The sequence below is a fragment of the Lepidochelys kempii genome, chromosome 8 (assembly GCF_965140285.1).
Source record: "Lepidochelys kempii isolate rLepKem1 chromosome 8, rLepKem1.hap1, whole genome shotgun sequence".
Taxonomy (NCBI): domain Eukaryota; kingdom Metazoa; phylum Chordata; order Testudines; family Cheloniidae; genus Lepidochelys; species Lepidochelys kempii.
The window spans coordinates 23263049-23332378 of record NC_136387.1 but is presented as its reverse complement, the minus strand read 5'-3'; the positions used below and the strand labels follow the sequence as shown (position 1 = coordinate 23332378).

Sequence of the window (69330 nt, the reverse complement as noted above, 5' to 3'; positions counted from 1 at the left end):
ACACTACGGTGATCAGGATCATGTAGTTACAGTAGAGAGATTCTGGTCAATTTTCCTTTGTAGACAAGCCCTTTGGCTTGTCCTTGACTGATTTTTCAATCATGTTTAAACACAAATTGACTGCAGCCAAACTGATTCCTAATACAATTCACCTGACTGATACCAAGGCAATGTTTTCTTCTTAAAGCCCCAGTTCTTGGAATCATGTCATTATGTGGAATCTTGGCTTCCATAAAAAAAAAGTTTCCAATCTTTATAGTAGCAGAGAAAAGCTGGAAAACAAACTCTAAAGGCTCAAATCCCAGAAAACAGATAGAGACCCCAAACGTATTATTTTAAAAAATCATTAGTTTTAAGCCAGTGTCATGGTTTTTGTAGGCCACACTCTCTGAGTGCTTGGTTTTGGATAGATTGTGTATTGATAAGGTCACACTGTACTATAACAGTAATGGACTCCCCCTCCCCCACTAGTTGGGTTACAGGTGGGTTTAGTTTGACAAAAAACAGAAGAATAGTAAGTGAAAAGGTGTCCTTTGGAGAGGTGGTGCTACATGTTGCCAGCTCTAGGGGAGGCAGGTGCTGCTGTTTAATAGCTGCATTAAAGTTTGCTTTTTTTTTTTTTTTTGGACAATGTCATCTCACATTATTAATTCAGATGCTATATTATGAAACTAGGCTTTAAAGAGATGGAAGACAAGTGGCAGAGGAAAGCTGACTGCATGGCAAAGTGTGGATGTTGGGGGGTGACAAGACAATAAGTTATATTATCGCAGTTCCTGAGGAAATTACACCTTTCACCCCATCCAGTCTCTTTAAGGACACACCCCCGCCCAGGTCTGAGGCCTGTAGCTGTCACCTTTCTTGGGGAGCAGATGGGAGGATTCCACAATTCAGTTCTTACACAGTGAGGATTTAGGCTGCGGATTCCTGCAGTTCACTGTGATTATCTCAGCAAGTCTAGTTCAGCACCTACAGTCCTGTTCTGGCAGGGGTAGTGACAGGGTTAATAAGTGTCCAACCAGCCTTCATAAAACAAAGTATTATTTATTCAGAACAAAAATATTTAAGAGGACAGTATCTTGAAAAGAAGCAGCTTCTATGCATGTCTGGCTTACCAAGTATCACCCTGGAGTCCAGGCTGGCTTCAGAGTACTACAGGGCCTGTCTCTGGGTCACAGTCTCAGGTCAGTTCTTGTTCTGATGAAAATACCCTCTCTCCAGGAGATCACTTTATATAGTTTACAGTTTTGTTTGTCAGTCTTCTTGGACCTGGTCAAATCATGATATGCAATTTCCCGTGGGACTTCTCCATACTTGTTACTGCCTAGGCATTTGCATTAATTACCTCCTTCCACCCCAGTCATTTTAGTTCCTGCAGGAAACCCTGTAATTCCCCCACTGAGTCAGGAATACAATCACTATTCCATAACAATACATATAAACATTTATAAAGTTGATACAATAGTCTTTGAATGCACCATGTGTCCTTAGTAGCAGTCACAATGAGACTGGTAGACAAGAACATAACATCTGTTTCCTCCTTATCCACACGGCTCGTTACCCTGTCAAAGTGGGATATTAGATTATTTTGACATGATTTGTTCTTGACAAGTCCATGTTGACTGTTACTTATCACTTTATCTTCTAGGCGCTTACAACTTGATAGAGCAAATAAACTATTATCTTTCCAGGTACCAGAGTTAAGATGACTGGTCTATAATTCCCTGGGTTGTCTTTATTCCCCTTTTTCTACATCAGGAGAAAGAACTTGGACTGAGTTGATGCGTCACTTGACCTTGAAAATGATCAGATATTGCTGTGGTATAGAAAGGAATTAGGAATCCAATGGCATAAACAGAAGCATCTTTTGAGAAATGGTGGAGATTTTTTATTTTCAGTGTTGGGTAAAGAGGAGAACTCCCCCAGAAAGGAATGACCAGATGTTTGCAGAGTATCATCTCCTAAACACACACAAACTAATTTATAATTAGAATCAAAGGTCTGGATTTTTACCAACAGAAGGAGACTTGAGACATCTACTGTCTGTATATAAACCTGCCTCAAAAGACCAGCCATGAGCATTACGACAAAAATCTTTTGTGACATGCTCCTTGCCTGAGATGATGCAATCTCCAATTAGATAGCTGTACTAAGAATTTGGATCCTATTCCAGTCACTCCGATATTAAACATTTCCAAGCCAAATGGCTTTCTGCTCTTTTGCTTCACAAATGATTCAACTGTAATACAATGAAGATGCTTTCTTGGAGCTAGGATGTGATTGTTAACTGCTTGGAATTAATGTTGCACAAAGGTCTCATAAGGATCACATTTTACATCAAGGAAGAGCCACCAGCAGACAGCATGTTTAGAGAGGGGCCACCTGTCAGTGACTTCCTCAGAACAAGGTAAGAAACTGGTAATCAGGATAACGCTGTTGGTTGGTAATTAGACTTTTAGCTCTTTATTATTTTTTTAGAGTGATACAGAAAAATCACAGCTTGATAGCTATAATAGATAACATATTTCTTGTCCAGTTTCTCCATAACAAAGCAACTGTAGTGAATAAGGTTCCAATCTGATCACCAGTGCACAGACCAAGCAGCCAGCCTGCACTGGGGGAGATCTTTGAGGCTGAGAGGAAAAGAATCCTCTCCCCCTGCTCATGGAGCTGCTTTGCACCTTCTACTGCAGTCTTGAAGCTCAATTGTACCCACAGTTCCTGAACTCCTGCTTTGTGTGTGCATGTGGGATCTGCATAATCACAGATCCCCAGCCTCAACTCAGCTTCTCTGCTACCCCTAAACACTGCAAGCCAGCACAGAGGAAGCCCCTCTGCAGGATCCTAAAGTCTTCTCCTCCAACCCTCTCCAAACAGTAACTCTGCATCAGTACTGCTGGGGCCAGGATCTCCATGGGGGAGTATGTGGCGGGAGAGTCAAGGTTTGCCCTTTACTATTAGGATCTATAAATGCATTGTTTGTATCTACTTACAATTGCTCATATCAGCTAGACACAGATCATGCTCATTTTTTCTTGTTTCTACACTTCATTTCTGTGTTCCACTGGAGCATCTGTTCTGCCACTGTGGCTAGGCCAATGTTGTTGTTGGTTTTTTTTTTTAAAGTACCAGCACTGCATAGGAAAATGATTATCAACTGAAATACACCAGCTACGTAGGGACAGCATTGCACTGGTGTTTTGCACTATGTACCATACAGCCTGATCCAAAAAAAATCTAATGAAATCAGGAGGAATCTTTTCAGTGGCTTCAAGAGACTTTAGCCCAGGCCCTTAGACAGCACTGAAGTGGATAAAACTAGAGTTATCAACAATTTAGTAGATGGGTAGATATGCCTACTCATTAAAGCAGGAGTCAGTAGCCAGGAATAGGAGCCCCAGCATCAGAACCAGAGTCAAAGGCCAGATACCACAGCCAAGGCTCAGAGTAGAAATCAGGAATTAGAGCCAAGAGTCAGAACCAGATTACCTGGAAGAGGTCTGGGATTCAATAAGTAGATACAGACACTATCACATCCACAGACAAATAGTTTAAGCAGCCAGCAAACTGGTGCTGGGCTTAAGAGCAAACCTGCTAGCTTGCTCAGCTAATGAGACGGGGCATTGCATCAGGGGTCTGGTTGATGCAACGCAGCTGTGCTCATTAGGCTGCTAGGAGACCGTGCAGGTGCAGATACAGGGCCTTATTCCTGACATCGGGCAACATTTCTTTCAATGTTGCTTTGTATCTGCACCCCGAAATTTTAAACAAACCCAAAATCTCAAAGCAGAATTTTGCCAGATCATTGAGTTTTGTCCGTTCTCAAGTCAAAGTCATGTGAAGCTCTGCATTTTGATTGCAAATTACTATGCAAAACCATAAGCCAGCCAAGGAATACCCTGGCTGGATCCATGTTCACCTGCAAAGTCCGTAAATGTTAATGACCTTTTCCCCGGCATGTTCCAATGAAAGACAATATCAAGCAAGTTTCAGATTTTCTTGTGAACCTTTTGCACAGGTCTAGCTAAAAACAAACAAACAAACCACAAAGGCAACTTGGCCAGGGCAAGTAGGCGAGGCAGAATCTAACCTGATTGGATTGCAAAAGAGAGGGGATCACCACCAAGAGAAAACAGTACTATTGAAAGCAGATGGGAGATAAACTTCATCTATGTTTCTATGGGAGCTTCCCACCAGACTATCTGAGAGGAGGCATATCAGGTTTGCCTTTCCATTTTCAGAGGCTACCAGCCTCCACTATTAAACATCATGGAGCATAAATAGGGCCCTACCAAATTCATGGTCCATTTTGGTCGATTTCAAGGTCATAGGATTTTAAATGTCATAAATTTCACGATTTCACGTTTTTAAATCTGAAATTTCATGGTGTTGTAATTGTAAGGGTCTTGATCCAAAAAGGAGTAGTGCAGGGGTGGGGGGATCGCAAGGTTATTGTGGGGGGGTTGCAGTAAGCTACCCTTACTTCTGCACTGCTGCTGATGGCAGCGCTGGGCGGCTGATGGCAGAGCTGATGGCAGAGCTGATGGCAGAGCTGGGCGGCTGGAGAGTGGCAGCTGCTGGCTGGGAGTCTATCTCTGAAGGCAGAGCCACCATCAGCAGCAGCGCAGGAGTAAGGATGGCAAGGTATGGTATTGCCACCCTTACTTCTGCTCTGCTGCTTGCAAAGCTGAGCCCTCAGTCAGCAGCCGCCATTCTCCAGCTGCCCAGCTCTGAAGGCAGCAGAGCAGAAGTAAGGGTGGCAATACCATACCTTGCCATCCTTACTTCTGAGCTTCTGTTGGTGGGGAGCCGCCTTCAGAGCTAGGCATCCAGCCAACAACCACCGCTCTCTGGCCACCCAACTCTAAAGGCAGCACAGAAGTAAGGGTGGCAATACCGCAACCCCCTTAAAATAACCTTGCAACCTTCCTTCAACTCCCTTTTGGATCAGGACCCCAATTTGAGAAGCACTGGTCTCCCCTGTGAAATTTGTATAGTATAGGGTAAAAGCACACAAAAGACCAGATTTCACGAACCTGCGTACACTGTGTAGACTGTCGGTCCTTCATCAGTTGAGACTGAACCGATCACAACACGTCTTCCAATCTTCTCTCGCTCTGGCCATCCTTCGCCATGCTTGTCCATATCTCTTTGTTAGGAAATCATTCCACCTCTTTGGAGGCTGACCGCATGGCCATTTCTGTTCTCGCGGATACCACTCGGATATAGCTGCAGTCCATCTGTTGTCGCTGAGTTGGGCCACATATCCCGCCCACCGCATTTTGCTGAGCCTGCTTTCGACAACAACATCTCGCACTCCAGACTGCTGCCTAATTATTTAGTTGGGGATGTAATCATGGAGCAAAATACCCAAAAATGTTCGTTCCATCACCCTCTGTGTGACAGACAATTGATGTTCTTCAATCTTTGTCAGCGACCATGTTTCGCTGCCATATAACATCGTTGGAAGCACAGTCGAGTTAAAGGATTTGCACAAGTTGTTTTGCTGATCTTTCCTTGGAGGATGTCCTTGATGTCATTGAATGCGCACCATCCAGCTTTTTTTCTGCATGACAATTCGCCTTTCTAATCATGGTGCATGTTGACTTCCTGGCCCAAATAAATGTATTCATCAACCTCTTGGATCTACTCTCCTTCAAGAGTTATTTGGGTTCTTGGCAGAACATCTGGGGATGTCTCTTTCTGCTGTTCTTCTAGTATGGCCACATAATTTATTCTGATTTACAGAAAATATTTCTGAACCCTCACACTGTCCTATCAAATGTCAGATCATTTTAAAAAGAGAGAAGCCGCAATATAAAACTAAGCCAAAGTAATTCTGAAGTGGAGCTGAGCCTCCAGCTAGAACTTCCATGGATGTGCAAAGAGCACAGGGGTCTGAGCTAGAGTGTCAACCTTAAAAAAAAAAACCTGCACTGATCCAAGTAACACCTTAAAAAACTCAGTCAGTATGTATGAAGTATATTTCAAAATGAGTTTTAGAAATATCGGGTGCTGATTCATTAACTGTCAATGGGGCAGTTGGACTCTCAGTGGAAGACGTCATTTTATTGACACTTCCCAGCTGGAGTCAGTGATACTCCATACTCCAAAATACTAAATTTTGCAATGTAGCATTAGTATTGGTGCTTCTCAGCTCCCAAATATTTGCCCATCCAGCAGCTCCCCAGAGCTAGAAGCACATTGCTCCCTCACTTTGTATTTAGAATCTAGCGTGGATTCTCCTCCTTGCATGTGCACAGGAGGGAGAGAAGAACAACAGCCTAGTTGAGACCCCTTTCCCAATTTGCAGTTACGGGTGGGGGGATTTTTCTCATAAACCCCTCCCCTACATTTAGCAAGAAGGGTGAAGATTCCCATGGCTCCACTCCCCTGAATGTGCTGATGAGCTAGAGGAGGTTTACAGCCAGGGCTCGCATGAGCCCCTTGTTAGCAGAAGTGATCTTTGGGTCCCAGGGAGGAGAATTTTAGCTTTAATTTTAAGAGAAAAGAAGTTTCTATCCCTTTGCTTTATGAGGATCCCAGAAAGCATAAATTGATCCAGTGGGTTGAAACAAACAAGCAGCTGTTGCACTAAGGAGATCTAAAGATCCCTTTGCACACATTAACTTTGTGACATTTTGCTGGCCCTGCTAGCCCTGGCCACAGGCAGCACAAGTACTCCCCTCTCAGCCCCTGCAGGCTCTGCTGTCCCTTTGCACGCAAGCAATAGGCAAACACCAATCCCTCTGGAATGCCCAGCTCTTGATCCACTGGACATGCACAGATTATCTGCACACCTGCTTGCTAGTTTAATCTCAGGATCACCACTCCGCTTAACACACAGCCTTTAGATATATTTATAGTGAAAACAAGAATAAATTTATTATCAAAGAAAAGACATTCAAATTGATACTGAATAAGAATATTGGAAATAAATGGTTACATATAAAATAAAATCATAACTTTTGCTTTCTAGATCCTAAACTTAACTCACAAGACATTCCCCTGTCTCCTATAGGATAGCTTACCCCAAATCCTTTCCCCAGTGTTTTCAACCAAGATGGATGAGATTCTCTTTTCATAAGATCAAGCCCACTGGTAGCTTGTCTTCCCAGACTGAAGGATGCCAGATGTCTCTGCACTCCCAGATCTACCAACCAGACCTTTGATCTTCGCCTGAAAACAGGATCCCTTCTCACCACCGCTGTTTACATCCTCCTCTTCATTTTCTTGTGAAGTCCCTGCAAGCTCTTTAGGGTTTTCTCTTAGTACGCTAATAGACTTCCATTGGGAGACACACAGTACACAACGATTAGCTAGGGAGATAAGTGTCTCCCACCATGCATGGAGAACTTTGTTTCAAGGCATGCTGCCTTTGAGTGAGCTGCCTTGAAACTTATAGTTTTAAGGAGATATACACACACACACACACACAGAGCCTCTTATATATTATCTGCAAATACATATTACAATGACTAGAGTGACCAATGTGACCCAGGCTTTCATCAGAGACCTGACATGACATTCTTTGGTGGACTAGTATGTAGATATGAGACCAAGGGGCTCCCATGTATCTCTGTGCCCTCTACCAGTTGGCGCAAAGAGGTCCCTGGGTCACACACTTTTAATGTAAAAGGAGTCAGTAAAGTTTGGGGGGAATCCCAGGACTATCTTGCTAGTCCTTCTGTTAATTCTGAGGCCATCTTGATGCAGAGTGCTGTGATAATGGCAGACAGGACTGAGTGATGGCAAAAACTCATTTCCTAGGAATTCTAAGGCCAACCCTGCCACTTAACATTTTCAGCTCTTCCTGAGACTACCAATGAGCCAGTTGCTAATCACTCAGGGAGCTACCACACCACAGGTTCACTGTTATGGCCACACTGCTTCTCCAAGAGGAATGCCCCTTCTGGGACCCCTACCAGTGCCACTAAGAGTTCCAACTAGATGCACCAGGCAGTCACTCCTACATGCTCTCTGCCCACTCCAGCAGTGCACAAGGAGGAAAGGGACAGATGCTGGGGCCAAACTGTCTCAGCACTGCATGTGAGTCTGGCAGTTCTTCGCTCTCTCCTTGTTGGTGCCATTTGCAGCTTGAATTGTTGTTGATGGCAGACAGCCTGGAAGAACCCTTTCCCCCTTTGTATTCCAACCCTCTATGACAATACGGGGAAACCCATTCCTCCTTAGCCCCTCATCCTAGCCAGGGAGACCCATCCCCTTGGTCCCTCCCCCCAGGCTAAGGGAGTTCATCAACATTCAGGGGAGAAATATACCCCTCAAGAGCCAAGGGTCTCAGCCCCCAAATGGCCAATCCACCCCGCATCAGAGGGGACCTATTCACCAGCTGGCTGACCATCCCGCAGCCAGAGACCACTCTAAACTCTCATTAGCTACCTAATTATGGATGTAGATGCTTGTCTTTAGGCACCCAAGTCTCATAGTGTTGGCCTTAACTTCTGTCTGGCTCATTTTCCCTGTACTATATCAATACTTACTGACCTGACAGCGGTGTTATGAGTATCAATCATTTAATGTTTGGAGAGTACTTAGAAAATGTATAGACATGCTATGTATTATGTTTTTCAAACATAGGAGCCATAACAGGACATCTGTATTCCTGAGATTATAGAGCATCACTTGTCGGCTTTCACCTCTAAATCTTGCCCACTTAAGATGTAGCACATTTCTGCTTCAATAAGCCTTTTAGAATCCTTTGTTCTACTAAGTAGAAATGTATGAAAAGCTGAAACTTTTTTATATCCAAAAATGGAAACTTGTTGGAGTTTGTTTAATCTCCTCAATCCTGAGGGATTCTTCCAAGCAATGATGTTTGTTTAACTGGACACCTATTGAAGAAATCAAGAATATGTGATCCTATGCAAGTGAATATATTTGGATAATAAAGGCCAGATTGTGGAGCCCTTAACTCATGTTGGTGATCACTTACTGACATAATGACAGGTTTCAGAGTAACAGCCGTGTTAGTCTGTATTCGTAAAAAGAAAAGGAGTACTTGTGGCACCTTAGAGACTAACCAATTTATTTGAGCATAAGCTTTCGTGAGCTACAGCTCACTTCATCGGATGTGAGCTGTAGCTCACGAAAGCTTATGCTCAAATAAATTGGTTAGTCTCTAAGGTGCCACAAGTCCTCCTTTTCTTTTTACTGACATAAGTGGAACTGCTCCCATGAGTAAATGCTCACAACACTCCACTGTCAGTGACACTCTAACATGAAACAGCTTAAAATGGGAACAAACTTCTTGAGCCAGTGCTCAAATTGGGGAAGTGGAAGGATGATGCTATTTCTCCCCAAAGTGATTGTATGCTCCAATTTTTTCCAATGTTTCCCTCTTTTTTTTTTTTCCTCCAAAAGTTTTTTTTTTCTTTTCCAAACTGGTAGCCTGCAGAGTATGGGCTAGTGTGGCATAAGCAGCCAATTTGAGCATTATACAGAGTACCAAAAAATACTGATGCTCATGCTGTGCTGACTCCATTTTTCCATCTGATGTTGAAAGAAGCATAGGAAAATTTTACTTGAAAGTATGTATTTTTTTGTTTTGTTTTTTTCTTTTAATTCCCTGCTTTAAAGGTAACCCACAAATAAAGAAGAAATGGATGTGTGTCCTCTTTATGGTGTCTAAAAAGTTTTTGTAAAAGTATTTTTTCCTACTTCCTTTTAACATTAAAAATCAGTTGTTGTCTATCTTTGACGACTCTGTTGCGACTTGCGAGCTGGTGAAGTTAGGACATCAAAAAAATACAGAAGAGAGAATGCTGAGCAGCGAGAGGGAAGGGGAATTTTAGTCAGATTACTTAAAACACTTTGCTTTTTAATTGTTTTTTTTTAACAGCTGTTTTATACCAATACCTATATGACATTTGGGGGAAAAGGAATTCTATATTACTTCTTAGATTAAGGGAACTCACAGTATTCATCTCTGAGATCTCTACAGCAACACCAGAGATCGTCAGAGTTGATACGCCTGATGTTCCAAGATAAAAAATAATAAAGAAACAAAAAAAGCATAAAATAATTTTAAAACATTCTTTGCAGACTACGTAGTTTGAAAATCTCACCCTGACTGTCTAATACAGAATGAGTACAGAGGCTCAAACTATGATGTGTGAAATCCCCCAAACTCAGCAGAATTAAAATATTTTTGTGCTATTATTTGGAATATGGGTGAAATGTGGACCCAGTAGGTGGCACCATTGCATCTTAAATACCAGTAGCTGCAATCACCTTATATAGGTCCTAATATGCTCCCATTAGAGTCAATGACAAAACTCCCGCTGATTTCAGTAGTGCAGGATCAGGCCCTTAACTAGCTCAAAGAAAAGGACCAAGCTGTGTAGCATGACCACCCATGCCACCAGGTCTTCTGCTAAACTTAGCGCTGTGATTTCCCCCCCCGCCCCCCCTCATTGGATCCTCAAAGCGTGGAAATCAAAGTTTTGACGCATAAAACAAAGAACAAAAGAAATAATTACTATTTTCAAGAGGTCAGATAAAGTTTAGATTCTTTGTTAGAGTAAAACATTTGCACACTTGTCTCAGTGGAATCAGATTATTGGGCTTCCCAATGAATGTTTGAAAGGAAATAATGAAAGAGTAAGTTAAAGCCTTTTAAATCTATATAATAAAAATTTTACTGTATCCACTTTCCAATTTTCACTGAATGAAGGAATGAAGTTTTTAGCTTATTAATTCTAACATTCACTTCTTTTGTTTCTTCACAACTTTTTATTGGGATTTTAGAGAACAAGCCTGGAAATGAACAAGCTGAGGACATGTTCTGTTTTGTCTAGATTGACATATTTTGACACAAGAATTTTCATAAAAGGCACCAAACTTCCTCTTCTGATCTGTCCACGCTACTTTGCTGTTCTTAGAAAATGCGTGATCCAATGCCCATTGAAGTCAACAGAAAGCCTCCCATTCTCTTCACCAGACTTTGGATCAGGTTGAGAGAGTGTAAACTAAGGCTCTGAGCTATGTCGATTCATGATTTTCTTTGCCTTCATTGTGTTTCTTACACACAATCATAAATATGGGATCAGCTCCTTAGGTACTGTAAATCAGCTTAACTCCATTGAATTCAATAGAGCTATGCTGATTTACACCAGGACAGAATCTGGACCATAGTGTTTGTGGGTCACTTAGGATTTTCCATGAATCAAACCACTGGTCATTCTAGAAAAATGGCTTGCCCCAGCTGTGGGCAATACTTGCTACTTCAGAAGATTCTGATCTGCCCTCCTGCAAACAACCATACAAACCAGCCAACCCAGAACCCTAATGTATTTAGTCCAGCAGTTCCCAAGCTCTGGTCTGTGGAACCCCTGCAGGTGGCCTGCAGAGAGCTGGCTGGTCACATGGTGCTACTGCTGGAAGAAATGAAACAGATGGGAGGGGGAGCAAAAGTACAGAATGTGCTTGATGATCTTCTAAAAGGAAAAAACACTTATTGGATTAAAGGCAGCTAAAATACTTTGGTTATTTATGGTGATTATTCTGTGCAATCAGTTTCTGCAGAGATGTTATGCCATCATGCAGGGGAGGAAAGGCAGCGTGTACAACAAGGAATGAGGCAACCATCAGAAAATCTCTCTATTCAGATGTACCCCATGCTATGAAAATATTTGAACACCCCGATCTAGGCAATTGTGTAGTGTTGTATGGAGTGGGGTGAGAGCTCAAAGGCAGGGCAAACACACTTAAAATTCCAGCAGCAACAACCTTAAAGTCTGGCAGCCAATTCACAAGGAGAGAAGCCTCCTGCCCAAACCCCTCCAGAGCCTGCCAATGTTTCTCTACATTCTGTTTGTCTCATAACTTTCCCTCTGAGTTCTCAGTATATGCAAAAAATACTGAGAACCTTCATAAAAGGGGTGTTGGGGGGGAGGGGAAGAGGGGGTTGTCATGTGAAATACATGTCTTGGGGGTGAGCCTTCCATGAAGAGGACCCCAATGCCCTGCCATTCTTTGCTCCAGTGGTGTCCCTGGCAGGAAGCCTTCCTGAGCTACATAGGGGTTAATCCCCAGCTGTTCAGAGGCTGTTCAGGGAAGCCATCCTAGCTAGAAGCTAATTAGATGCAGTTGTATTTATTGAGGCTCACCAGCTTCAAAGAAGGATGTGTTCCTCTCAGAGGCTAAACTCATACCTACCCCTTACTTGTGCTTAGAAATCAGGGCAGCAAGCTGTGGGAAAAACGAACACAGGAAATACTCTTTATCACTTGTACTGGGGCTGGGCTGGGATGAGTTTACTGCTTATAAAATTACATGAATGGAATATGCAGCTAGAGGCTTTTGCCAAATTAGATTAACCATGAGATTTGACTACTCCTATTATTTGAGTTTACCTGTAACAATGATTGTTAGTGGTCATAAAATTATCTAGCCCATTAAAAAACAACAGCCACAGTTTTTACCTCAGTTCAGTTCTGCAGCTGAAAGTCCCATGGGCTGTTGTAAATTCCATTTGTGTACTCCCAAAAGCATTTTCAATTTGCAGAGATAGATTAGCACAACTACGATGACAGAGATCATGTTTCTCTTTTGTGTGGATTTCAGACCTGTGCCTATACTGGTACTGGCTGGGAAAGCTAAGTAGCTCAGATGTGCAAATGATTGTTATGGAATTCCCCAGCTCCAGGAATAAACTACCAATGTAAAGTTAACATGAGGCTGCTATTTCATTATGGTCAAAAGAAAACATTCATTAATGGATGAGCGGTAAAAATTAAAACTTCAATCACATTTTCTTTCAGCTAAAAGTTTTAATCAAACTGCACACCCAAGTGGAATGGACAGTTCCTGAGACTGGGAGCTTTTCAAGCAAAAGTCAATAAATTACAAGTGAACATAAATAAAATCTAGATCTACTCCCCTACAACAAAGGAGAACATAAAAAATGCAGGCAAATCTGCAAACACCACAGCAGCATAAGTTGACATAATGTCCTTGCTTTAGGCTACAAAGAGATCCTATGGTTATTACTAACCTCAGCATTGCAGGTAAACAATATCTAAAAATACACCCAAGCTAATGAATGATACTTTTTTCACAAGCACATTCATCAAAGTATCTGGCAAGGGTAATAAAAAACTTGATACATACAAATAAAAGTTTGAGGCAATTAATATCATTCTCAAATATCAGAGGGGTAGTGGTGTTACTCTGGATCTGTAAAAGCAGCAAAGAGTCCTGTGGCACCTGATAAGACTAACAGACGTATTGGAGCATAAGCTTTCGTGAGCGAATACCCACTTTGTCGGAGGCATGCAGTGGAAATTTCCAGAGGCAGGTATAAATATGCAAGCAAGAATCAGGCTAGGAATAACGAGGTTAGTTCAATCAGGGAGGATGAGGCCCTCTTCTAGCAGTTGAGGTATGAACACCAAGGGAGGAGAAACCGCTTTTGTAGTTGGCTAGCCATTCAGTCTTTGTTTAATCCTGAGCTGATGGTGTCAAATTTGCAAATGAACTGAAGCTCAGCAGTTTCTCTTTGAAGTCTGGTCCTGAAGTTTTTTTGCTGCAGGATGGCTACCTTTAAATCTGCTATTGTGTGTCCAGGGAGGTTGAAGTGTTCTCCTACAGGTTTTTGAGCAGATTTAAAGGTAGCCATCCTGCAGCAAAAAAAACTTCAGGACCAGACTTCAAAGAGAAACTGCTGAGCTTCAGTTCATTTGCAAATTTGACACCATCAGCTTGGGATTAAACAAAGACTGAATGGCTAGCCAACTACAAAAACGGTTTCTCGTCCCTTGATGTTCACACCTCAACTGCTAGAAGAGGGCCTCATCCTCCCTGATTGAACTAACCTCGTTATCCCTAGCCTGATTCTTGCTTGCATATTTATACCTGCCTCTGGAAATTTCCACTACATGCATCTGACAAAGTGGGTAATGCTTGCTTATAACGAAAGCTTATGCTCCAATACATCTGTTAGTCTACAAGGTGCCACAGGACTCTTTGCCGCTAATATCATACTGTTGCTACAAGGGTGAATTCAACAGACAGAAAAATGAGGAGGTTAACTGATCTATATAATTCATACTCAGTCTTTATAGTCATCAATTCTGCAAACACATGCTTAATTTTATGCACTTGAGTAGTGTTGAAAATTAAACATGGTGTAAATGTTTGCAAGATCGGGGCCTGAATCTTCAAAGCACTCCACAAACATAAACTCATCGTTCCTCACAACAGCTTTGGGAGATAAATATTCTTCTCTCCATTTTTCAGATGAGGAGCTGACTCAGAGGTCAGAGCCAGGATTAGAGCTCAGTAAATTCCTAATGCCAAGACCTTGCTTGGACTAGCTTGATTATGACTTTTTCTTGTGTAGAACTCTCTCTCTCGTTCTCATAAAATATTACAATTACATATCTGCCCATAGATACCAAGACGATGGGTGCCTTTCAAAGGCCATACATGGCCCCAGCTGGTTGATGCAAGAGTTTCTATAGAGGCCAAAGGAAAAGACAAGGCCATAGATTTTCATCCTTATTGACAATAAAAGTCAAGATTATTATTTTTCCTGATTGCTGCACTTATACAGAGAAATTATTTCCCTGTTTCAGAGATGGGGTCAGAAATGGCAGATCCCCAGAGACTCATGGGTATTTTTAGATTTGTATGTACTGTATATGGAAACTTAAGCAAGTAAATAATAGCTAGAGAAAAACTTCAGTGGTTCAGAAAATATGTGCATAGCACCAAATCCATTCCTGTCTTACATATGTATGACATGCTGGCTGAAAAGTTGGCTGCAATGAGCTAGACTCTAGGTTCAAAACCAGCCGTGTGGTTTTGCTTTCTTATGTGAGTCTTTGGAAGTTTTCTCCCTTTCTTGACATACTTACTGAGTTCTCTAACAATGTATTCAACTGTTGTGGGGAAAGCATAACATAAATTAATTGACAAAGGAAAAAAAATATGTGTGGATAACTAAAGAAGCTTGTAGAGTACTGGTCTTAAGCCACCACATCAAACAGGAGAAAATGTGAGTTTCAGAGTTAATAAATCCATGAACCTTGGCTGCATGTATAGAAAAGAGACCCAAGACATGTGCTAACATCCACACATTCCACGGCAGAGTGGTGTAAGTAAGATTCCCAGGAAGCTTGACTCCTTTGAGAATTGCCTACAGGAGGCATTTGTGAGCAGACATTGTGGGGTCTATTCTGTTGATGAACACATGTAAGTCTTAGGCTACACTGGCAATTGAACGACTAAACTTTTGTCTTTCAGAGGTGTTAGCCCCCTACCCCTGAAAGACAAAAGTTTTGCCACAACAAGTGCCAGTGTGAACAGTACTTTGTTAGCAGGAGCGCTCTCCTGCCGACAGTGCAAACGGGGTTGTCGTCAGGAGAGCTGACAAACAGTGGCTACCCTGTGCAACTTTTAGCAGCATGGCTGTAGCAACACAAAAGCTGTGTAGTGTAGATATAGCCTTAGTAATCTGCATGGGCTTCAGAGGAAGAAAACATACTGGAAATGTCCCATATATTCCATTACCTCAACTGCAGAAACACTTACTTTCAGTAGCATAGACCCAGATCCTCAAAACTATGTAGGTACTGTGATAGACCCAGGACAGTTGGGTACAGCAGAATAATTTTTTTTCCTCACAAGGAATACATATATTTATGATGGCAAGTTTTACGAGGGATAGGAGTTAAGCAAAGCCAGTTCAAGTACAGTGGCACTTTAAGTTCCACCTTGTAAGGTATAGTCTCCATTAGAATTAGAGGCAATCTCCACTTTTAACCTTTGTAACATTTATGTAGCATGTTTTCTCCATTCCAAAATGCAGGGGGGTCTCTCAAGGACAACCTGTTAGTGTAGCTAATAGATATTAGTTCAGTGTGTGACCAGAAAAAAATCGTGTAATCTTGATGTGGCAGAATAAAGATTGTCTGGAAGTAACCATGTGTTTAGATTCCAGCATTTGGCACCTTCAAATGACAACCTGGATCCTGTATTTAAACTACCAGACCATTCTCAGACAACTGCAGGTTTTACTGAGGGTTCGTAATTGTCACAAAAAATCTTAATCAGCTTTCATGTTGAGAGTTCTTCTTGGCTTCTGTCTCAGCTAGCTGGGCACTCTACTGTGCCACTGTTGATGTAATCGATGACATCATGAGGATGTCTACCATCAGTATTGCAGCCAACAGACTGAGCTGTTCCTAGAATCTCCTTAATAGTTCCAGAGAGCTCCCGGGCCAAAGACCTGTGCCTCATCTGGTGTGCGATGTTTACTATCTCATCAAAGCTGACACTGCCACTGTATTTAATGTTCTTCTGCTTCTTCCTGTCACAGGGAGGCTCTTTGAGGGTTTTGATGATCAGGGCAGAAGCAGAAGGGACAACCTCCATCTGAGCTTGCCTGTTCTGGATAGTGAGTTTCACTGTGATCCTCAGCCCCTTCCAGTCACCTGTTGCCTTGGCGATGTCATCACCAACCTTTTTGGGAGACAAACAGATATACTGTCCACTGGATAAGCAGTTTTCTGTTCCCTGACTGACCAGAGCAGGAGCTGCTCCAGGCTAGGGTGGACTCCAATTAGCCTGCAAAGAGTCAGTTGAAGCCATTAGGCTAATGAGAACACCTGACTCCAATTAATGTGCAAAGAGTCAGGTGAGGCTGTTAAGCTAATGTGAACACCTAACTCTAATTAAGGCCCCTCTGATACTATAAAAGGGCTCACTCCAATCAGACTGAGGAGAGGAAGTGTGGCTGAAGGGCTGGGTAATGAAGACACCCTCAAGCCACTGGAAAGGGAGCCCTAAGATAAGGGTGAAGAAGGCGTTAAGAGAGAGAGAAGCGAGGGAGCTGTGGGGAAGTGGCCCAGGAAATGTAGCAACTCTGGCAGTGAAAGGTCGGCTGCCAACAGCTACGGCCATAAGGGCTCTGGGCTGGAACCCAGAGTAGAGGGTGGGCCTGGGTTCCCCCCAACCCGCCACTACAGAAACACCTCCTGGGAGGGGAAGACAGGCCCCTTTCTGGACAGGAGGCTAACCTGCTTTGGAATAAGCCTGTAGGAACAACAGAGACTGTGGGAGTTCTATCACCAAACTCCTTGCTGGCTTATGATGAAAAGGGCTCAGTAAACTGTACCCTGGCCCCAGAGAGAGAAGGGCTACATGGAGGGTCACAGTGAGCCTCTGAAGCTAGCATAAACTGCCTGGAAGGGCGGGACCCATGAGGACAAGGTTGGAGCTCTGCCACAGTACCTAACTCCCACTGATTTCAGTGGGAGTTAGATGCCTAAATGCCTTTGAGAATCTGGGCCTTTTCCCTCCTGACTCAGGGCCATTCTTATCCTACTTACACTGGTGTAAATCAGCAGTAAATCCATTGAATGGCAGGATGTTGCCTTGTTTGGTACTCACTGCTACACCTCCACAGCATATATTTTAACTCTGGACTGAAATCTTGGCCAACAGTGATTTTTGCTCTGAACAAGCTTAACCTGGGTTACCTTCAATAAGTCTCTCACACATCACCATGGCTTTCTTTTTCCAAAACTGGCACTGGACACTTCATTATAGACACAGCTCCTCCTCCTGGCAAAAAATCCCCTTTGATTGCAAACCATCCACCATGTTAACTAAAGTACAAGTTGTACCATAAAAGAGAATCAAAGGACTAAATTTTGCCCTCATTTTATGCCTGTGCAACCCCACTGATGTCAATGAGAACTGTAAATGCATAGCTGAGGGCAGAATTAGGCTCAAAATCTTCCTGTTATGGGCCTTGGGGAAGGGATAGCCAGAGAGGAGGAGAGCAGGGAAGGAAATGAGATTTAATCTCTTGTCTCACAGGAGGTCAGAGATAGAGCAAACACACTTAAAATTCCAGCAGCAACAACCTTAAAGTCTGGTAGCCAATTCACAAGGAGAGGAGCCCCCTGTTCAAACCCTTCCAGAGGTTAAAGGTTCCCATGAACATTTTTTCTTGTTGCTCCACCCCTCAGCCTTCTGCAAAGATTTTTTTCTCTGTATTAGAGTGATTCTAAAAATGGCATGATGGGCCTTCAGGGTAGTTGAGGCATAAGTATATTCTCATCAAATCTGCTTTATTCAAAGGCTAAAACAACCTTTCTTCCTAACTGCTAGCCCTGCAAACTCAGCCTGGATTTGAAAGTTGAGTTGGGTTCTCTCTGTCTTGTGTGTTGTCACCACTAGGCCATCTCTGCCTCATTACATCTACCCAGCCCCATCATCTCCTGAGCAGTTTGGAACTAAGTGAGCAATTCTGTTGATGTACAAGCCAGCATAGAATCTAGCTCGCTCTCTCAGAGATAGTTGGTTCTGAGCTTCAGGAGCCGCTACCTCAGAACATTAATTTTGTAAGCAGTGTAATTTGATGCTCATTCACCCCAGATGAAGATCTACTCCAATGACTCTGAATGCACCCAGAGAGCATTGCTGTAAAGTAAGGAAGTGCTAGTTTCACATATCACTTTTCAGACTAGAACTTCACTTTTACAGTATTAATGTGCACTCCCTGCTTTCTCCCTTTCCCACCCCATTTGGAAAGATAACTGACAATTTAATTTCCCGAGAGTAAACAATGCACTACAACTCAGAGTTCCAATGGTATAATCTCATTCACTTGGATTGATTTTACCGTCACCTCTTGCTGAAATAAGAAGTACTCTTGTGATGGATGAAAAGGTTGACACCTAATGGGTTTAACGTAGGTACAGCTAAGCTATAACAATATACTATGAGTCATTACAGCTGTGCTCTTGACTGGATGGGTTTCTGCAGGCTTCTAGTTAGGAATTAGGCTCCATGCAGTAGCTTAACTTGGAGAAGTGTTTCACAAGTGTCTTCTGTGCTCAGTGGCAAAACCACCGAAATGTAAGCAAACCCATTTGGACACCGAGGCTTGTGTATGCCTACACTGCAATAAAAAACCCATGGCTGGTCTATGCCAGCTGACTAGAGCTCAGGCTAAGGGATTGTCTAATTGTGGTGTGGACATTCAGGACCCTGCGAGGGAGAAAGTAAGTAAGGAAGTGTTATTTACTTCTTCTCATAACACAAGAACTAGGGGTCACCAAATGAAAATAATAAGCAGCTGGTTTAAAACAAACAAAAGGAAGTATTTCTTCATACAACACACAGACAACCTGTGGAATTCTTTGCCAGAGGATGTTGTGAAGGACAAGATTATAACAGGGTTCAAAAAAGAACTAGATAAATTCATGGAGGATAGGTCCATCAATGGCTATTAGCCAGTATGGGCAGGGATGGTGTCCCTAGCCTCCGTTTGCCAGAAGCTGGGAATGGGTGACAGGGAATGGATCATTGTTCTGTTCATTCCCTCTGGGGCACCTGTCATTGGCCACTGTTGGAAGACAGGATACTGGGCTAGATGGACCTTTGGTCTGACCCAGTATGGCCGTTCTTATGTCCCAGAGCTTGGGCTGAAGCCTGAACCCAAATGGCTACACCACAATTAAACAGCCCCATAGCACAGCCCCATGAGCTCGAGTTGGCTGGCATGGGCCAACTGTGGGTGTCTAACTGTAGTGTAGACATACCCCTAGTTAGTTTATGAGAGAGGTTATTGGTGCTACAGGCAGAACTACGTGATGGGCTATAATTGCATCCTCCAGGACACCAGAACACGCCAATTGCTATTTTCCCATAGGCTACAGATATTCTATATGTAATCTATGTTCCTTCCTTAACAAAGGGGCTAAAAGGGACTGGTCCCACAGGGCTTGGTGATGATGCTCTACCTTGACTAATTTTTCACCAAAAGAAAGAAGCAGCAATGGAGGGAGGACTTATGGAGGGAAGATAGAGAGATGTGCAGGACCTCTTTTGGGCAGGACTTGACTGGAAGCAAACTTGGAAAAATTCTACTTGTAAAAGAGATTAAAATAAATTTCCTCTGAGAAAGCCAGATGGCCATGGAGGTGAATATGGAGCTTCTGGCCACTTGTTCAAACCCAACCCAAGGGAACAGTGACAGTAATGTAGTCCTGATAGATGTTCCTCCTGCAAGTCTCCCTACTTTCCTTCATAGGTGGCATGAATGGATGTTCTCAAGTCCATTTTGCAGTCTGAGTCCTTCATGCTGGTCTTTACATTGTGTTTGGTAATGGGGTCTCAGATATGTATTGACGCTATGATTAGAGATGAGGTGCTTCTCACTGGCAGTCAGTTCAAACTGTGGCTTGGCACCACTGTACAGAAACCTGTATGTGCAGGTTGCTTCCCAAAGATGCCAGAGTGTCACCGGAGCTCTGTGCAGAACCAAAACATGTGGCCCAAAATGAGACCCTCCAAAAAGCTGGACTTGTGGTTCTCAAGAGATGAAAGGCGGGGAGCCTACAAGTGGGAAGCAGGAAGCTAAGTTATGAAGAAGAGGATCATGAAATATCTAAAGGGAGGTCATAGGGAATCCAGAATGGCAGTGTGGCTGTAAAAAAAGAATTAGATATGAATTGCAAAGAGATGCGAGGAATCCCCACATTTTGTGGAGGAACAGAGTGCCAAATATAGGAACTATAGGATAACAAAAATGAATCAAGCTAATGAGATGTAACAATTTGTTGAAATCATGTCTTATTTACATGTCAAGTGTCACCTCACCTCATTGCTTCCATTGGCATTGTTTGCTTTCACACAGCTCTGCTAAAGCTGTGGGATCAATCACTCTGTAACGCATCTAATGTCGTGGCAATAAGAGGTGAAGCATTTGAACCACTTCTGAATGAGATGCTCCAGGCAAGGCCTGGCTTGCTGAATGCCTACAACGGACTGTAGAGGAAATGTTTTACTTAGGGCATGTCTACATGCCCAGTGCTGCAGTGGTGCAGCTGTACTGATGCAGCTGTGCCGCTGCAGTGCACCTGGTGAAGAGGTTAATAAAACCACCTCTGTGAACGGCAGAAGCTATGTCAGCAGGAGAAGCTCTGCCACCGACATAGTGCTGTGCACATGAGCACGTATGTCAATGTAACTTATGTCACTCATGGCGGTGGTTTATTCACACCCCTGAGCGGCATAAGTTATGCTGACATAAACTGTAGTGTAGACATAGCCATAGAAAGTACAGTATACATTTACTTTTGGCTGGCTGTAACTGTTTGACATTTTTACTACCATGCTGGGTAAGTTAACTTTTCTCTTGTTATCTGCCCAGGTGGCAGGGACTCTAAAACAGAACGTCTTCTGGATTTCTGTTCCTCTTGGAAGGTGGTATCCCCCAACCATCTCACCCGGCAAGCTGCCTCTGATGTGTTGGCTGTGATTATGAAATGGAGGTTTTGGGGAGGTACTGTACAAATGGTATGGACTAATGTGAAGCTTAGTTATGGTTTCTTTGATCAGTCTGGGTTTCCTTCTCTGTCACTTGGAGAGAGATGGTTTTTCTGCACTCAAATGACCAAGATTCCCTTTTGTAAATTTGAAAAGCTAAATCAGCAGTGAGGAATCTTTTCTTTGGAAAGTTGTAAGGAGTATCCAATGTATAAAAATGACAAGTGCTTATAGGTCAAATTTCAAGGCTTGCCACAGGTGACTACAGAAATCTCGTTAAAATGAAATACAATTATTTAAGGAGCTTAAATGATTATCAGGGATCATGCAGCTTTTGTTAAGAACCAAAAGTAATAAAAAGAAATGCCAGTCTTTCAAAGCTGCTTTGTTAAAGGATTTAGAGGAGTGAAATGCTGGCTGTGCTGCACCTTCTACCATCAGCTCTGAAAAGTTCTCCAAAGTTGGTTGATGTTTTGGTTTGGGTTTACACTGCGTGAATCACCTGTTAAGCTAAACTTAGAAGGATACTATCACACAGTTAGGCCCAAAATTCTGATCTGTAATCAACAATAATTTACACAACCTAATGTGACTAGAAATGTTTTTATAACATTTTCCCCCAGTGGGTGCCCCTCCAAATATTAAAATGAAAACTTACGCAAAAGAACCCCACACAGTCATCTACACTGAGGGAAACTCAAAGAGAACAGGAATATGCTAGTGCAGCACAAGAGGAAAGCAAAATCATCCAGTCTAGCTTCCTTTTCTGAGCTGAGTAGAATACAAAAAATAAATGAGCGACAAAAAGAGTGGAAACATTTTAAAAATCCTTTCTATTTTAATAAGCAGTGTCCCTTTAAGAAGAAATTGCAACTCAGCAGGAGCAGGATTGGGCCATTGAAACACAACAGGAGATTTGCCAATGACTTCAATGGAATCAGGATCAGACCCAAGGTGCCGTACATTAAGTCTGTATATGTATGTATATGGCTCTCATCATTGTAGTATATGAACATGTGGTGACCTAGACACAAAACTTCCCTATCTTTGCTCACTGAGCTGGAGGATATTTGGCCCAACCACAGATCACATCCATCTTCATCAGCCTAATGAGGGAATATACATATGCAATGAAACCAAGGGAAATGCTCTCATGGGAGTCAACATTGTAAAAACATCTGTTAAGTGTTTTCTGCACATCTGTTCATGGTTCGGCCTCTGTTTCAGTATTCACAAAAACATTGCTAAAATTCCTAATAAGGGAAGCCTTGTGTCAGAGGAAGGAGTAAAGACCAGTTGCCATGGTTTGTACCACTTTATGTAAAACTTCAGTCGTAGTTTCATGATTCACACTTAATTGAAAGAGATGAAAACAACTTCCAAACATGGGTTAAAACATATGAGAAGATGTCCTCAGAGATCCCCTGGTTTAGGATACCATGTTACTGAGCTGAAGGATGCAAAGAAAAGTGGGACTCTCATATAACTGCATCCTTTTGACTTTTCCACTTCTGATTGCAGTGACAAAGAAAAAGTCATTAGAAATGCAATGTCACCTCCAAACACTGCCAAAAGCACCAAGTGGGTTTTACTGAAATCCAGCATATTTGCTCTCAGTCTGGGCTATGGGCTTCCAGCGGTCAGTGCTCTTTTTGCTATGTCTGCAATGCTGTTTATGAAGGATCTGGAGTGATTTATGGGTTTTGCTTTGAAAACCAGACCCTTTGGTTGCCTGTAAGCTTACAGGACAATTACTAATGTGCTGGAGCACGAATACTGAGCCCTGACCATTGCTGATGTTTTTAAGCTTTCAAAAAAATAACATGATAAAAGATAGGGGAGTTTAGCCAAGTTAGTTCACTCCCATTTTTAACTCATCGCCAACCCATAGCGCTGCGCCAAAGGATATTAGTGGGTATGATGGGAGATACCACCCCAGTGTGTGCGCACATGCACAAATGGGACAGGGAGCAAGGAGGCTCTGCTGGAATGCAAATTGGATATTAATAAATAAAAGTGATGTATAAATGTGAAGTTACCTTAATCTCTGACATTGTTTGCGGTTTCTAAAGTGCTAGTGTTCAGTGAAGTACACCGACAGGTAAGGATTTTATAGGCAAAACCAGAAGCAGCTGGTGGTACCCTGAAGAGGTACAAATAAAACCACACTTCCTCTTGAAGATACACTCTCTCTCTCTACTTATATTCTCTCTCTCTTTCTCTCTCTCTCTCTCTATAGTGTGTGTGTGTGTGTGTTTGGCTGCTCTACAGCCTTTCCATCGGAGCTGAATATTTGGCTGAGTTCACATCACTGTTTTCATAGGGCCCTGCCCTGCGCTGTGCACAAATTTCTGCAGCATCTCTGGCGATCAACTTGGTCTCCCTGCAATGGTGAGACTATGCCAATATTCTGATATTAGGCTGCCTGCTACTGCCATCCTGGCTGAATTCCCTCCCAGCGTCACGTCAAGCATGTCTAGATGGGGTGCAGGTTCATGTCTTCACCTGGGTTAAATACCAACCAACTTAATGTGTGCAGATGAGCCCAGAGACCAGGCCCTCCTGCATCCAGGGAACAGCGTTTAGAATTCGCTCATTTCAACAGCCATTCTGCAATCAGCTGTGCTGTTCAGGGTGTCACAGATGGTCCTGCAGCCCCCGTTGCTTGAGGCTTGGCTGCCAGCAGCAATATATCCGTTGTGCTCTGAGAGCTTGAAGGTGAAGAGGTGGCATGAGTCCTTTTGCCTGCTGCCTTTCTGTAGGGGGCTCAGGAAGGAGCTGGAGCTCTTCCACTCCTGGAACGTGTACATTTCCATGTGAGGGTGAGTGACTTTGCTCAGGTAGCTGGGGCTAGGGGTGGCTGAGGATAATGTCTTCTGACTGCCGCTTAGGAAGCTCCTGCTGTCTTCCAACGAGTCCTTGCGTGAGTGTTCGAAGGAGCCTTGGTTCCAATTCCTGTAGTTGTAGGCCCACCACCCCAGCCGCTTCTGCTGGTGGCATTGGCACTTCAGGATCCGTATAAAAGCTCTCTTGAACTCTTTGCTCGAGCAGGGATAGATGATTGGGTTCAAGCAGCTGTTGAAGTAGCCAAGCCAAAAAATTATCTTGAAGATGGTTTCAGGTGGCTTCAAAGCAGAAAACAGAGACCCTATCAGGGAAAAACAAGCAGAGAAATCATCTGAGATAACTGGTCCTGACTGCCTTTAATAAAGAGACTAAGGTGAACCCATGATGTTGATGGACGTTCCTGTGAGGATTCCTTTGTTAAAAAGTTCTATCACCCTTGCCGCTTCAGTTAAAGTCGACTTGACATTCTTGATATTTCTAAGGTACAAAACCCACCCTCCCAAAAGCTCTTTTGGATAAAGAAGCCTGATTTTCTTTTTTCATCATGCAGCTACAAAAAGGTGCATAAGCTCAATTTACGTGCGCCCCCCCCAAACCTCTGTATATTTATTTATATTGCAGTAGGGGATCAGGGCGCCCCATTGTTCTTGGCACCGTAAAAAACACACAGAGTTCCTACTGCAGAGAGCCATTTGTAGGTCACTTTCAATAGGGACAGATCTGTTTATATTCACAAGGTCCTTTTGTGCCTCTCATCCTGGTGCGTATCTGTGCTCAGACATAACTTGCCATTTCCACAAACTTGCTATGGCAACCCTAGGTTTGGACACTTGTTCTCTCCTGTCCCATCTAGGTTATCTAAGTCACCAATAGGAAATAATATTCAAAAGATACAAAATCTATTTAAGCCTGAAATCAGTTAAAGGTCACACAGGTCTGCATAGACCAGGGCTTCTCGGCATTTTTATAGCACAAGCAGAGGGATTAGCTCATGAACACTTCCCTTCCCATTCACTATCACATAATTTCCCTGAATCAACTATTGTGGTTGTTACATAGAAAACTATATTAGCAAAGCATTTAATGTATTTATTAATTCATTAAAATGAAATTTAGCAAAATGGAACATTCTGAAAGAATGCCTGAAGGCTCTGAGTTAACATTATGGGCCCCTTGCACACATTTACTGTATATTTCTAGCTGGAGCAAGCTGAGTAGGTGGATTCAATATGGGAGCTTAATTTCAGGAATTGGAACTAGATTCTAGGTCTTTTGAAAATGGAGAGATGCAGCTGAACCACATGTCAAGGCTCTGAGAACAGAATCCTTTTACACTGGAGCAGTTTCAGATGATAAAAGCACCCGAGTCAGCAATAGCTATCAGATTGCCTTACTGTGGTGGGAGGGATGTGACTGAAGGCATATTTCCCCATCTATCCCAGCAATGCAAAGGCTGTGGACTAGGCCTGAAAGCTATGCAAAACCCTGTTTAATGGACACAGCTATGTGCTATTTAGTAGGGGAACAGCTGTGTCATGCAGATAAGCATAGCTGCTGCTTTTCCAGTCAGCATGGTAGGCTTGATAGTAACTACAAGGGGCTGAGCAAGCTTAACTCCCATGGAAGCTAGGGAGAGATAAGCACATTCAATACAGCTTATGCCTCAGCCTGCCTTCCTCCATGCACCAACCAGCAGGGCTGAGCTGGTGCAGAGGGAGAAGTAATGTGCTATTAATACTGACAAACTGGAGATTACTTCCTGCCTCTGCCCAAAGCAAGAGGGAATGGTGGCTCCCAAAGTCACCATTCCTTCCCTAGACTGCTTATTGGGTGATGCAGCTAGGTGCTGGTTCTTTCTATTGCTTAGAAGTAAAGTGCCAATCTAGCTCTGAGGGTTTAAGTGGAATTTAAAAGGCGCATAGTGCTTTGTTCATGCCTTCTGCAGTGGACTGCATTTCAGTGCACAAACCAGTCTCTAACCATTGTGCTGCCCCTAATAGTCTGCAGGCCTCTCCCTCCCATCTGATGGAGATCCCAAGGCTCAGCCCTGATTTGGAACTGCAGGAAGTGATGAATGCAGCACAGAGTCTAACACTGGAGAAAAGTACCCAATAGGTTTCCAACGGACAAACCAAAATAATGCAAACACCTTGACTGCGTCTGCTTAGCATTAAGTATTTTTAATGAAAGATTCAACAAACATTCATGTGGTTCTAGGGAATAAATCATGAAAAGGATGTGAAACCCTTATACTGTCTTAGTGAAACTTGATCCAGGCTTATGACTTGAGCCAATATGGGCAAGATATGCCAAGTCCTCCCATACACTCAGTCGCAAACTCTTTCAGGATTCATTTTCTAAACAATAATTACAAATATTTTCCTTTGGATTTGAAGAAAAAAGTCTTGTGATTGTACTGCACAAATACAAAACCTGATTATATGGGGAAACTAGTCTGGGGCTTATCCTTTAAAGGGTCTCTATTTTGTTTTCCAGAACCAGCATAAAGTCTAGATGAACTCAAGATATTAAGGACCAGTAGGACTAATGAAGGAACTGAAGAGCACATATTGTTGTTATGCAAGTCCTACATAAACATTGGCTCTTGCCCCACAAGAGAATGGAATATATATATTTAATATTGGAAACATTTAGAATCTAGAAGAAATTCCTCCACTAGATTTTAATGTTTTGGGGCAGGACAAAATTTGAACATAATCCATTCGACAGTGTCTTTTTCTTTAAATAATAAGTAATAGTTAAAGAAGAAGGAAAGGTTGCTGGAAAGACTTTGCCTATGGGTAAGTAAAGCAAGAGGAGTTCCACAGAAGAAATGAGTGGCTATGCATATGGGGAAAGATAAATGGGATGCGTCTGTATGTGCTGTCTTGCATATAAACAGAATACAATACAACATACTGACATACAAAGATCAAAATCTAAAACAAAGCCGTGGAAAAGGTTAAAACAAAAGCCAAGTCATGAAAAATTGGGTAATATTTGAAAGAGCTAATGGAAATGTGTACAGTATACAGTTAAGAAAAGAAGGTAACAGGCATGTCTCTCTCGCACACTTTCAGGATAATCAAGTTTTCAGGTATTTACTGATGAAAATATCCAGTCAGTCAGTTTGAGTTCTTGTATGCAAAAGGGCAACTTCACAAGGGTGAAGAGAATTACTTCCTAACATCCCAGGCTGAGCGAGGTAGCATGTGCTCAGTTCTTATTCTTGAAATGTCACTGAGCCTTGGCAGATAATTTAAAAAAAACCTACAGAGCAACTACAGTACTGCAGTCCATCCATAATTGAGTGCTTAGCAGCAAAGATCTGAAGACATATCAGCTGGAAAGTGGTTTGGACTTAAAAATGATCTATATCTAGCAACATTTGAAGGAGAGTTTTGCATATTTCTCTATTGCTTTTTTAAAGTCGTATGGAAACAAGATTAAAGATAGGTATTTAAAACATTGGTGATTAATTGATTGTTTCCAAATTTATTTATTTTATTTCCCGCAGCTGCTGCAAAAATGAACAAAACCAGTTGTGATAAGACTTTTTAGACCTGTGGAGATAGCACACAAAGCCTAGAATTCATTACCTACACTACAGTGTCCAAGATTATGCTTTTCTGAACAAAGGGATACTAATTTGATAAGTGGATATCCTTCAAGCTATTAAATTATAGAAATGTATGGTAAAAGCTCTTTTTTAGGCAGTTATATAAAAACAGTGACTTCTTAGCTGAACAACGCAGGCCTTACAAATACATAAAAACAGCTCTGGAGGCTAGAGAATTTAATTTAGTATATAACGCAGGATTACTGCATAGTTTTAGGAACATATTAGATGTTAGGATAATTATTTTGAAGGTGAACTGGCAAACAGAGATGTTATCATACTGAAGGAGAATTAACAAATTTGTGAATAGAAACATAACTATTATGCTTTTACACAGCACTTTGCATCTGTAGGTCAACTCAAAGTGCTTTTACAAAGCATTATCATCCACATTTTACCAATGGGGAAATTAAGTCACAGAGAGGCAAACTGACTTGCTGAGCCAGGAATAGAACCCCACCTCTCATGAGTCCCAAAACCATTGTCTTGTCATTGTACCATACTGGGTAGCTGATAAGACTTTGCAATAATGACTCAGATAGGTCCTAATCCCACAAAGCAGAGTTGAGGACACCTGAAAGTAATGAAAGTTGAGCACTTTGCTGAGTCATGCTTACCGTTGGCAGTGCAGAGGTCATGGACAAATACAGCAGTTATTCTGAGCTCAGCAAAAACCCACATGCTATCAGACAGAGAGGGAATATTGGCGAAAACTCAGCGATCTTCTGAATGATGATGCCTCTACCATAGAATCCCCCTCTAGCACTAGTCAGTTTGGATTATGAGCCCAAGACCTGGTTTGGGATCTGAAACCACATCCTTTGGCCCAGAAACTGAGCTTGCTATCAGCTTAGCCAGGTTAAACCTGCCACATTTTAATGCTTTATTTAGGTTCATATGGTCCCTGACCTTTGTGCAGGCACACAGGGTGATGAGAGTGCCAATACGTTCCTATGTGTCCCACACAAGGGCAAATAACAGCCTTAGTCCCCGAGCTCAAAGGAGCACTGACTGCTATTTTTGTGTGTCCCCAGAGGTGAATCTAATCCCAAGGAGGGCAAAGATGGAGGAGGAACTCTGCCAGGCAGAGCAGGCTGCACCATCCTTAAGTTCAGTGTACTCTACATTTCTGCTGCACTCCTGGCAGCTGTGGGAAGGATAAACCTTCCTTAAAGTCTCAGTGGAGTAGGGAGCTCCACAGCAGCCCCAAAGCATGACTGTAACGGTAGACACAATCTAACCCTCAGACACTCACTAATGGGACTGAGGCATTTGGTTAATTTACTGCTGAACTTGTAAAGACTGAACAGAGTTTCTTCTCTTACTGTTGCCCAAGATCAAATGTAGCATCACTTTCCATTTAGTCCTCTGTGGGGAGCCTGGGGACTGTGTCCAGCTCCTGTGGGGACACACACAATGATCTAGGGCTTGTCTACCTCCTATGTTCCCAACACAGAACCACTGAGAATATTTAAATGGTGGGTTTTTTTGCAACCCAGCAAGTTGCAGGAATAGAGGCCCACTGGCAATCTGGCCCTCCGTAAATATATCCATTATTTAAGTGAGGATTGGTGTTAGAAAGACTGAATTCACTACACAATGAAGCTTCTCAGGACAATCCGTTGCCCTAGGCAAATCCTTAGTCAGCTGCCCCTTCCTGCCTCTGTAGAAAATTGGTGGCAGGCACTGAGTGCCTCCCCCACAGCTGTCATCTCCACCTCCAAACCTCGGGTAGTCAACTTGGAGGCTGACAGGGCAGACAATGGCCTCGGGAGGCAGAAGCTGCTGAGCCCCAGTGACAGATCCCATGGGAGGAGAGCAGTCTGACAGTCAGGCACTGGCCAGAGCAGCTCCCAACCAACTTTGTTCAAGTGCAGATGCCAAGGCCAAAGTGTCCCCTCCCTCTCCATGGCTGGCTGCTCCAGCGATGAGCCACCTGGCCTCTCTTCTGGTGCCACAGTGGGCTCTGGTGGGCAAACGGTATAATTTCAGCATCTCCCCAGCAGAATCTATTCTGCGGGGGGTAAAAAAATCTGCAGGGGACATGAATTCTGCGCTTATGTTTATTTTGTTAAAAAGTAGGGGGTTATGGCCTTCCCACTTTTAAAAGTGGGAAGCCATTGCCCTGACCCCCCCAGTTCCAGCACTGGTGCTCCCAGCCCATAGGGCCCTGGGTAACGGGTACTGCAGAACTCTACCCTGTACAAAGTAATCCGGGCTGGGGACAACAATCCCCCTCACACAGAGGCAGCAAGGTTCTTCTCACTGGACAGAGTGGGAGTCTCACCCCTGGCCTGGACCCACACAGCCAGTCCCTTGCCCAGCACCCACACACTGCACCACCTGCCTGTACCCCCCAGCCCATCCTAGCTCACACCATTTGCCCAGCCCCCCACAGACTCACACCTTCCCGTCTGTGTGCCTTGTTGTCGGGCTCATAGCCCGCACCTCAGCAGTGTCTCCAGAGCCTGGACACAGTGGTAGGGAAGTGATGATACCTGGGCTCAGAGACTGCCTGGGGGCAGTGGGAGACAGGTGTAGGTTGGCTGCCAACATGGACCTGTTCAGGTCATTGCACTTGTGGCCAAAGCCCCGCAGAGCTCAAGCAGCCCCGAGCTATGATGTTACACATTCTGGGGGGTGGGGAGCATTTGCCTGGGAGCCCGGCTGAGGCTTCCTGCTCCTCGGAGCCCAGCCAGCCCAACAAGCCTTATCTTCTGCAGCTGCTTCCTAGGCATCTGCCAATAGCTAAGGCAGCCTTTAGGGTTACCACCTGATTGGTAGTTGCCTGGCCTGGCTGGTTTTTTAAATGGATTTGCCAGTTGCCAGAAAAATAATTTAATCTGCCGGGTTTTTTTTTTAACGTGGGTTTAAAGACTGGTATTATTATCACAATACACTGGGACATCTAATGTTAAAAGTTTCTGTGTCCAATGAAAAATGCTGTTGTGCTCCCATTTCCGCAGTTTAAGTGATAACAAATCAGTTGAATACACAGCAGCTGTCTGGCCACAAACACGCAAGCTCACCGCACGTGTGCGTGAGAGAGGGTTTGAGTCTTGCAAGAGTGAGGAGACGTGCTGTGTTATCAATCTTATCTCTATGTGTTATTTCTCCACATACTATAAGTGGCTGTTGAAGGGGGCATTGTGGAGTTGCCTTGTGGTGAGGGTTGTGGTTGTAGTGGGCTTGATTTGGGTGTGGAGGTGGATGCTGGTTGTTTTTCATTTCAAAGGTAGTTACTTGTGTGGCCTTTGAATAGGCAAATAGTGCCCTGTGCTCTTATGTTCCCTTCAGGACTTTAGAAAGTGTCTCAGGTTTCATATCCTCTCCCATTTCTGCATGTGGGACTTCCAAAGACATCAATAGATGAATTTCCCACAAAGATAGAAGGCCCTTTATTATTAGGAATTTTAGTTTGATAGGGGCCTCTGTATGAACCACCTCATTCTAAACGTGCAGACCTGGGCACAATTTGGCCACTGTTGCACAGAGCTCCTTTGACACTTATCCTACAGTAAAGATAGGAAAAATATATTTTGATTAGCTTGTATATTTTTAACATCACCTTTTTCGCTGCTCCTTCCTTGGTACTGACAATGTCTTTTATTTCATCATGCACACATACCTTACCTTGTAATTAACTTGCCAGGAGCAAACAACTGTGGGCTATTTTGGTACCTTGATAAAATAATAAAACTAATCCTACCAGGCACAGTCTCCAAACAACAAACTAATATTTCCTACTCTAATCTCTAGCTATTTTCCCATCACAGTCTGATAAACAGATTAAATATTTCCCAGTCCTGATTTAGATTGCCTTTCAGAATAGCTGAAAAAATGTCGCCTATAATTATCTCGTCAGTGATTTATTCCTGATGGGGAAGCCAGAATAACTCCCCCACTCTAAACTATCTGTTTCCTGGCACTTCGTGTTCAATAACTTCCCAGCCAGGGAATGTATTTTTTCTTCTCTTTTTTTTATTTTATTTATTTATATTTATTTATGATGGTTTACATTGTGATTCACTAAATATAGCACTGCATATGGTTTACCTCTGTCTGCAGCCTTGACACCTTTCTCTTCTAGCCATTTTGCAAATCCCCTTATCCAGTAATAATGCAGAACAGTAAATATACCAGGAACTCAATCAGTCTAGTAGTTTTTTATGGCATTTTGAAAAAAAAAATCCCTATCATTACCAACTGTACACACCAGACATGACAGCTATTCAGGTTGGAAGGAGACTGAACAAAAGTGAATAACATAATTAGGAATTCAAAAGTATTTTTTCTAGTGAAAGTTAATTTCAATTAGAATGTCATTAGCATTTTGAACAGTTTTTAACAAACTGTTTATTATTACAGTCAAACTATATAAGTCACCCTCAGTGAAACTGGCAAAGGCTGTGGGAAACAATTTATGGGATTAGCCTGTCATTACACATTTGGAAGCATATAAAACCAGCATAGCATTGGGTAATTGAAATGAACCTATCAAACTAGCTCTTGGGTAACTGTCCGTCATCAAGGGCCTGATTCTGGAAAACACTGAGAGGTAATGAGCACTTCATAGGATCAAGCTCTAAATAACTTATATGTTATGTTCTACTATTTCTATAGGGCTCAGCTTCTGATAATGGTCCCAATCCTGCAGTTTGTACACATCATGGCTCCTGTTAACATCTGGGATTTTGCCTGTCTAAGGACTACAGGACTGGACCCGGGGCTGTGCAATACAAAACATAGGTCTTTTCTTTTTTGCTCTTCTTTTCTTACCTAATTATATTCTTCTTTTTTCCCAGATGGAAAAACAAAGCGTAGAAAATAATTCGGCACACACAGAAGAACACCCAGCCTTCCCCCACGGAACTACTAAGAAATAGCTAGCAATGGACTAGAGCTGAAACAATGGGGGCAAATACCCTCCAACACTGGGAAAGCTTGGATGCAGGTCAGCACTTTGTGGCCAGTCCCATCTCTATAGTGACCCTCCAAATCTGAGCATTCCGAAACACTGGGGCTCCAGTCCCACTCTAGGGACTTAATCCATAGTGCATTGATTCAATGGGAGCCTTTGAATGAGCTTTGGACTTCAGTGGGCTTTGGATCAGGCCCTAAATCAGCAGGGCGAACAGTAGGAAGATCCTCTGGATTTGCCAAATCCTGACATACTTACATAGGGTGACCAGATAGCAAGTGTGAAAAATCAGGACAGGGGTGGGGGATAATAGGTACCTATATAAGAAAAAGCCCCAAATATCGGGACCGTCCCTATAAAATCGGGACATCTGGTCACTCTACACTTGCATAACCAAACTTCACATTGAGGACAGTTCAGATGCAGCCTGCTGCAGAGGAGCCACACACACTGTAATCTCTCATGTTCTCTCTTGCTTTTTTGTTTTCCTTTAATCTAAAGTAAAAGCTATTAACATTAAAAATACTCTGTGTCTGGAAAAACAACACAGACCAGCTTTAAAATCATTGTCTGTTCAGGCTTGGCTGTTCAGGCTTATCCGCACTCTGACCTGTTACAGGGAAAGCCAAATATATAACAATAACCATCACTGCCATACTCTGTGTCACACATTAAAAGCTAGCTGGGAGTATTTCCAGAGTATGGATAATCATAGCTAGAAAAACAAAAGTCTTTGTGGATCCACTGACACCTTAACTAGCAGATTTCTAGGAGGGGCATTTCTTCTCCAAGCTCTAGATCCATTCTCAGCAGCCTAATATGGTATAAATATTTGCTCAATAGTTTCCTGTTACCTCAGTCCACCAGTAACTATATTACTGTAATGTGTGACAGCAAGATGGCAAAGTTAAGACTCTTCATTTAAGTATAAACTTATTCTGATGAGTACAGTACATCTGAAAGGGTCCTGTTCTCATTTTTGTAGGAAAGAACTGAGCGTAAATAGTTAGACTTGCCAAACTAAACCAAAAAACCCTACCTCAAACAGAGTTTTTACCCTGAAAAGGAGGATACGCCAAAGACTCCATGAAGCTCAGTAGGGTCTTTGCTATTGCTATTGATTTTATATGGTTAAGGTGCTCAAATGCTGCAGTGATGGGCAGCAGTTTAAACCCCTAAGATATAGCACGTGCCTGGGAAGGAAATGCTGTTGAAGTTGGCTTTGGTATGTTTATGTCAGGCAGTTAATTATGCCATTTCCATTCATGCAAAAGGAAATAAATTGTGAACACCATGTAAATCAAACTGTGACAGATTTATGACATCATGGACCTCAGTTGTGTGGCTACATTTCCTTTCATCTGTCCTGTTTGCAGGGAATATATTTTATTTCTGCTGTAATGGGTTTGAGTACCAGGAAGCCTATGGGTAATATCAATTGATTTACACCTTGTTTTAATGTAAGTGGGTTGACAATCTTCATGCGTGGGTGTTCTTTGAATATAGATTTGCTGGGAGTGCTTATATATTTCTCATTTGTGCCCAGCCAGTGGGAAACTGTAAACCATTTTTATTCCAAATTACTGGCAGTCTCCTCTTTTCCTTTCCTCCTTCTCTTTACCTCCCCCTGGTGTTTCTTTGTCTCTTTCTATTTTCTGCTTTCTGTCACTTTTCTTCTCTTATTCCTTTCTTCTCTTCATTTTTATAAGTTATTCTTTCTCTCCTCTTCCTCCCTCCTATCTAATTTTTCTCTCCATCTTCCTAGTTTTCTATTTTCTAATCACCCTTTTCTCTTTACAGTTTATGATTTTCCATTAGCCTAGCACCCATCTTTAATTACATGTTGAAGTGGTATTAAACATATAGGTTAATTACTCATTATTACACTAGAAATACCTGCTCTGGCCAGACAGATGAAGTACTGGACATTAATCATTTTGCTATTTTGGCAGATGTATGATCACACAGTAACAAAGTTTTGGTGGATGTAGGTTCTCAGATGTCACCTTTTCTAGCTATTAGTGATAAAGGGACCATATTAAAAAAAATGTATACATTTGGTTTTATATACCTTGGGGCCCACTTAGAGGAAAATCTATCTGTTGTCATTTATAGGAACAAATGGGAATCATTTGTTCATACAAAAGTAGGATGATGATCTAGAATTGCTGTTATGGTAATAGCACACTACTTACAGAGAAATGTAATGTGAAAGTGAAACTTGATAGTGAGAAAGTTCCACTGGATAGATTTTTTAAAAGATTAAATCAAAGCACACAATAGTATTTAGTAACTACCTGAATTGAAGTGTAATCCAGTATGAATGAAAAACGAAGAGTTCCAAAGTTCCAAACACTGAGTCAGACCCAGCCACTCCCAGTCTCATATTGAATCTCTTTCCCTATGTTAAGTATCCTCACACCTTCTTGTCAACTGTCTAAATGGGCCATCTCGATTATCACGACAAAAGTTTTTTTCTCCTGCTGATACTAGCTCATCTTAATTAATTAGCCTCTCACAGTTTGTATGGCAATTTCCACCTTCTCTGTATGCATATATATATCTTCTTACTGTATGTTCCATTCTGTGCATCCGATGAAGTGGGCTGTAGCCCACAAAAGCTTATGCTCAAATAAATTTGTGAGTCTCTAAGGTGCCACAAGTCCTCCTGTTCTTTGAACTTTGCTAGTTTGCTATAGTCCTTGTTACAATGCACGTGGCCAAATCAATGTGCCAAGGTTTCAGGGTTAATTGGATTCCTGAAGCTTCTGATTTTTTTTGCCTCCAACCTTCAATATTTGTTTACATTCCTCTAAACTTATTTAAAACAGACAATAAAACCCCCTAGTTTACAAACATTTGGTAATTGAAGTCACAGACAGAGGCTCTGTTATCTGTCTCAGTGGTTTATGAATGATGCATACTCATGCTCCCATCCTGTTATAATTTGGAAATGCAACTCCGTAAACATTGTTAGCATAATTAAATAGCCAATAGCATTTACACTCATAGAGCCTGATCCGTATTCTTTGTGCACACAAACTCCCCAGGGAATTCTGTGGGAGTACAGGGTGTGCAGGGAATGCAGAATCAGACTCTGAAAGAGCACTTCTCTGTACTAATACCTTGGTAAACAGGACAAAAAGCTCTGGCAAGGGTAGTCCCTGCCTTCTGGCAGCCTGGAGTAGCTTTGCTTTTTGTCCTCTTAGCCTAATTAAAATCCACACATTCAGATGCCTTCTCTTATCATCCACATCATCTATCTGTGATTAATGGTATGTCAAATTCCAAGTGAACAACTCACCCTTGCAAACACAGTATGATTTCATTCTGCACTATACAAGGCTCTGGCTCTTGTTTACAGACTGGCCAAAATAGGATCCATATTTCACCTCCAGTGAAACTTCACTGGAGGACGCAATAGTGGAAGCTATAGTGTAGACAGGGTTCAGGCCTTTTTACCATTGTGTTGTCTAACCCTGCCCAGAGCAGAGCCCTGTCTTTACTTTTCTGTGGTGACTGACATGGTCCTTGTATGTCCCATATGCTGCAGGCAGTGATAGAATGGAGTAGATAAGATTCTACTCCCACCCATCTACATCTTTAATGGTCAGTCCCCTGCCACTCACCCACTCAGTCCTGGAATGTAATAGGGGCACTGGGAATGACCAATGATAACCCTCCTAACATGACAGAGAGTCATTGGCTGGCACATTCCATGATGCCATCTAGGGATTGGGGCCATCTCTGAGGCCCCACCCAGCAATTCATGCCGCTTGGATGACCAGTCCACGTATGTAGATCTTCAGATGAAAGATGTAGTCAAACTACAAAGCATTATTGTATACAAATTACAAAGCATAATACAAGACTTGATATCTGAAGTTAAGATTGGCGCAATCTATATGAGGGCTGAAGGTGATCATATAGATCAATCAAGGTGATGGTACAATAGCCCATTTGAAAATAGGTACTAAGAATGATTTTGTAACAGGAAGGACAATGAGAGCTTTATCTTCTGGAAAGAAAGAAAGAAAGAAAGAAAGAAAGAAAGAAAGAAAGAAAGAAAGAAAGAAAGAAAGAAAGAAAGAAAGAAAGAAAGAAGAGGAAGCCAATATCTTAAATAAAATACCACTTGGAATTCTTTGTGACCCATCTGTAATATTGTAACTATCAGCAGAAATACAGGACATTTCGTGGATAGCAGAAATTCTTTCAAGTTCATTCTCCCTTTTATTTACATGCTGTCAAAACAGTCCTTTAAAATGCATATAGGGAAATTCAAGCAATAACTTAAATGCAAATAGAAATCTGTCAGCCAGATCCTCAGCTGGGGTAAATCAGTATGCCTGCATTGAGCCAATGGAGCCATGGTGATTTATACCAGCTGGGAATCTGGGCCTTTATGTTTAAGTTGTCTTCCTCTCCCATTATCAAGACTTTCATTTATGGTATTTTTATATTTTAATATAATGTTCTTAAGTCCCAACCTTTCTCCCATTGAAGCCCTTGGGAGTTAATGATCTTATTGTTTTTGGCCAGAACAAAACAGTTTTGCAGCTGGCTAACTGCATAGGATATGGCCAGGGCTTGCACTTGTTTTGCAAAGGATTAGTTGATTAGGAAAAAGCTAATCTAAGTCTGCAGACATTTCATTTATTACACTTATGCATTTTCAAATACTGGGCTTGCTTTATAAACATTTTTTTTAAACTTCTTATTCTTGATGTATGGCCTAAACATTCTTTCTTGGATACCTTTGGTAAAGGATAACCCTCTACCTGGGGGACCTAATAGGAGAGCTATAGAGAGGCTATCTTGGCTTCCATTCTAAACTCTGATATTCATGGCTTTTTAATTAAGCAGGTTAGTGCACAGGGTTTTAGGGCTCAATCAAAAATCCATTGAAATAACAATGGACACAGCTTTGCAATGGGTTTTGGATCAGGCCATTTGTTCAGATGCTGCTAAACCCTGTACTCTTGCCCCTGCTCTTCATTTAATAGATTTGTCCATTTTTGCATTAAAAAACACCTATCCCATACAGCTACTATGGCACTGATCCTGTAGGCACTTGTGCATGTGTATACATTTACTCTTATGAATAATCCCACTGAAGGCAATAGGATGTGAGTAACGTTACACACGTTCACAACGTCTGCAGGATCAGGACATATGTCCATTGCTCTGCTGAGTGTTGATAGATAGCAATGTTCCCCACTAGAAAAATCAATTCCTTTCTCTGTTTAAGGGTAATAGCTGCTAAATCCCCATATTTCTTCTTTGAATCTTCTGGCTCAATAAAGTATGAGTCTTCCCAACAACAAAGAAATATATTGCCCTAGAAAATAAGAAGATATCCATATTACCTCCCTTCCTGAGATTCGTTAGCATTTTTACAGAGGCCGGTTGGTATCACTGGAAATCAGAGCCTCTTTTGTCCTGTGATGTCTGTTTAGAATTTGTAGTGTTTAGTGCTGATGGTTATCTTTAGGTGACTAGTTACTGTCAATAGTTTTCTTTGTATTCAAACTGTTTTTGTATTTTACTTGCATATTTACTTCTGTGTGATGATGTGTTTTAACATTTGCCTGTTTGCTTAAGCTCCAAATTTAAGTTAATAAATAAAAGAAGCATCCAATCCCCGGATGTTCATACAATTTCAGGTGTTTTGACAAACAGCTTTGCTTTGAAAAATAAAACATTGCAAGGAAAGTAACTAATTGCTTTGGGTATTTTGGATAAAATTCACCCCTGTGAATAGGACTTAAGTGGAACTTGAGTGGCACGTAGGCCTTGTGCTGCAATTAATCCTTTTGAGAAGGGTGAGTACTCCATACGTGACAACATGTGCTGGGCCTCTGCACGAACTGTCCATCATGATCTTTGGCCTCATGTACATTGGTCAGAGAATAGACTGAACTGTTTCGTCCTGCAGTTTGAGCTATTGAACTTTGTTCCAAAGATTTAGGCTGAAACTGAGCATATGATTAAATTGCTAAATATACTTTTCTAAAGGGCTGAAATGCTATCTGATGCTGAACTGGCAACTTGAGGGCACCAATCTTAAACAGCTAGACTAAAGAGGGTTATAGGAAGAAATAGGCTTAAAGTCTTTAGGAGCCTATACATACAAAGGCAGGACTAGACCTAAAACCTTTGATAAAATGTGATTTCCATGGAAAGATATGAGGCCTGATCCTCAATTCCTGGCACACCGGGAATGCTGAATCAGGCCCCATATAACACAAACTTACATTGTAACTTTGTACTTATATATTGGTTGCTTGTAGGACCCCTAATATTATTACTTATTTTATTGTCAGATTAAAAAATACTAAAAATAGTAACATTTTTTGAAAGTAACATTATTGCTGTTTTCTTTCATACATCTGATCTCTCATGCTGCAGCCACTGATGTCAATGTGAATTTTGCATCCAATTTCAGTGGTTGCAGAATCCGAGTTTATTTAGGCTGCAATGGGTAGACCCTGGTACCTGTCTGGAGCCCCAGTGAAGTCAAGTTGCAGGACTTGTGTCTTACATATTAATAATTTTTTGTGGTGGTGGTGGCTTTTCCCCCTGCAATGTGTGTTATGTCATGTATAAACTTTATGGCTGGGCTTTTCAAAGGAGCCTGCAGGTGCTGGGTGCCACACGTGTATTGGTCAAATTGTGAGTTGGATGCCTAATTCATTTACACTTCTTTGGAAAGCTCTGCCTAATAATTCACCTGCTAGAAATAACATTGAGTTGCAACTTGTAGCCCTGCTGCACCATATATAGCCTTTTCACCCTGGATGCATTTCTTTTTATACATGTAATGGCTCAAAATTGGTTCCACCTCATGTAAAAGAGAGTCTGGATTGCAAATGGTTTCAGACGTCTTTTCCCATTACTCTAGCTAAAAATCGTCTATTTTTATTTGACATTTTTCAACAGTGTTTAATATGTTCCAGGTGCCGTTGAATATTTTTGGGTGAAAAAAAGAAATATTTATTTTGAAATAACCAAGATATTTACATTTTGAAATTATGTTGCTGAGTTGGTGGAGCTACCAATTGCCTTGACAGCATATATGCCTTAATTTTATTCATTATACTGCATCACACATAATTTTGAATAGCAGGATAGCTGGCTGTATAAACGGAGTGATTATAAACATGCCCAAGAGGGGTATAATGTAGGCCTTATTTACATAAAAGAATAGCTGGTACCTCATGGGGGAAAAAGAAACTTTGCACATTATTCTGTTTGGAAACAATTCTGGTGCATGCATCATCATATGCTTAATTCTGGAAGCAGCATTGCCCAGTGGTTAGAGCTAGGCATGGCCATCAAGCAATCAGGGTTCTATAATGACTGGTTGTAGGATGCGTAACAAATCGCAACCTCTGTATCTTAATTTCTCTATTTGTAGAATCAGCACAGTACTTTTCCATCTTTGTAAAGTGCTTTGAAATCTTTGGTTGAAAAGCACTAGGTAAATGCGAAATATTATTTCTCTTCCCTTGTTCTTTATTACAAGGAGCACATTTATGAAACCAAAATCTTTGTTTCTCAAGAATTCGTCTGACCCTGCTGCATATTTCCACCCCCGGAGCCCTAATGTTCTAATCCTTTGTTTGGAACAGCACCACAGGTAGCTGTGGAAATTATTGCAATGTCACAACTAAAGGATTAGAACTTTAGCTGGGGAACAAGCCGCAGGAGGGGAGGAACTTCTGAGACGAAAAGAACTTATTTATATACTAGCAGAACCATTCGCCAAGGCGATATTTTTCAGCGTCCCAAGATTCAGGCATAACTGTACAGTTGTAAAATGTTTCAAGATGCATTGGGTCAGATTCTGATCATTCTCACATGACTGCAAATCTAGAATTGCTCTTATTTTACATCCATACACATTGTGGGGTCATGTCATCACTGAATGAATCAGGAGGGGAAAGCCGGATGATTGCAAAGGAGTGTGCATGTAGATATGACTAGAAATAATGGGCTGGATTTCGGAAAGGGAAAATGTAGACTGAACTATGAAGAGAAACTTGCAGGGAAGTAGAAGAAGCCACTTTAAAAACTAGTTTGGACCCAACAGCAGAAAACGTACCATAGATAACAATCCTGTATTGATGGGGATGTGGCTGACATAACAGGTCCTTTCCACCTTTAACTTTTATGCATTTTCAAAGCATTGCAGAGGTGAATATAAATGACCATCCATCAATGTGGAACAACTATGTATTGTCAAACAAATAGGATTGTGACATCTCTGAATGAATTAAGGAAGAAGATCAGGTGAATTAGGACCTGATACACCTCCTGTTCCTGGTGATTAGCAACAATTGAAAAAGTAATAAGAGGAAAAGTACATAGCAGTTAAATAGGCTTGGCTAACATTTTTCTGGGGATCAGAGCATTGAACAAGGATTTGGGCTCCTGCAGTGGGCTGGCAGAGATATGAGATTGCAGACACAGAAGACTGGATTGCTATTCTAATGTACTGATGAGTATGTACCCTCTAACAGGAATGGATTCTGATACCAAAAAGCATCTCATAACGGACCTAAGTAGCAGCACTTTCAGTATCCCAAAAAAGGTCCAATCCTGTGAGGTGCCAAGTTCTCTCAGTTCCTCATTTTGTTCAATGGGAGCTGTGGAAGCTTGGCACCTCACAGGGTCAGGCCTTAGACCTCAGGTGCCAGAACAGCTGTTTTCAGCCAGATAGCTTCTCCTCGGCCCCTGCTGCCAACTCTGAATCTCTGTGTCTCCAAACACAGTGCTGAGACTTTTTGATCAGTCACTCCACTTGCAACATCTTGGGCTCATGGTTGAGGAGACAACAGGTGAACTGATGTTTTAAATTCCTCACTCAAGTGTCTTAAGCAACAATTCATTAGCCATCCCATGCGTGAGCAGGGAGCCTGCAGCGGCTTTTAACCTTTCTCAAGGCAAAATGAAGACGTGTCAAAATATGGCCTCCTTTGACTCCATATCTTGTTACTATGATTTTGGGGTAGGTCCTCGGCTAGTGAAAATCAGCAAGTGAAGCTACTGACTTAAAAGGCTACACTGATTTATGCCAGTTGAGGATCTGGCCCTTTATATTTAAGTATGCCAGGATATAACTGTGATTTTTTTTACGGTTGCTACAGCAATCTAAGCACAAAGGGACTGAACTAATTTACTTTATCAGAGGGTCCTGAACCACTGGATTCTACTGCATGGGTTTGGAGATTCTTTATATCTAGACTGTAATGTTGTACTTTGTAAACATGCTTTGCACAACACGTCTATCCTGTATGGATGAAATACGTATTTTCCCAATGATCTGTAGCGTTATCCAGTGTGGAACTTTCTCTGACAGAGGACAATGTTTGACATCAGGGGGGCTGAGTTCCGGAGACTTCAACTCAGAATTTCACTGCTCTTGCGGGTTTGTCACATCTGTAACATTATGTTTTTGTAGGTTTTTATATGATTAATTTTAGACACATCGAGCCAGATCTTCCTGATTTTCACCAGTTGAGAATCTAGCACAAAGAATAGCACATCCATAGTTTGATCCAGTAAAAATGATAAACTTAAAACTTTTAACCAGGACCCCTAGATCTTTGAGGCAGTTTAGAGACAATTTGTTCAGCGGGAGTCAGGGGACCATAGGTGAAATGTATAAACAAATTCTTTAGCTTACCACAATGACTGGATTAGAAATATTTTGTTTTACAGTGACTAAGTAAATAAGAGACACAGAACACCGAGAAGGCTATGTTCCATTTTCTTTCATAGTTAGCCAGTGGGATCATTTGCTTTGCGTAACAGCTGATTTTGGACAGAGATTTTAGAGAAGAAGTTTTAAGAATTCTGTGCTAACAGGTTGTGAGATGTGCTGTGATGCTGATTCAAGGTGGTGAATAATATTAAGGACAAAAAGGGAGAATGTCAAAAGGATTTCAGGAATGCAGCCCTGTGTAAGATTATGTAGGATGCTTTGGTAACATTTCAGTTAAATGTACATAGTTTGAGAGCATTTAAAAATGAAAGAATTGATTGCTAAAAGTTCCAGCTGCAGCCTCTTCAAGGGCCTGATCCAAAAGCCCTTTGAAATCAATGGGAGACTTTCCCTTGGCTTTGGATCAGACCCCAAAAGAAGAGATGCAGTCAGGTCACTGCGTATGGATCCATATCTAGATTTTGAATGCCCCATAGTTCAGAAGTGTTTGGATCCAGAGCTTCGGATCAGGCCATTTTGACTAAAAATGTTACAACCTAGTCTGTATTATTAACAGCTGACAGTATAACGTGTTAAAAAGCTGCGTATGACATCTGAATGGGCTGCCTGCATCTGTTTAATACATGGCTTTTGCTATTCAGCATGCTACAAAAGTGTCCACAAAACATTTAAAAATAAAACACGTATAAATGGAACCTTAATATAAAGTGTTAAGAAAAAATATGTGAAGGTTTTATCCATGTGCCATCTGTCTACCTGACAACTGAGCTGATTTGTTGCAGGCTGCAAACACTGCAAAGTTTTTGCATGACTTTCAGCAAGAACAGTGTCAGAGGGAAATTATGATGTAGTTTTATCTATCTATCTATCTATCTATCTATCTATCTATCTATCTATCTATCTATCTATCTATCTATCTATCTGCATTTCTAATGCATCCGTCTTTATGGCATCTAGACACCATTCAGCTGATTTTTATCTGACATTTCTGTAATAAACAATTGACCCTCATTCCTTGATCCCCAACTTACCTAGAGGCAGAGCTATGAAGAAAGGTAACCAGCACAAGATAAACATGCCAACTACAATTCCCAAGGTCTTGGCTGCCTTCTTTTCTCGAGAGAATTTAAAAAGTTTGAAAGCTATGGAGTTCCTGGGGTGGTGCCCCTTGGCCTTGCTGCTGTTGAAAGTGTCCTCGTGAATGTTCCGGGAGTGAATCCTTAAGGTCAGCTCCTTGGAATCACACATTTCTTTCAGGACCCCAGCTTCCAGGTTTTTAGTTGTCCTTTTGGCCACTATGTAGACTCTACAGTACATCACCAGGATGACAATCAAAGGAATGTAAAAGGACCCCAAAGAAGAAAACAAGGCATAGAAAGGTTCTTCAGTGATGCGGCACTCTTTATCGTCCTTGGGTGCTGGTTCCTTCCATCCCAGAAGAGGTCCAATGGAGATTATTGTGGAGAGGACCCAGACACTTAGGAGGGCAAGAATTGCTTTCCTCCTAGTTACCAAAGTTGGATACTGAAGCGAATAACTCACCCCTATATATCTATCTATAGAAATTGCACACAGACTTAAGATAGAAGCAGTACAGCACATCACATCAACCGCTGCCCAGATATCACAAAATATCCTCCCTAATACCCAATAGCCAAGAATTTCTAGTGTAGCAGAAAACGGAAGGACAGTAAAACTCAGTAACAAGTCTGCTATTGCGAGGTTAACTATGAAGTAGTTTGTAGGGATTCTTAAATGCCTATTGCAAGCTACAGAGAGAATTACCAAGATGTTACCTACGATAGCAAAAAGTATGAAGGCACCTAGGACAAGCCCCACTATTATAGCCCTAGTGATATCCAAGGCAGGTAAACTGAGATTGCTTGCTGACTGATTAGAGTTGTTTGCAGTGAGACTCCCATTACTTAGTACAGAGTAGTCCAAATATCCAGGTAATGATGAATTGTAGTTATCATCAAGGTAGGTATTCATCTTAAAAATCATGCTCCATAGCAAGTTGTAATTGGATCCCCTGAACAATGCACAAAAGTACTTCAGATCTGTTGAAAGTTATCTCTCCACCGAAGAATGTGCTGCAAGGCAAAACCCAGTTTCAGCTTGAGAACTCATCGCCACTGTAGGTTACGAGCCACCAGCATGCAGAGTTTGCACAGCATGAAATCCTCTGAAGTGTGTCAAAAAGTAATAGGATGCTCAACTTGGTTAATTTTCCATGTCAATTCATTGAAACAGAAATTAGCAGATGGAACTCTTGGACTGAGTAGCTGTTTGGATCATGAGGTCTCTGAAACAAAAGGCAGGTTTACTATCCTCTCTTGTGCATTTGTTGGAAGGGTGCCCCTGCCCAGCTGTTATGACATGCGTCTCCAAGAAGCGTTTGTAATCATTTAGGCAGCTCTGCATGGAGTGGCTGCCTTTGCTTACGCTGGCTGCTCTAATGACATCACTGGAGCCCTGACACATAACAGCACTAGAGGGCAATGCAGTTTAAGTTAAAACTTCCAAATCCAAGCTTCAAAACTAAACAAATGGAACATATGAATCTTAATTAAAGCATTTGCCACATAGAAATCTGGATTGGAAACCTTCAAAAAATAGTTTCATTATGTGAGAAAAATATACTCAGTGGGATATGGAGAAAAAGCAACTGCAGTACGAAATGATATAGCACCCTAGGACTTTCACTCACTAAATACATATCTTCTAGTTTATTTTGTAATCACAATGAATCATATGCTGCTTGACAGATCTAATGATCCCCTACCTTGTAGCGATGAATACAGCGATTTGGGAAATGCAGCATTTATGTTTTTTATGGTAAAATATAGACAGACCTAGTATTCAAAAGTGAAACAGAATTCTGCATGAGCTAGTTTCATTCTGAAGGTTGTTTTCACCTGTAAATTAGGAAAAAAGTACCAGATGATGACACTCAAAATCTGTGGCATGATCTTTGATGATGATTCTGTATTGCATTATTCTGGATCTCTCTCTCTCTTTAGACCCCAGTTTTGCAAGGTGCTGAGTGCCCTCAACTCCATATGAAGTTAATGGGGGTTGAGGGTCCTCAGTACTTCTTAGCAAGCATTCAATATGCTTAAATACTTTGCTGCAGCTGTGCCTTAAGACTGTGAGGTCTTTGGGTCAGGGACTTGTTATTTTTTAGCCACAGTGGTGTGCAGTGTTTGCTTACAATACCACATTAAGAAGAATTTGAATAATAAGTGATTTGTGCTAAGTTGTGGAACTAGCATTTACTGCTAGCATTGCAATAGCGGTAAGATCTTTATTCTGAAAACTGTCACTGCCTAAATTTGTGTATCACCAGATACAGGAAGTCCTGCAGCTTCACAGCCTAATACCATTAAAAGGTAAAAACATAAAACTGCCAAAATACTGTTCTCTACTTTCTATCATTATATTATATCCTACAGCTGTTGTCTGGAGAACTCTGAGTAACCATGTATTGGTTTTTTGTTACAAAGTGTACCATGTTTAAAATAAAAGGTTTATTTTCAATAAGGCGACAGCGAATGAACAGGGATGTTGTTTTGAAAGACATATTTTGTAAACACAATCTCTGCTTGAATTTTCTTTCAGTAAGTGTATGACATGTTTGCATTGCACTTAATAATGGCAGTGACAATGAGAAATAACTTGTGTTTAAAAGCTTTTCTTTGAAGCACCTATAATAACAGTGAAAACATGTCAAGAGACCACTGGAGTGATGAAAAAACATTCAATTATTTTATGAACGTCTGTTTTCCTGGTTAGACTGAAATATCTTAAGTTCAGCCACCTTGGCATTTAGGCTCAGCATTACAAAGCCAGACTATAAGTGCCTTTCCACCTAGTGGAATCCACAGCCTGGAGCCGGGCGCTCAAGATCCCTATACAATGCCAGGGGAGAGTTAGGTGGCTAAGAATGAGATCCACAAAAGCCAGGATGCTGAACAGGGCGCCACCAAAGTTAGCCAATAGGAAATGTCAAGGAGAGAGGTGTGACCTAGGCCCCACCCTTCTCAGGGACTTAGATCCCTAACTCCGGGTTGAAGGGAAGCACCTATTGCCACTTGGGATTCCCAGCTGTGACCGCTGTCCTGGAGTTAGGCGCCTAAGCCAGGTCAGTCCTTTCTTGCAAAAAAACCAAAGAGGAGATGGTGCATCTTCTGTACCCACTATCCACCAGGGGTTAGAGCACTCACTGAGGGTAGGAGTGACCCAGGTTCATACCCCCGTTCTGGTCATGAGCAGGACACTTGAACTAAGGTCTCCCCCGGGAGTACACTAAGTCCCCGAGCTACTGAAGCTGTTCTACTTTGTATAAAGCACATGCTTGGAGCAGGGACTGGAACCTGATTCTCCCACATCCCAGGGGAGTGCCCTCCACTGGGCTAGAGAATCATTCTCATGGTCTCACTGGGCTATAGAGCCATTCTGACTCCAGCTATATTTTGTGCAGGGCCTGATCCTGGGCCCCTAGGTGAGATAGACTGGGGGAACACCTACTGTGAGGTTCCTGCTGGGGCTTAGGCATGAGCTAGGCACTGGCATCAGGACTTAGTTATGTGCGTGTCCACTGGGAAAAATTTAGGTAGCCTAGGGGACTTTATCAGTGGAAATGCAGATGCCTAGGGAATGTAAGTGCTTACAGGGTTAGGCAGCAGCTGAGTAGGGGTGTTGGGAGTGGCAGTGAGCTGCATCAATCCCTTTGTGGACCTAGCCCCTTGCCACTGCTCTTCCTTGATAGCAGGGAGCTGTCTGGGCTATAAAAGCAGGATTTGTAGCCTTTGCTGCCGGACAGACTTATATTTTTCATTTATTCCTCACATTTTGCTCTATTTCACTGGAATCCCATATCATTTTTCTCAAGTTTATTTGTGATTTCTGATTCTGTTTCCCACCATTTGTCTTGTCCATTTAGATTATAAGCTCTCCAGGGCAGGGACTTTCTCGTACAGTGTGCATAAACAGTGTGTAGTGTCAAGGGGCATCACTCTCAATTTGTTATTCATCAACAGTAATAATGAACTTGGCATGCAAACAGTAAAAATCAGTGTAAAATGAGAAGAGATCAAACCAACAATAGTAAGGGAGTGAGTTTGGTCTAGTGGTTAGAGCAGAAGACAGGACTATTTTACTCTGTGTTCTGCCACAGAGTTACTGTATAGCTTTGAGTGAGTCACTTTACCTATCCTTGTCTCAGTTTATTCATCTGTGTAATAATACTTACCTACCTCAGTAACTTGTGAGGTGTAACTGATTAATGTTTTCAAATTGCTTTGAGATCTTCAAAGACGGGTTCTTTAATAAAGCATTGTTAGTGGAGAATGTGCACAGACATGGACATGAACATTAACTCTTTACCATCCTTTGCATGGATAAGAGGAACAGGTACATTTAGGAAACAGGCTTCTCTTTACATCATGGTTAAGATAGTTTTTTATGTTACTGCAACTGAAGACAGAGAAGGCCAGAGAAACATAGATCCTATCAATTGCAAAGTTGCTTTTATCCTGTAATTCAGATATGTCATGTTCTCTGAAAAAAGGTTCTAGAGTTTGGAGATTCTATTCAAAGCTGTTTCAATCACATTCTACTGTAAGACAAATTGCTGTTCCTCTGAGCCTTTCAAAGTGAGTGTGCTATGGTCAAATTGCCAAAGCAACAAGAGACTGAATATAGAACACTTATTTGTGGAAACAAGGAGTACATCTTTAAAGGGACTAGTCTGAAACTTGAAATGTGCTGAACTCTTTAAAATATATTTTACCTTATCAGATCCGTGATGCAAAAAGATTCCCATCATCAGGGCCTAGCTTTGGAATTAGTTGAGTAACTTTAAAAAAAAAGTTTTACAAAGTGCTTTTTAAAATGTATCAGTCTTTTGTTCACTTTGGGCCAGATTTTTAAAGGTATTTTAGTGCCTAAATATAGTTTCTATAGCTCTGGAATAGGCTTGCAAGGGAGGTTGTGGAATCCCCGTCATTGGAGGTTTTAAAGAACAGGTTGGACAAACACCTGCCAGGGAAGATCTAGGTTTACTTGGCTCTGCCTCAGTGAAGAGGGCTGGACGTGACATTTTGAGGTCCCTTCCAGCTTTACATTTCTATCATTCTAAAGATGCAGAGAGGCACCTAGTGGGATTGTCAAGAACATCTGCGCCATTTATCTCCCCTAGGAGCAGTGGTGGAAGTAGGGCGGTACGGTCTGGTACACTGTACCAGTAAGTTATTTATAGCTGGTAGGGTGTACCGGAAAGACACAGGAGGAGCAGAAGGTGGGGCTTCCACGCAGCTGCGTGCCTGCATCTCCTGCCCGGGGTCTGTCCCAGAACCACAGCTGCTAAAGGAATAGAACCTCACGCTGGCAGCTCCTCCAGCGCGGCTGTACTGCCCCCAGCCTTGCCCCCCCAGCTCTGTCCTCCGGCGGGGCTGCTGTACAGACCCCGGACAGGACTCAGGAGACACAGCTGCGTGGAAGAACTGGGCGCGGGCCTAGGGGTGGTACAGCCCCACCAGAGGAGCTGCCAGCGTGGGGCTCGGTTGCCAGCATGCCTGAAAAAAATATTCTCTGCTGTCAGAGGGAGCTGTCTTGAAGCTCTTCTGCCGGCAATTCCCAAAGCAGGTGTGACTGTGAACTGGCTGTTGTTCCAGAGAGCAAGCCCTCCTCTTCTCTTAGCAGCTCATACAGCAGCTCTGCCATGTCCACCCACTGGGAGTGCTCCTCCCTGTGATGGGTTGGGTCACGGAGACCCCCTTGGGACTGCCACCTGATGTGCTGATACTATCTCTGAGCCCGTTTTGGGTACTGGGACTTTAGTACCCTGTCTTGTTGAGCCAGACACGCTAACCTGCTGCAACCACAGACCCAGGTCTGAACCATGCCCCTCAAAAGCTGCAGACGTAACTGAAAACAGCTTAAGAAGTGCTCCTGTCTCTAGCTCCCCAATGCCCAGTTCCCAATGGGGTCCAAACCCCAAATAAATCCCTTTTACTCTGTATAAAGCTTATACAGGGTAAACTCATAAATTGTTCACCCTCTATAACACTGATAGAGAGATATGCACAGCTGATTGCTCCCCCCAGGTATTAATTACTTGCTCTGGGTTAATTAATAACTAAAAAGTGATTTTTATTAAATATAAAAAGTAGGATTTAAGTGGTTCCAAGTAATAACAGACAGAACAAAGTAAATTACCAAGAAAAATAAAACAAAAACATGCAAGTCTAAGCCTAATACATTTAAGAAACTGAATGCATGTAAATCTCACCCTCAGAGATGTTCCAATAAGCTTCTTTCACAGACTAGACTCCTTTCTAGTCTGGGTCCAGTCCTTTCCCCTGGTACAGTCCTTGTTCCAGCTCAGGTGGTAGCTAGGGGATTTCTCATGACTGCCTCCCCTTTGTTCTGTTCCACCACCTTATAGAGCTTTGTCACAAGGCAGAAATCTTTTGTCTCTCTGGGTCCCCACCCCTCCTTCTAAATGGAAAAGCACCAGGTTTAAGATGGATTCCAGTACCAGGTAACATGGTCACATGTCCTATGAGACCCCAAGCCTTCATTCTTGACCACCTGACTCACAGGAAGGCTTGCAAGTAAACAGAGCCATCTACAGTCAGTTGTCCTGGTTAATGGGAGCCATCAAGATTCCAAACCACCATTAATGGCCCACACTTTGCACAATTACAATAGGACCTCGGAATTATATTTCATATTTCTAGTTTCAGATACAAGAATGATACATTCATACAAATAGGATGAACACACTCAGTAGATTATAAACTTTGTAATGATACCTTACAAGAGACCTTTTGCATGAAGTATATTCCAGTTACATTATATTCACACTTATTAGCATATAACATATTTTCATAAAATCATATGGAGTGCAACGTCACACTCCCCTCCCCCCCAAAGTAATGTGGGATGGATCATGGGGAGGGGAGAGGGAGAGCAAGGGACCCCCAGCTGGGGGTAGGGGCTGGGGTCTCGTGAGGAGTCACATGAGGGGTCACATGGGAAGGTCACATGCCCCCCACCCTTTAGCTAGTGTAGCGTACTGGTAAGAAATGAATTCTACTTGCACCACTGCCTGGGAATTAGGCACCTGGTGGGATTTTCAAAAGAACGCCTGGTCGAAAAGAGACCCTGGTGGCTCCAGTCAGCACCACTGACTGGTCCGTTAAAAGTCTGGTCAGTGGCGCAGCAAGACTGGCAGGCTCCGTGCCTGGCTCTGCGTGGCTCCTGGAAGTGGCCGGTATGTCCCTGCGGTCCCTAGACACGGGGGTGGCCTGGGAGGCTCTGTGCCCCTCTCCGAGTGCTGGCTCCGCAGCTCCCATTAGCTGGGAACCGTGGCCAGTGGGAGTTGCAAGGGCGGTGCCTGTGAGTGGGGGCAGTGCCCAAAGCCTCCTAGCCATGCCTCTGCCTAGAAGCTGCAGGGACATACTGGCCACTTCCAGGGAGCTGCCTGATGTAAGCACCACCCAGAGTCCACACCCCAACCCCCTGCCTCAGCCTGGAGCCCCGTCCCACACTCAAACTCCCACCCCTCCCAGAGCCTGCACCCTGTACCCCTCCCGCACACCAACTCCCAGCCTCAGCCCAGAGCCCCCTCCTGCACTCCCAACCCCCAGCCCCGGCCCTATCTCAGGGCCTGCACCTGCAGTCAGAGCCCTCACCCCCCCCACACACCCCAACCCCAGGCCAGATCCCCCTCCTGCACCCTGAACACCTCATTTCTGGCCCTACCCTGGAGCCTGCACCCCCAGCCAAAGCCATCATCCCCTCCTGCACCCCAAACCCCTCATCCCCGGCCCCGCCCCAGAGCCCACACCCCCAGCCGGAGCCCTCACCCCCTCCCATACCCCATCTCTCTGCCACAGTCCAGTGAAAATGAGCGAGTGAGCAAAGGTGGGGGAGAGCGAGTGACGGAGGGAGGAGTGATGGAGTGAGCAGGGGGCAGGGCCTTGGAGAAGGGATGGGGCAGAGGGCAGGGCAAGAGTGTTCGGTTTTCTGCAATCAGAAACCTTATTCCAGCTCTGAAAAGTTTATAATCTAAGTATAAGACAAGACATAACAGATGGATACAGCTGAAACCTTCGTAATATCGGACCTTACTGCAGCACTGTCTCTGCTATTACATTTTTCCTGAGAAGTGGGGTAAGCCTGCTGCTTTTTGTGAGACATTGCAGATTTGTGGCTAAGGGAGAACTAGTGATATTCTGGTGTCTGACATTTGACTGCAGCTTAAAAAAAGGATTCTTTATAAACAATGTCAGCAATTTTACTCACATGTGTAAGTTAACATTTAAACAAGATATGTAGAAAATGATAAAACTTTTGTCTGTTATCATTGGACACCACAACATTACTCATCTAAGCTGTCTGACATTAGATTCTGTCCTTTTATTGCTTGCTTTATTAATTGCAGGTGGTGCATAAAATGGTTTGATACACTTGTTTTACAGTGTTTTTGAGATCTGTTTTCTTTCCATAAAGAACCCCTGACATGTTCAGCCAAACTTTTAAAAGCCAGATACAGTATTTTGCAAAAACTTCATTAAACTGTCATATATCTTTTCCTTTCCTCTCTTTGCCAATTAATAAGATGTTGAGTATAGAAAATCACTTGGCATTAGCTAGAGTTGTGCAAAAAATATCCACTGATGTCCCAGTATATGAGTGTTTTTGTATTTCACTGTGAAACTGAAAATTGCTCCATTTTGCATTTGTTTGGACTGATGCTCCTCAAAAAAGAATCCATTTTCAAGATGAGCTGAGAAAAACTGCGTTAAAATGGGTCACATTTCAAGAAATATTTGGCCTATTTTTGAGCAAAAGCAGATTCACTTGCACTTTCTCCTGTTTTGGGCATGAAAAAACATTATGAATAAAAGCAAAATTTGCTGGCTTGAAATAAACTGAAACAAAATGCAAACAATGTTCAAAATTTTGAACAGTCTGTATTTTCCAGTGCCTCACTCCAGTGCTGGTGACATCACAGTCTTTCCCATGGCACAATAGTTAAAAAAACCCCACCTTGACTAGTTAATTTTTAAAGTTATTAATCATTTCAGGCATCATCTCCAGCCCAGAAGTCCCCTCTCAATTTTTGCTTTTACACTCGCATTTTCTATTTTTTAAAATATTTTTCTCTCCCCTGTTGCTGTGCCTAAGACCTACACAATTAACAGAAGGCACTAATACAGACCCTACTAATACAGACCCCAGTCCCAAAACGGGTTCCATGCAGGTGGAACTTTTCAGATGTGCTGAGCCCATTGACTTCATCGGAGCTCTGTGTGGGCACAGGCATCGACCCTTCTCTAGTCAGTTGCGGAATGGAGGCCTAACTGAATAACAGCACAGGGGAAGGAATGAATCTGACTCTACCCAAAGTAGCAAACTACAAAAACATTTTAAATTGTAGGCAGCACTTTGAAGGTCAGCTATGAGTATTGTGTCATGAATGGAACAGGAGGGTAAGGTGATAATAATAATAAATGTACAGCGCCTAGCACAATGGGGTCCTGGTCCATGACTGGGGCTATACTGCAATACAAGTATAAATACTACTACTAGTAGTATTTTTGTATTTATATAGTGCAGGGATTGGCAACCTTTGGCACGCAGCCCGCCAGGGTAAGCTCCCTGGTGGGCCAGGCCGGTTTGTTTACCTGCCGCGTCCGCAGGTTCGGCCAATTGCAGCTTCCACTGGCCATGGTTCGCCGCGCCAGGCCAATGGGGGCTGCGGGAAGTGGCGGCCAGCACATCCCTCAGCCTGCTCCGCTTCCCGCAGCCCCCATTGGCGTGGAGCGGCGAACCACGGCCAGTGGAAGCTGCGATCGGCCGAACCTGTGGACGCAGCAGGTAAACAAACCAGCCCGGCCCGCCAGGGAGCTTACCCTGGCGGGTAGCATGCCAAAGGTTGCTGATCCCTGATATAGTGGTTCATACTGAGAGGTATCAAAAGACCCTACAAAGGGTACAAATCCTTTGATGAACACCAACGCTAGGAACAGAAAGTCAAAAAAATATACGCCTGTATATTGAGGTTGTGGTAAAAATCTGCTTGAAAGTTTGCGCTCACGAAAGCTTATGCTCTAATAAATTGGTTAGTCTCTAAGGTGCCACAAGTCCTCCTTTTCTTTTTGCGAATACAGACTAACACGGCTGTTACTCTGAAACCTGTGTGTGACAGTGGGTCTTTAAAAATAAAGGGAAAAAAGACTGCTTAGCCCTATACCAGCACTTGCAGGTATGTGTGTGTGTGTCTTTAGATTCACAAACTCTATGAAAACTGATGGGCAAACCTAATGCATTTATAATTCTTTGCTCACCTCAGCCAGTCATTGAGTTAACACAAGAATATGATGACATGACAAAGTGGAAATATTCTCTGTACCTATAAATTATATCTATATTCAAATTCAAAAAGAAAACACACTTATCACAGAAACATAGAATATTAGGGTTGGAAGAGACCTCAGGAGGTCATCTAATCCAACTTCCTGCTCAAAGCAGGACCAACATCAACTAAATCATCCCAGGTAGGACTTTATCAAGCCAGGCCTTAAAAACCTCTAAGGATGGAGATTCCACCACCTCCCTAGGTAACCCATTCCAGTGCTTTACCACCCTCCTAGTGAAATAGTGTTTCCTAATATCCAACCTAGACCTCCCCCACTGCAACTTGAAACCATTGCTTCTTCTATCATCTGCCACCACTGAGAACAGCCTAGCTCCATCCTCTTTGGAACCCCTCTTCAGGTAGTTGAAGGCTGCTATTGAATCCCCCCTCACTCTTCTCTTCTGCTGACTAAATAGCCCCAGTTCCCTCAGCCTCTCCTCATAAGTCTCGTGCCCCAGCCCCCTAATCATGTTCGTTGCCCTCTGCCGGACTCTCTCCAATTTGTCTACGTCCCTTCTGTAGTGGGGGGACCAAAACTGGACACAATACTCCAGGTATGGCCTCACCAGTGCCAAATAGAGGGGAATAATCACTTCGCTCGATCTGCTGGCAATGCTTCTACTAATACAGCCCAATATGCCATTGACCTTCTTGGCAACAAGGGCACACTACTGACTCATATCCAGCTTCTCACCCACTGTAATCCCCAGGTCCTTTTCTGCAGAACTGCTGCTTAGCCAGTCGGTCCCCAGCCTGTAGCGGTGCATGGGATTCTTCCTTCCGAAGTGCAGGACTCTGTACTTGTCCTTGTTGAACCTCATCAGATTTCTCTTGGCCCAATCCTTCAATTTGTCTAGGTCACTCTGGACCCTATCCCTACCCTCCAGCATATCTACCTCTCCCCATAGCTTAGTGTCATCTGCGAACTTGCTGAGGGTGCAATTCATCCCATCATCCAGATCATTAATAACCAAAACCAGCCCCAGGACCTGCGGCACTCTGCTTGATACCAGCTGCCAACTAGACATCAAGCCGTTGATCACTACCTGTTAAGCCCGACAATCTAACCAGCTTTCAATCCACCTTATAGTCCATTCATGCAATCCATACTTCTTTAATTTGCTGGCAAGAATACTGTGGGAGACCGTATCAAAAGCTTTGCTAAAGTCAAGCTGTATCACATCCACCGCTTTCCCCATATCCACAGAGCTAGTTATTATGGCATAATCTTTCATACACATTAAGGTAAAACCACTCTTTTACTGCACTCTGCACTTTATCAGAATCACTGCATGCAGAAAACTGGAACCAGCAGCACATACAGCTCAAATCAATCAAAATGCAATCTTGTCATGTGCCTTCATGTAACTGTCAGCTCTCTGATCAGAGGCTTGTCACAGACATAAACTGTTTTTTGATGTCTAAATGTATAGGAGTGTGACTTGCCTTTCAGAAAGTGCCTGAGATGAGTCCAAATTCTGGGACCTAAGCAGACTAAAGAAAAACAGAACAACAAAAAGCCTCAGAGATCACAGTAATACTGTGTCAGGGATTTCCACTCACTGTCAGATGGGCCCAGTCTCCATTTGGACAAGCTCCGGCTATCCTCGCCTTCCCCCAGCATCCCAGGGCACCACATTAGATTCCCAGAGAGTGTCAATAACATCGGGCTGTCTTGGCCACCCCAAACTGGGAGCTGTCAAGGCAAAAGAGGTGCTGCAGCTAGGTCCTTGCTCTAGAGATCTCACAAAAGAAGGGTAGTGTGCACTTCCTGTCTACTGCAACAGGGTGCTTTGCTCCTACCATGTATTTTACAACCTTACAAGCCACTGCATGCTGTCATCACATGTGCCCCAACATCACCAGCCCTTCTGAAACAGCCACATCTCTCTCCACAGAGGAGGATTGTAGCCAGAGAGCCAGACCCCGCCCCCCACCAGCATTGCTGGAAACACAGGAGGAAGCAGGAACAGGGCACTTAACATATATTCCAGCACAGCCTTTGAAGCTGTGAAAGCACAGGTGTGCTGCTACAATGTGCCTCTGGGAGCAGATACAAGGATTAAGCTCACAGCAGGCAGAGGCCCTGTGACAGACATGGCTCTTAGCTCCTACTAAATAGCGTGATGCACACACACCAACATCCTAGGTGGGAAAATATTTACCCTGATAAAAGAAATGTCCAGTAGTCGAAACTTATTGTTTCTCTCCCTTGCAAGTGTAAACTACTCTTGCAAAAGCTGGCGTCACCCCGACAGACCAGCCTCAATTTGGCATAAGAAAGGAGAAAGAGAATAAAGGAGTACAGAGGTATAAGTAGGGGACCTACAGCACCATGATTTTTGAGTGCTTTTCACTATCTATCTGCTGGTCAGATAAGTGACAGCCTCCCAAGGCTTCTGCAGCTAAGAGGGTCCCTACGCCTTGTCCCTTATTCGTCTTTCCGTGGAATTGAGTGACCGATCCTGGCTTGGCACCGCTGGAATCGAGAGATGCAAGGAGGGTAAGAAGCACCCACACCTGATCTCCTATCTTTAGTGTACACATATTTTGAAATAGAGCTCTATACTTTGTTTTCTTTCTTTGGGATTGTGGCTTCAGTTTTGTAACTTGTTTGTGTGTGTAACATCTCTACATTTAAATAAGTAGGCACTAGCAATTTTGTAACCACATGATTAGAATCTAGCTTAATAAATTTTGGTAACCATTTATGCATAAGCCTGACTTGTTTTCTCTGGTTTACTGTAAAGCAGCCAACACAATTAAAGAACCTCAGCCGTTTTGGCTCTAAAGCCTGGCCATTAGGTGAGAGTACTAAGAGCCTAGCGTTGAGTTGTGCCGCCTCCACGGGGCAAACTCTTGGGGCACCTGTCAGTCAATCCTGGCTGCCCGCTGCGAAGGAGCTCTGAGCTCTAGCAGTTAAAGTCACGGGTGTGGAGAGGCTCTTAGTGCTGCCATTGGGGCACCTGTCAGTCAGTATTGACTGCCCGCTGCGAAGGAGCTCTGAGCTCTAGCAGTTAAAGTCACGGGTGGTTAGGACCTTGGGGCATCCGTCAGCCTAGCCCGGGCTGCCCGCCGCGAAGGGACAGTGCGTCCTAGCAGTTAAAGTCACGGATGGTATAAACGGGCATAGCTGGCACCTCACCAAACATCCTTGGCTGTCGGCTAACAAGGATGCACTGGAACTGTGAAGAGCCAGAGCCAGTATCCTTCAGCTGACTCCTGTGGCCCACAAAACTCCACCCCAGAGCAATGTTCCTCCCTGAACACAATCCTGATATCAAATAGCCGCTGTGGGTCAGAGCCCCAAACATGCCGCTTCTATGATGAGCTGCATGCCATTTTAGGGGGTTCAGCCACCACTACCCCAGCCGTGTTGTTTGACTCCTTCAGTGGAGATGGAGGCAATACGGAAGCAGGTTTTGGGGACGAAGAAGATGATGAGGAGGAGGAGGTTGTAGATAGCTCACAGCAAGCAAGGGGAGAAACCGGTTTTCCCGACAGCCAGGAACTGTTTCTCACCCTAGACCTGGAGCCAGTACCCCCCAAACCCACCCAAGGCTGCCTCCTGGACCCAGCAGGCGGAGAAGGGACCTCTGGTGAGTGTACCTTTTAAAATGCTATACATGGTTTAAAAGCAAGCATGTGAAAGGATTACTTTGCCCTGGCATTTGCGGTTCTCCTAGATGTAGTCCTAAAGCCTTTGCAAAAGGTTTCTGGGGAGGGCAGCCTTATTTCGTCCTTCATGGTAGGACACTTTATCACTCCAGGCCAGTAACACATACTCGGGAATCACTGTAGAACAAAGCATTGCAGTGTATGTTTGCTGGCATTCAACCAAAATCCGTTCTTTCTCTCTCTGTGTTATCCTCAGGAGAGTGAGATATAATTCATGGTCACCTGGTTGAAATAGGGTGCTTTTCTTCAGGGACACTCAGTATAGCCCATTCCTGCTGGGCTGTTTGCCTGTGGCTGAACAGAAATGTTCCCCGCTGTTAGCCACAGGGAGGGGGGAAGGTTGAGGGGGTAGTCACGCGGTGGGAGGAGGCAAAATGCGACCTTGTAACGAAAGCACATGTGCTATGTATGTAATGTTAACAGCAAGGTTTACCCTGAAAGAGTGTAGCGACTGTTTTATAAAATGTGTCTTTTTAAATACCGCTGTCCCTTTTTTTTTCTCCACCAGCTGCATGTGTTTCAATGATCACAGGATCTTCTCCTTCCCAGAGGCTAGTGAAGCTTAGAAAGAAAAAAAAACGCACTCGCGATGAAATGTTCTCCGAGCTCATGCTGTCCTCCCACACTGACAGAGCACAGACGAATGCATGGAGGCAAATAATGTCAGAGTGCAGGAAAGCACAAAATGACCGGGAGGAGAGGTGGAGGGCTGAAGAGAGTAAGTGGCGGGCTGAAGACAGGGCTGAAGCTCAAATGTGGCGGCAGCGTGATGAGAGGAGGCAGGATTCAATGCTGAGGCTGCTGCAGGACCAAACCAGAATGCTCCAGTGTATGGTTGAGCTGCAGCAAAGGCAGCTGGAGCACAGACTGCCACTGCTGCCCCTCTGTAACCAACCGCCCTCCTCCCCAAGTTCCATAGCCTCCACACCCAGACGCCCAAGAACGCGGTGGGGGGGCCTCCGGCCAACCAGCCACTCCACAACAGAGGATTGCCCAAAAAAAAGAAGGCTGTCATTCAATAAATTTTAAAGTTGTAAACTTTTAAAGTGCTGTGCTTAAAGTGCTGTGTGGCATTTTCCTTCCCTCCTCCACCACCCCTCCTGGGATACCTTGGTAGTCATCTCCCTATTTGTGTGATGAATGAATAACGAATGCATGACTGTGAAGCAGCAATGACTTTATTGCCTCTGCAAGCGGTGATTAAAGGGAGGAGGGGAGGGTGGTTAGCTTACAGGGAAGTAGAGTGAACCAAGGGGCGGGGGGTTTCATCAAGGAGAAACAAACAGAACTTTCACACTGTAGCCTGGCCAGTCATGAAACTGGTTTTCAAAGCTTCTCTGATGCGTACCGCACCCTCCTGAGCTCTTCTAACCGCCCTGGTGTCTAGCTGCGCGTAACCAGCAGCTAGGCGATTTGCCTCAACCTCCCACCCCGCCATAAACGTCTCCCCCTTACTCTCACAGATATTGTGGAGCACACAGCAAGCAGTAATAACAGTGGGAATATTGGTTTCGCTGAGGTCTAAGCGAGTCAGTAAACTGCGCCAGCGCGCCTTTAAACGTCCAAATGCACATTCTACCACCATTCTGCACTTGCTCAGCCTGTAGTTGAACAGCTCCTGACCACTGTCCAGGCTGCCTGTGTACGGCTTCATGAGCCATGGCATTAAGGGGTAGGCTGGGTCCCCAAGGATACATATAGGCATTTCAACATCCCCAACAGTTATTTTCTGGTCTGGGAAGAAAGTCCCTTCCTGCAGCTTTTGAAACAGACCAGAGTTCCTGAAGATGCGAGCGTCATGCACCTTTCCCGGCCATCCCACGTTGATGTTGGTGAAACATCCCTTGTGATCCACCAGAGCTTGCAGCACTATCGAAAAGTACCCCTTGCGGTTTATGTACTCGCCGGCTTGGTGCTCTGGTGCCAAGATAGGGATATGGGTTCCGTCTATAGCCCCACCACAGTTAGGGAATCCCATTGCAGCAAAGCCATCCACTATGACCTGCACATTTCCCAGGGTCACTACCCTTGATATCAGCAGATCTTTGATTGCGTGAGCTACTTGCATCACAGCAGTCCCCACAGTAGATTTGCCCACTCCAAATTGATTCCCAACTGACCGGTAGCTGTCTGGCGTTGCAAGCTTCCACAGGGCTATCGCCACTCGCTTCTCAACTGTGAGGGCTGCTCTCATCCTGGTATTCATGCGCTTCAGGGCAGGGAAAAGCAAGTCACAAAGTTCCATGAAAGTGCCCTTACGCATGCGAAAGTTTCGCAGCCACTGGGAATCATCCCAGACCTGCAACACTATGCGGTCCCACCAGTCTGTGCTTGTTTCCCGAGCCCAGAATCGGCGTTCCACAGCATGAACCTGCCCCATTAGCACCATGATGCATGCATTGGCAGGGCCCATGCTTTCAGAGAAATCTGTGTCCATGTCCTGATCACTCACGGGACCGCGCTGACGTCGCCTCCTCGCCCGGTATCGCGTTGCCATGTTCTGGTGCTGCATATACTGCTGGATAATGCGTGTGGTGGTTGATGTGCTCCTAATTGCCAAAATGAGCTCAGCGGCCTCCATGCTTGCCTTGGTATGGCGTCCGCACAGAAAAAAGGCGCGGAACGATTGTCTGCCATTGCTCTGATGGAGGGAGGGGCGACTGACGACACGGCTTACAGGGTTGGCTTCAGGGAGCTAAAATCAACAAAGGGTGTGCCTGTACATCAAGGAGTATTTCAGGCAGACCTGCACGGAGGGTTCCAATAAGAAATGGTGCACCAAAGTTATCGTTGTTATTGGAACAAGGAGGTTAGCCTGGCCTCTGATTGATACATGGCTAGATTAACCTCGCTGCGCCTTCTCTGTGACTGACTGCAGTGTGATCTAGACAGGGGAGGAGGAAAATGAGTACAAAACAAATCTGGTCTATTTCTTGTTCTGACCCACTCCATCTATCCTTTACATCTTTGGCTGGCAGCAGACAAAAAAGGCGTGAAATGATTGTCTGCCCTTGCTTTCACGGGGGGAGGGAGGGTGGGAACGGGGTCCTGACGATATGTACCTAGAACCACCCGCGACAATGTTTTAGCCCCATCAGGCATTGGGATATCAACCCAGAATTCCAATGGGCAGCGGAGACTGCGGGAACTGTGGGATAGCTACCCACAGTGCAATGCTCCGGAAGTCGACGCTTGCCTCGGTACTGTGGAAGCGCTCCGCCGAGTTAATGCACTTAATGCACTTAGAGCATTTTCTGTGGGGACACACACACTCGAATATATAAAACCGATTTCAAAAAAACCGACTTCTATAAATTCGACCTAATTTCGTAGTGTAGACATACCCAAAGGAAAACATCCAGAGGCCAGGAGCACCACTGAACAGCTGTCAACACTGCCCTTCTTCAGCCACCCCTGAAAAAGCCAGATCCGGCTTCTGACCTTTAAAAACTCACCCCTTCTCCCTGCCCCAAGGGAATGTTATCTGCAGCTGGCCCTGCAGAGGATGCAGCTACGGACAAGCATCAAAAGGCAAATGATGGGGGCAAGGCAAAGACATGAAAGATGGTGAAGTCCTGATCTTTCCTGTTGCCTTGCTGGCAGACTGGCATTCAGCATGAGCATGTCATTCCTTTATTATTTACATCCCTCCCATCAGATAGAATCATAGAATATTGGGGTTGGAAGGGACCCCAGAAGGTCATCTAGTCCAACCCCCTGCTCGAAGCAGGACCAATTCCCAGTTAAATCATCCCAGCCAGGGCTTTGTCAAGCCTGACCTTAAAAACCTCTAAGGAAGGAGATTCTACCACCTCCCTAGGTAACGCATTCCAGTGTTTCACCACCCTCTTAGTGAAAAAGTTTTTCCTAATATCCAATCTAAACCTCCCCCACTGCAACTTGAGACCATTACTCCTCGTTCTGTCATCTGCTACCATTGAGAACAGTCTAGAGCCATCCTCTTTGGAACCCCCTTTCAGGTAGTTGAAAGCAGCTATCAAATCCCCCCTCATTCTTCTCTTCTGCAGGCTAAACAATCCCAGCTCCCTCAGCCTCTCCTCATAACTCATGTGTTCCAGTCCCCTAATCATTTTTGTTGCCCTTCGCTGGACTCTCTTCAATTTATCCACATCCTTCTTGAAGTGTGGGGCCCAAAACTGGACACAGTACTCCAGATGAGGCCTCACCAATGTTGAATAGAGGGGAACAATCACGTCCGTCGATCTGCTCGCTATGCCCCTACTTATACATCCCAAAATGCCATTGGCCTTCTTGGCAACAAGGGCACACTGCTGACTCATATCCAGCTTCTCGTCCACTGTCATCCCTAGGTCCTTTTCCGCAGAACTGCTGCCTAGCCATTCGGGCCCTAGTCTGTAGCTGTGCATTGGGTTCTTCCGTCCTAAGTGCAGGACCCTGCACTTATCCTTATTGAACCTCATCAGATTTCTTTTGGCCCAATCCTCCAATTTGTCTAGGTCCTTCTGTATCCTATCCCTCCCCTCCAGCGTATCTACCACTCCTCCCAGTTTAGTATCATCCGCAAATTTGCTGAGAGTGCAATCCACACCATCCTCCAGATCATTTATGAAGATATTGAACAAGACTGGCCCCAGGACCGACCCTTGGGGCACTCCACTTGATACCAGCGGCCAACTAGACATGGAGCCATTGATCACTCCCCGTTGAGCCCGACAATCTAGCCAGCTTTCTACCCACCTTATCAAACAATGTTTTCCCCCCCTTCACAGCACTGCGACTATCAGTGGAACAAATGCATGGCTCTGTGCTGCTGCACCCCCAATCTGCTAAAAATAAATGTTAATAATCAAAACGGATTTCTACAGAGACACTAACTCGTGTAGTGCTTTTATGTAATGCACTTCTGCTCTTAAGTATTCCTACTTACTGGTGTGGAAAAATTGTACATGTTTGGGTGCATCAAAATGAATTCTTGTGGATGAGAATTTCACTTTTACTAGATCTTCTCTGGCATGTTCCAGGAAGGCACGTTGTCTTGAAGTTAGCTGAAAACTGTGAAGAGATCATGGAGCTATTATAAAACCATATTATCCAAGTGTAAATCTGGTCTTCTGACAAAGAAAGCAATGATAATGAACTACAAATGTTTTCCTAGCACTTTGCTCATCTCGAGCTGTGGGGTGTTAGAAGCTGTAGAACATTAGAAACTGGGGGCCATGTTTAACATGTGTTTGCAGGATTACTAGTACAACACACTTGTTTTTGAGGATGCAAACTGTTGAAAATTTTGCCTAGAAGCCTGGGTACAAAGGTGTCTGCAAAAATGCATTCACTCTCATTGAACTTGTGCAACTAACTACTCATTTATATGCACGGTTACTCAATCTGTTTACCAATCGTTTTTGTTGCATCGTTTCTACCCGTATTTGAAAGTTCAGGCATCACTGTTGCTGTATAAATAGCTCTGTTTTGGTAATTAATTTGCTAATTGAATTAAGAACCTAATATAAACCAAACTCCGAAATGTATCGGCAAATCATCACCTCACTGTATTTGTTGCTTGAAATGTGGATTATTGAAAGGAAAATAAAATAAAACAAAAATCCAGACCTTGAAATTAAAAAAGACAAAGAAGGCATGCGTAATACATGGGGTCTCCTTGCTAGTTTCATGAGACATATAGTTTGGAGCCTAAATTTGACCTTCCCTTACCACTGAAATAAACTGACAATTTCTCTGTTTTCTGGGTTTCCACAACCCTCTAATGACAACCCAAGCAGTGGGAGTTAAAATGCAGTTTATTAGCACATGAAGCGTACTTAGCTTTGTCTGCAGTGAGCTCATCTTGCGGTCACACAGCTGTACATAGACTAGTTAAGGAGTCATGACTGAGGCACAGGGCACTAACTGGTGGTGAATTCATAGCCTGCAATGAATTCCCAATTAATTGACTGGTATGTTGGCTAGCAAGAGTCCAGTTCAATTATATCTCTTTCATCTCCTCACCTCTCAACTCCATTTATGATAATAAATTCTTCTAACCCTGACTACAACTTCTTCAAATATGTTTAGGTGATTTTATAAACATAGCAATCTCGGGGGATTTGAGGGTGAGGGTGAATTAGCAGATTAATGTCCAGCAGTCCAGCATTTAATAATGCTGAGTTTTGCAGTTTTCAGGTGGAAGACGGACAGGAGCAAGTTCCACCTATTTCCAGGGAATTTAACTGTAATTATTGGGATCATTACAGATGTAATGAGGCTGGATACATAAAGGAGGACTATAAAGCTTCTGTCATTTGAGGGAAAAGCATTTTAAACAAACAATAACAGAACAGCTAAAAAGTTTTCTACAATGATAATATTAAGAACTAAATGGTCCTAGTTTAGTGAGCATCAGTAAATAAAATTGTCACTGTGTAATAGAGCAGTGGCCAAGCTAATCTGTTTTGTATCTTGTCTCCTACAGTAGCTAATACAGGATACTTCAAAGGAAAATGTAACCCCTCCACCCCACATAATTCACCACACTGTACTGTACTGTACCAAGGAAGAAGAATTTCTTCCAGACCTCAGCTGGAGAGCAGTCCTCAACTTGAGGACTGAAGGATGATTAGCTTTGTGATTTTTATCTTAGCTAGTGTCCCTGAATGCACTATTTTAGTCAAATTAGTGGCCAGTCCTTTTATGAAATATACCAAGCTGCTTACCTCAGTTACAATGATTCTGCCTGTGTGTATAATTACACACAACAAACCTATGTTAAAAGAACATTAAAGTCAAGCACTCAAAAGATAGGAAATGCCAGAATTAAGGTTGCTGCCAAAGGCATGTTATAAGTAACTGTCCATCAAGTCCTAAAAGTTCAAGTTGCAATTTATAAAGAATGAAAGGATGGTACCACAATTAATACCCATCAGCATGGTAGTATGGAAAACAGGTCATCAAACAAACTCAATATCATTTTTTGGGATGAAATTGCAAGTTTGGTTGACAAATATAACGGAGTTGACATAATAGATTTGTATAATTCATTTGACTTAGTACTTCATGACATTCTGATTAAAAATTAGCATTATACAAAATCAATGTAGCACATATTAAATAGATTAAAAACTAGCTAACTGATAGATCTCAAAAAGTAATTGCAAATGGGGGATCATGATCCAATGGAAGTGTTTCTAGTGGGACCTCAAGGGAATCTGTCCTTGGCCCAATGCTATTCACTATCTTTATTAAGGATCTGGAAAAAATATAAATCATTGTTGGTAAAGTTTACAGATGACACAAGAATTGGTGGAGTGGTAAATTATTATAAGAACAGGTCAGTCCTAGAGAGTGATCTGGATCTTTTGGTAAGATGGGTTCACTTGAAAAACATGCATTTTTAATACAATGAAATGCAAGGTCATACATCTAGGAACAAAGAGTGTAGGTCACATTTTCAGGATGGGGAGTGTGGTGACTGTGAATGGGACTTAGAGATCGTGATGGAACCAGCTGAACATAAACTCCAATGCAGTAGAGTAGCTAAGAGACCAAACACAATCCTTGGAAATATAAGCAGGGGAACATCAAGTAGCAGTTCACAGGTGGTATTACCAATGCTTATGACATTAGTGGGGGACTGTTACTGGAATACTGTGTCCAGTTCTGGTGTTCACAGTTTAAAAAAGGATGTAACAAATTGGAAAGGGCTCAGAAAAGAGCCACAATAATTATCTGATATCTGCAAAACCTGTTGTGATGAACTGGGAATCATCGGTATTTTTTTTAATGAATGTGGACAATGCCTATGTGTTTGTTTATGATGGGCTACTTGGTGACAAGTATGGAGTGAAATCAAAGTATGGAGTGAAATCAAAAGGGGTTGCCAGAGCAAGCAGGAAAGGTAAAACAATAGCCTAGATAAGGAGCATCCCAGCAAACACGCAAACATAATAGCCAGGTTTATTGCTGTGAAGAGGAAACTCCTTGGCCCAATGCTGGTGACAGAACTGTTTTGCCAGAGCTGAGAAGAGAGATCCAAGGGAACACTAGAACATTAGAGGAACTTGGTGCCTAGAAAAGGGTAGGAGTTGAGTGAGTGATGAGCGGCTGCCCAAGGAGTGTCAGTGAAGGCTGACAGGCTGGCAAGGAATTACACAGAGATAGAAAGAGCCTGCTGAAAGCAAAGCAGTCTGTTTCTTCAACCAAGATATGGGGCTTAGCTGGGCTGAGGGAAACTTACAAAAGCTGGCAAAGAAAGATTAAGGGAAAAGAAAAATATAGGCCTTTTTATTATTGTCCTTTGCTGTATGTTCATTGTACCTTTTGGGGAATGAATAAATAGTGCTTTGAAGATGCTGTTTTGAAGTCACTTTAATCAACTCACTGGTCACAGGTCCCCAGAGTGAAAGAGTGTACAGTTACCCAATGCAGTTGGGTCTGTCACATCAAACAGGGGCGTTGTAACTTAGGGATCCAGTCTAAGAGTGGTTGCACTGCATGGTCTACCTAGAATGAGGTGCCTGACGCCAGGTCTGTCACCAGAGAGGTGCACTCACGAGGAGCTAAAAGGGGACTAAGGTACATTTCACCCTGGAACCATGATACCTGTCTTTCAGTGAGAGACTAAAGCAGCTCAGTCTATTTAGTTTATCTAACAGAAGGTTAAAAGGTGACTTGATCACCATCTGTGGACAGGGTTTCTCATAGTAGAAAACTCTATAATTGAGCAGACAAAACATAACAAAATCCAATGGCTAGATGCTAAAGTTAGACACATTCAAACTAGAAATAAAGTGCAAATTTTTATCAGTGAGGGTAATTAACCATTCAAACACCTTACCCAGGGGCATGACAGATTCTCCATTATTTGAAGTCCTTGAAATAAAGATTGGATGTCTTCTAAAATATATGCTTTAGCTGAACAGAAGTTATGGGTTTGATGCAGGAATCACTCAGTGAAATCCTATGGCCTGTGTTATGCAGGCTAGATGATCATAATGGTCCCTTCTGGCCTTAAACTCTAAGAATGTCCACTGTGTGACCAATCAGATCTCCATTAGCCTCCAAACTAGGTAATCTGTGTTTGCTGCTTAAAGTCCAGCAGCCCTTTGCTAGAGTATGCAGTCATACTGCTAAATCGCTGGCCTGGGCAAGTTATGTGGGTGTAACAGGGCCAAGAGGTCCAGGGTAGCCAGTCCTGTTTAATAAGCCCCATTTTGCCACACCTGTGCTGTGTGTAGGACTTAAAAAAAGAGGAAGCCCATCATTAAGGGCTGGCCATGGAGAAGAGAAGATGAACTGGGTGAGAGCTGGAGAGCTGAGCCACTGGGGTGGAACTGACTCCTGTGATGGCTCCTAGAACAAGGGACCTAGCTGTAAGGAAGCAGTCCTGGGGCCTGAAAGATGGTCTGGTAGTGTTTAGTTTTGTCTGTAATGCTGGAGTTCTATTGGGGGGCCCAGGAGAAGCACTGGGACCTGTTGCTTTGTGAATGAAGAGTGGGATTCTGTTTGATTTAGATAGACTTTGTTGGTGGCCCAAAGGGGAAGCTGGGTGAAGGGACGTTGAAAAGGCCACCCGGGAGAAGTTAGCTTAGGGCCTGAGCAGTTACAACTGGACTTGGAATCTTGGATACTCCAGAAAGGGATTTCACTTTTAAGAGGGCTAGGCCACATGAGGCCCAGACAGAGATGACCAACAGGAGGTGATGACCCAGTGGAAGGCACAGCAACTCTGCACGCAGCCTCAAGGGAGTTCTATCTGGTGAGTCACTTCTGTGCACAAGTGGCTTGCTCTGGGGTGAGACCTGTAGCAAGGAGTTAAAAAAACCCTCTGAATCATACAACTGGATTTAAGGTTCCATTGGTTCTTTCTTTTGATATGACAAAATAGAGCGATTGCATGCCATGGATTGTTGCTCCTAAACAGTAGATTGTAAAGTATGATTTAACAGGACAATTATTTTAATAAATCCCACTAAAGCCCTCCCTACAAAACTTGCTAGGACTGTTTTGCTTGTTGTGGTTTGCCAGGTAGGGGAGCATTAAACCAACCAAACAAAGCCACACCCAAAAATCTACCCACAACTACGGATTCAAAAACACGAAGAAGTTTATATCAAAGCATTAAAAATTTTCTACAATCTTATCTTGAGTTTATTTTGCATGAAAACAGTTGTTTTTTTTTTTAAAAAAAAGGACAGAGAGAGAGAGAGAGAGAGAGGTCATCTTTTTGACTCCTAAGTGGGCTTTTGCAGGACTGCTGTCTCCTAGGTCCTCTCCTATCTCTGATCTTTCAGTGAGTTTTCTCCTGCCTTCTGCTACTTGCATGTGGGGAGGGTGCATCCCTAGGAGGTCTGTCCTTGTCCCCCTGCTCTTTTCAATTTACACTGTGTTTCTGTGCAGTCTCATCCATTCACATGGCTTTACCTGCCCTCTCTCTGCTGATGACTCATTAGCCTACTCATCTTCCTTATGCTGAGGCACAAGGCCTGTGCATCACTTCAATCCCACTTGAGTCCTATTTTGAGGGTTTAAGTGGGCTTCTCTTTCCATTCATTCCTGCTTCTCAGCCTGATTCTGACCTCTCCTCTCAGCTTAAGTATTAAATGTCCAAAACTGAATTGTTTCTCTTCTCTCTTAACCCTGCTCCTCTTTGCCCTTTATCTCTGTTGACAAAGGCACCATTATCTCAGTCACTTAAGCTTGTAATGCAGGGGTTATCTTCCTTTCCCTTGACCACACAGCAAGACCATGTCCACATCCTGTGAGTTCTTCTTCCAGAGCATTGGTAGGAGCCATTCTTTTCTTTCTCCACTATAATGTCTCATTCAGGCCCTCATTTCCAGTGTTGACTACAGCAACATTTCCTCTCCCAGACTCTCATATTGCCCCTCGTCTAGACAGAACATTCTCACTAAAGTTCTCTCCCTTGCTTGCTATTTTGGCCCTCTTTGAATCCTTCCACTTCTGCTATCACATCAGATTCAGTCTGTAAGTGGTATGGGGGCTGTATACTGAGTATTAATGCCCTGTTTATCTCCTGCAATCTATAACACGAAGCAGCTAGAGGGTCGAAACTGGTCACCCATACCTCTCAACCAATGAAAGACTAAATGTATAGCAGGGCCCTGATTTGTAGCCAAGGACTGAAACATGAAGACTGAATATAAAGGCTCTGTCCCTGGTTTCAGGTGAATGTCCAAACACTAAAGTTGGAGATAGAATAGAGAGCTGATTTACCCAGAATCCACTACCATGTTAAAGAGTTTCTTGATCACATAGGGATTCTTGCTGCATAAGAAGACTCCCTGAGTGGTGTATAGCAGCTCGCTGTAATCCCCTTTCATGCCTCTGAAGTAGGGAGCAGCCAAAGGGGGCACAGCAACTGTGCTTTTGCACTGGGACAGTTGCCAGCCACTGGAATGGAACTGTGTGTATTTTAAAGTAGGCTGAGTTTGTTCTAAGTTGTGCTGGGGGCTGAACTAGCCCCTGATGAGCCCAAGGATCAGGAAGCCGCACATGTGGCACAAAGCCTTTTCCTCCATTTATCTGGCCTGTACTGAATCCAGCAAAGCTGGGCCAGAGAATCTGGGCTTTTGGCTCTAGAGAACTGGCAATCCAAAGGAAAGCCAAAGAAGAAAGAGAATCTTCTGCATGAAGAGGTATATTCTTTCTTTCGGTAACAGAGGAAACAATCTTGGAGCTAAAGTTATGGAAAGCCCCGAATTCTAAGACCTGGTTTTAGCTTCTAATGGTTTTTGTCAAAGTATACTATCACTCAGTGTATTGGACACTCAGAATATGTTTGATCCTGTGAAGACCAT

General features: G+C 43.2%; 1 protein-coding gene across 1 annotated transcript; it reads right to left on the bottom strand.

Moving 5' to 3' along the window:
* Positions 1-23295: 23295 nt before the first annotated feature.
* ADRA1B (adrenoceptor alpha 1B) lies at positions 23296-44427 on the bottom strand. Its single transcript, XM_073358165.1, has 2 exons — positions 43455-44427; positions 23296-24454 (listed from the first exon to the last, which is right to left on the bottom strand). The coding sequence occupies exons 1-2, from the start codon at positions 44425-44427 to the stop codon at positions 23889-23891; spliced, it is 1539 nt and encodes a 512-aa protein (XP_073214266.1). The 3' UTR covers positions 23296-23888.
* Positions 44428-69330: the final 24903 nt, after the last annotated feature.

What these genes read in the sequence shown, in the direction of transcription:
- ADRA1B (XM_073358165.1), bottom strand. Translation starts at nt 44,427, where the DNA reads ATGATTTTTAAGATGAATACCTACCTTGATGATAACTACAATTCATCA. An exon ending in CTTCATAGCTCTGCCTCTAG is followed by an intron (nt 24,455 to 43,454) that starts GTAAGTTGGGGA and finishes TTTCCCTGATAG; the next exon opens with GGTCTCTGTTTTCTGCTTTG.